Source organism: Eretmochelys imbricata, chromosome 1 (assembly GCF_965152235.1).
Source record: "Eretmochelys imbricata isolate rEreImb1 chromosome 1, rEreImb1.hap1, whole genome shotgun sequence".
Classification (NCBI taxonomy): domain Eukaryota; kingdom Metazoa; phylum Chordata; order Testudines; family Cheloniidae; genus Eretmochelys; species Eretmochelys imbricata.
Genome location: NC_135572.1, coordinates 256,240,214 through 256,301,969, shown reverse-complemented (window position 1 = coordinate 256,301,969; position 61,756 = coordinate 256,240,214). Strand labels below are relative to the sequence as shown.

At 47.6% G+C, this 61,756-nt stretch overlaps 1 protein-coding gene across 1 annotated transcript; it reads right to left on the bottom strand.

Annotated features, from left to right (window-relative positions):
* Positions 1-7,952: 7,952 nt before the first annotated feature.
* DENND2A (DENN domain containing 2A) lies at positions 7,953-55,214 on the bottom strand. The gene is made up of 19 exons (XM_077807529.1): positions 55,123-55,214; positions 52,028-53,248; positions 50,400-50,527; positions 46,801-46,922; positions 42,241-42,438; positions 38,537-38,630; positions 36,854-36,904; positions 32,222-32,409; positions 31,274-31,383; positions 30,935-31,004; positions 30,471-30,548; positions 29,828-29,968; positions 24,113-24,261; positions 15,461-15,638; positions 13,742-13,783; positions 12,104-12,221; positions 11,103-11,342; positions 9,839-9,925; positions 7,953-8,980 (listed from the first exon to the last, which is right to left on the bottom strand). Exons 1-19 carry the CDS (start codon positions 55,206-55,208, stop codon positions 8,949-8,951), a joined length of 3,333 nt encoding a protein of 1,110 aa, XP_077663655.1. The 5' UTR covers positions 55,209-55,214; the 3' UTR covers positions 7,953-8,948.
* Between the last annotated feature and the right edge of the window lie 6,542 nt (positions 55,215-61,756).

Sequence of the window (61,756 nt, the reverse complement as noted above, 5' to 3'; positions counted from 1 at the left end):
GTCTATATGAATTTGCTATAGGTGTTTAATTAAGGATAGATGTTACTAGAGCTCATTTTTTAAATTTTAACTTATTTACACATTGACTGCTTCTGTTTCTTTGACTGGCAGCTCCGTTAGCTCTAAACAAATCAATACAAGCCCCAAGCCTGAAGGAGGAATACAACTGAGATTATAGCGAATCAATTCCTCATCATGCTTATTTCTTTGTGTGTGTTTTTTCTCTGTAGGTGGATTCTACCAATGCATACAAAACACCTGAGGTACTTGATCCTGCTAACCCTTGAATGACACAGCACGATACCAAGATAGAAAAGTCGTACTGCAGCATTTCTTCATAGCTCTCATTTTAAATGTTGAACTAAAAACTTCAAAGCTGTAAGAATTCCATACAAGAAACATTTCACAGTCTTGCTTTTCACAGTCTTCAACATTGCATATGGTACATAGATTTGAATTGCTCTTTCCTTAAGTCTACCAATGAAACTATTTCAGTGGCTACTGAGCCCCTGGGCTTTAGGAGCACATTTACATTAGTCTTGCTAAACATAGGCCACAAAGTAAGAGGAACATGGCTGTAATTATTACTCCTGAGGGCATTCTGCACCAAAAAAATAAAAATTATGTGCACAATATCTTAAAATTTTGCAAATTATATTTGTTAATAAATAAATGTGGCTCCAGCATGGCAGTGGGGAGCACAGGCCACTGGCTGCATTGAGGTGGGAGATCACCCAGAAGCCCCCACCTCTCCCGTACAGGAACTCGGCAGTGAGGCTTCACCTGACCCTGACAGTGCAAGGGCTGGGCCAGCCCCAGAAACACCCTGGGGCCCGGTCCCTCTGCACCAGGCGCACGAGGTGTGGGTGGGCAGGCTCAACCCAGCAGGATCCAATTGTGGAGGGGCTTAGTGTGGGGGGATCCAGGTGTGGTTGAGAGGTTTCTGTGTGGGGCAATCTGGGTGCGGGAGGCTCAGTGTAAGATTAGGATAAACAGGGGCTAGTTGTGGGTTTCTGGGTGCAGGCACAATGGGACTCTGCAGGGGATCCAGGTGAAGGTGGTTGGGGCTCAGCGGGGGGGGGGGGGCGGTGTGGGGGGCTTAGTGGCGGGCTGCGGGTGTTGGGAGAGTGGGGCTTGATGGGGTGAGGGTCCAGGTGCAGTTGGTTGGGGCTCAGTGGGGTGTGGAAGGCTCATTGGAGGGGTCAGTGGTAGGGCTTGTCCTAAGGTGAGGGTTCGATGGGCTTGCGTAACGGGGGAGCCCCAGCTGCTGCCGAGGGGATGCTGCTTGCTGGGCTCCCACTTCCCCCATCAATTCCTCTATCCCCTTTTCTTCTCCATCCCCCTCCCTTCACTCCCACATTCCCCTCCCCCAACCCTATTCCACCCCCTTCCTTCCCCACTGCCTCTTCTGCCCACCACCTCACCCTCCCTTCCCTCTTCCCCCCCACCCCTCCGCTTACCCAGCCCCACCACTGGCACTCACTGTTGCAGAGAAAACAGGAAGGCGCCCACCTCACAGAAGGGGAGCACAACTTGCACTAGGACCCAGGAGGCGGCGTTCAGCTGCAGAGTCAGCAGAGTGCAGAGGCAGCCTCCTTCAGCTGGACAGCTCTGCTTGTGCAGAAATGGGGTGGGGGGCAGTGGCACATAACCCTGTGTGCCCCCACCTTGCCTCCCCTCTGTTTGGGGGGGGGGGTAATCCCCCTCCCCCCCAAAACCTGTGCCCATGGTTGTCCCACTCCCACCCTCCGCGCGGCTTCCCTGCCGTTTTCTGCAGGCGCACAGTCATGCAGAAACCCCCCAGGAGTCAATTATGGCCTGCTTTATCCTGGCTGCCGTCAGGGGTGTTTCGCTAAAAGCTGCCTGGTTCACAACACCAGTTTCAGCATGTCCATCTGCAAAATAAACATGAATCTAGAAGGCAGTTAGCATTTTGAACACGTCTGGAAACTTTCCTAGTTCTTCCCCCACTCTGGCTCCAATACAGCAAAGTACCCAAGCACGTGCTTATGTCCCACTGACTTCAAATGTACTTTACTCAGCTAAGCATTTGTGATGTCTAGCAGCAACTCTGGGTGTGCCATTGGGAGCGGAAACATAACTTGAGACCTGGGGGTCTAACAGCATGAGCCTCTGTTACCTGCTCTAAGAGACCCAGATTTGTTCACCAATGCCCTATCATGTTCATCAACCGCCCTATGTGGCCCTAGAGGGGAAGAGAACACTGCACTGCACAGGGGTGGGTTAGCCATGTGCTTTACTGCATCTGTAAGTGTTTGGCTGGCCTGGGGCCTATAACACTCGTTTCTCCCCATTTATCTATCACTACATTTCCCTGACCCTTTTTTTTTAAATATAGAGAAACAGCTTTAGGTTAGTGAGGATAAACTTTTCAGTGGAAATCGCCACAGCAGGAGTCCACCAAGATTTTTGGTAGCTGCAAAGTTCTTTTGATCGCTTCCAAAATTACTCTTTACAAGTCCCAGAATCCCAGAGTTCTTGGGGATGAAGAAGGTCCATAATCTTGATCCAATCTCACTTAAGTAAGTCAGAGTTTTCCAACCGACTTCAGCGGAGAGTGGATTGGACTCCTAGTGCCTCATCCCTGCTTTGTGTGTGTACATTCACACATCGCTCATATCTGTCAAGTCCTTGCAGTAGTCACACACTTTGATTACAGATCTGGATTCTCAGCCCCACCCCACCACCTGTCGACATACACAAGGTTTCAGGATATTTGGACTAAAATGGTTGAGGTCTCCCTGTAGTTGACTCTAGAAATGAGTACACTGTAAACAATCCCAAGAATGCTTGATTTCTTTGGTTTATAATGAACAGGGGACTCTCTTCAGGCCGTTGCAAATGATGTTATAGCCCACAGTTGTCTAACTTTTTTTCCTGATTATTTGTTTGATTGCATTATTGTGGACAGCTTGCATCTCTTGCAATACAGAACAAAATCAGTGACTTCAAGTGAGCCATTCATCTAATCCACTAGAAGTCACTGCTTGCAAATGTCATTGATTTTCAAATGGCAGGTGGAAGATATGTAGCTTATCTGTCCTATACAGAATGATTGTAAGTGACAGTACTTGGAAGTGGAATCTGACATGAAGACCCAGGGCATGGATTTGTCCAGGTCTATGGGAAAGCTTCTAAATAAAGCAAAATGATACTTGCCACTTGCTGTATTATTTTACATTAATTAAGTGAATTTAATGCTGGTGAAAGGTGCTACGCTGACAGCTCTAGAAACAGAAATTATCTGCAGATCAGAGACAGCAGCAGTTGATATCGATTCAACCCTGTTCTGGAGGAACGGCACCTAGCAGAGAAAGGGGAGTTTGAATCTCCATTCTCCTTTTGCCCCCATCAGCCTGTCTGCTGAGGCTACTGACAAGGCAGCCAGCAAACCACAAATGGGTGGTGGGGTTTGTGATGTTGGCACTTGCCCACTGGAAACTGGGCTGTTACATGATCGAGGTGCATAAAATAACGAATGGAACAGAGAAGATCAGTGGAGTTCTCCTCTCTACCCGCTTCAAGAACAAAGCACATTCAATTTAATTTGTAATTGATGGAAGGAAACAGGTTTAAAAAAACAACACAAAACAAAAACCCCTATACACAATTAACCTTACATTATGCAGCGGGCCCCACTGATTTTTTGTGGATGCCACTACTGGCTTCTGTGGAAAATTGGAAATTAAGTAGCACTGAGTTTAAGCGGAGTGTACAGTACTTCTGAGAGCCAGGTGCCGAGCGTCCCAATTCGGGCACCCTAAAATAGCTGCACCGAAAGCAGAGGGGGTGATTAAGATGACAAGCCTCTAGCAGCTTTGAGCCTGGACTGCAGGCTTCTAATTCCAGCTCTCCCCATTCCAGCATATGCAGAAGGCTGATGCCAGTCTTCTCACATGAACAACAAAGCAGAGCCACATCATGCCCATCCTCAAACAATCCTACAGGCTCACTATTCCCTTCAAAATCATCTGCCTTGTTTTTAAATCCCCTCATGGTCTTGCTTCAGACTACCTCAGGGGGCCTGTTCTCTGCCCATTCCCTTCTCACATCTAGCAACAGCTCCCTCTCACATTCCTACTGCATTTGATGCAAGAGCCTTCTCCTCTGCAACTCCTACTGTCTGGAACAGTTTCTCTGTGGCCTCAACGCTCCCTCGTTTTATACCATCCAAAAACATATGCCTTACGCTTGCTTCAATTTCTGTCTTCCACTTCTCATCTAACTCAGTAAAGCATTTCGAGAGAGAGACCCCGATAAATGAAATAGTATTGTATCAAGTTTGATAAAAAGTCAATAACTTTGGATATATTTAGTGTTACTAAACTACCTCTGCAAACCCAGTCTCCCAGGGGAAGGCTCTCTGGGAGTCTTAAACCCTGTTTTGCTGCTGCTCTAGCTCTTCCTGACATCCAGGGTTCCACTTTGCAGTCTTAGGACCTGAAGGAAGTTTGTCTATTTACCACTGTCCCCATAATAATCATACCTGTATATTATGATTATCTCACATTTATACTGAGGTATTGCCCAGAGGCCAACCAGGAAGGAGGCCCAGTTATACTACACGCTGTACAAACACAGTGAATATATAAATTGATAAGCACCATACAGCTATTAGCTAATTAATGATCACCCATCTCTCTGAAAGGCACTTGTCCACCCTGCCCACCACTCACTCTTTGCACCCACCACAGCTCCTTCTAAGACAGGGGCCAACATTTGAAGACGTTTTCCAGGTACAAATCTCCAGTACACAAGGATCAAAGGCCATCAGTCCCCTAGGTGCTGAGAGGGGAATTTCATATGCATGATTCTGGTGAAAGGTAGGCAGCTCTTAAGCTGAATATATGTATTATCAAGGCCCTTCCATGGTCTGGGGGAGGGGTGTCAGATGAATACTCAGGACTGTGGATGCTTTTCTGACTCTAGGGATGTCCCCCTCCCCCATAATCCACCTTCCCCAAACTCCAGCATCCCTAAAGCTCCACTTACCTGCGTGCATCCTCAGGCGATTTCCACTCACCCTCCTTCTCGCAGAGGGTGGATGTGGGGCTTCTCTCCTTTTTCCCCAAAGGAAGGCTTGGGGCTCTCTCCAGGGAGCAGGTGAGCTTCAGGACTTCCCCATCCCTCCTCATCTGGGTGTCTTCATGAGCAGGGGTTGAAAAGGTATTGAAGGAGGAACCATAGAATACCAGGGTTGGAAGGGACCTCAGGAGGTCATCTGGTCCAACCCCCTGCTCAAAGCAGGACCAATCCCCAATTTTTGCCCTGATTCCAAATGGCCCCCTCAAGGATTTAAGGGGGTTTAGCAGGCCAATGCTCAAACCAGAGAGGGGAGCTCTCATGCCAGACAGGGAAGACCTTCTAACCGTGGAGGAGGAGCACAGTCCCACAACACATCTGCTTTGCTATAAGCCCTGTATTCTCCTGTGCTTCCCTCCCCCACAACCTGGAGAGAGAGGGTAGGATAGAGTATGGCTCACTGCAGCAGATGATTAGGAGGGGAACAGCTGCTGCCTGGAGCCAGCAGAGCAAGGAGAAGATTGGGAAGCAGCAACCAGGCTCCTGCCCATTCTTCACAGCTCCCCCTCGTGGTGGTGAGGCTAAACAAGTTTTTTCTTCTTTTAGCTGCTAGGCTGGTACTTGGGACCAGGTTCAAAATCCTAGGTGAAAATAGGCAGTCACGTAAGTCATGTACAAACTCTCCCACTCGGTCCCACCAAAGAGCTCTCCTAGTCCAGTGTGTGCAGGTGGAGTTAATTTTATTTTTTCTCCCTTGATGTCCCTAGTTGTAGCTTGTAAGTTTTCAAACATTGCATTGATGGCTAAAGGGACACTTTGGGTCAAATGAGACCCCAAATGTAGGTTTTTAAAAACTGACCTTTTAAAAAAAAAGCAATAGAAACATTTTGCATCAAATAAGTATATCCAATGAAAACAATTTGCAAAAAAGTATTGCCACTCCCCCAGCAGTGTTTGCAGTCCGACATTGCAGCATTGGGCTAGGGCCTAAAAATGAAATTAACTACAAACCCTAAACAAAACCCTAAACAAACTCTAAACAAAAGGGAAGCTGGCTTGTCTATTTTCATTGTCCAAACTGAGTGTAATGTAGAAAATAAACACTAGGAACAGTGAAAGCAAATTAGGTTATAAAATACCTCCCGCTTTCATAATGTTCTTTCATTGCTAACAATTTCTTTTTTAAAATATGGTTTTAAATCTGACAGTGTCCTCCTAATGTTCTATATTGCCACATTAGAGGCCTGGGTTTGATTCCTGGGCCTACATGCTTGCTTCCCTGGCTAGCAGAGGGTGAGAGTGCTGCAGAAGCTCTCTGATTAACACCCACAGACAGAGTGTTTCACACTGAGCCATCCAGTACCTTGCTCTTGTGCAAGCTCTGGAAGGAATCCTACCTGGGTCTGTTTTATGTGAGATCATATAGGTGGCGGGTGTAAAGCACAAGGAAACAGTGAGGAGATCCCCAGGGTTCTGACAGGGAACGGGAGGACCTGTAATAAACCCCCAGCCCCAAAAGTCATCAGTAGGGTGACCAGACGTCCTGTTTTTAAAGGGACAGTCCTGTATTTAAGCCCTCCTGCAGGTGTCCCGACTTTTTCTTAAAAACGGGCAAACTGTCCCGTATTTTCTGTCTCCCTCCCCCCTCCCCCCACATCAGTACTGGTGGGTCCTGCTGCTGGCCGGATCTCTGCTCGCCAGTTGCCTGCCCACCAGCGGTGAGTGGTGGGGTCCAGTGGCTGACAATGGGGGTGGTTGTGCAAGGCTGGTGGCAGGACAAAGTTGTAGTGCACAGGGCCAGTTGCTCCACCTGATGGTCTGTCAGCCAACCCCCACTGCGTGCTGGCTTTCGGCCAGCAGGGCCCCACCCCCTGTCCTGTTTCCAGCCGGCACTTGCTGCACGCTGCAAGCTGGGGTGGCTGGTGAGTGCGGGCAGGCGCCAGGCAGTTAAGTGTTGCCTCTGCTGCCCACACATTGGCCCTTTACAAGCTCCCCCTCTCACTGTCCTCTCCCTGCTTTTCCTCTTCATCCCCCCAGCCCTGCTGCTCCTCCTACCGCCCTCCCCCCCTCCAGCGGCGTGCATGCCGCTCCTAGCACTGTGCTGAGAACCAGCCCCTGGTCAGAGCACTGGGCTCACCAACAGCCTGGACAGCAGCTCCTTCCATCCCCCACTGCCTCTGGCGGGGCCGGTGCCCCGGGAAAGCCCAAGACCCTCTGGTTCGGGGTGCTGGCCAAGAGGAGCCAAGCCCTGCACATGCCAAAGCCCCGCACAGCACCGGCACGGGGAAGCCTCAGCAGGGTTTGCACAGAGAACCTTCAATGTTGCAGCACAGATCTCTACCACATCCACAAAAGGAGCCACCTCGTTAGCTGGGAGCAGTAATAAGTTGCTATACTCTAGTTGACCAGGAACTAAAGGGGTCATGAAACCGGTTTTACCAGTGACCCACATGAAGAAATACAAATTCTAACACCACAACACCCTGCCTTCAAAGGGTGAGTCCTAAAACTTTTAATTTGCCTTGGACACAGTTGGCTGTTCTCTCCAGGTGTGCCCGAGGTGGTGAACCCATTGGCAGTGCCCCTTCTTTGCCATCAGCCATGTCCTGCCAGGCCACCACTGCCAATCAAACACTGTGTAACACTTAATAATTAACCACCCATATTAAAAATGGTAACTTTCCACAGAACATGGAAGTCCGATCCCATGTAGAATGCAAGAACCATTCAGGAATTCACCAGCATCACAAGCTAACTACCACAGACACTGCATGTCTTATCAGAGCAGAAGAGTTTTAGCCTTGGCTGAGTAGGCATATTTTGAGCCTGAGCTGATCCCCAGTCAAAGCTGGGGTCTGGAAAAGGGAAACCCACTTGAACTTCTGGAAGCCTGTTTCTAAGAGCTGTACACTGGGCAGGGCTCATGTTGGAGAGCTGTTTGGTGGGCATTATATGAAAGTGAGAGACATAAGAGAGTTGTAACAGAAAGAGTGCTGGAACGTCAGAGTGTGTGGGTGGCTGGGTGGGCGGATAAACAACTATTCTATTTGACCACTAGATGGCCCTGTTGACCCACATACAAAATGAGGCAGAAGGCAAAAAAAAAAAAAAAAAAAATCTATAAATGAAGCAGCGGGTTAAAAAAAAAAATCTATAATTCTCAGCAATAATTCCCAACTCGTTTTCTTTTTACGCCACTCACTTTTAATTACACTGTGTAAGGTTCTCAACTTAGACAATACAAGGAAAGGCCTCTCCACGAGGCTGACACAGCCGCCTTGCAGAGCATAGCGGTCGATTAGTTGGCTGGCAAATCAGTAGGTTTAGTGGTTCCCCCTCCACCTCCTTTCCTCATTCGTAAGCACACCCTGCCCGTGTCCTTTGGCATCCCTGCAGTCCTCAGCGTCCTCGGTTTTCTCAAGACCTGTTTTCATATGTTTCCTCTATTTCTCCCCTCCTTCGCTCTCAGGCCAGGGTAATACGGCCTTTCCCCCCAGTCCCCATTATCACATCCAGCAGTGCCACTCGGAAAGGAGGCAGGGCATGTGTCAATGGTTAATAGTTTTCCTAACCCCAATATAAATAGAACAAAAAGTATAATAACTAAGAAATCAAATCCATTTGGAGGTCTGCAAAATGCTACTGCAGAGTTTAGAGTGCTTGGTCCAGTGCATGTTACTGTAGGAGTCCAGAGACCTCTCCAGGCTGCTCTACCGCCCTCTGTTCATCTCATGGGGCCACTTGCACACAAGAGCAAACCCTGGCCTTTCTGCCTCCAGCGCTCAGCATCCAGGGCTGTTACCCCCTTGGGAGCAGGCTAAGTGGGAATGGTTGGTAACAGTTCGTTTTGTTTCTGCTGAATTGTAAACTCCTTCTATTCCATGGAACGATGGCGTGCGTGACTCTTATTTCTTGTGGAGGAATTTCATTTTGCTACCTGATGGAGAGGAAGTGAGGAAAACAGCCGTTACACAGCAATATGTAGAGTGGAGAAAGTCTGAGCTCCATCTCTCACCCCCAGAGCCAACTGGAGCAAGGACTGAGGGAGAGCTGCTGCCTCGGAATCACACTGCCCCCTCTCCCCCAGCAATGCTGGGTCTAGTTCAAGAGCAAGTTCCCCTCCCCCCGCCCCAAAGGAAGGAATTGGCTCCTGCTGGAGCTAGGCACAATAGCACTGCATGTGTCAGCCAGACAGTGGCAATTTGAAAGGGACACAAGATACAGCCTTCTCCTTCCTTCCCCCTTAGGCAGGAGTTAAATGTTGTGCTTTCAAAGGACTTCCAGTCCTCTTTTCACTCTGTCCCCCCTAGGTACTTATATGGCCTGCGCTATAGCGGAGCACCTTACAGCTGTTAACAGCTTTATCTTCACAACAGGGCTGGGAGGTAGTCTCCTCATCCTCGCCTCAGCAGGGAGTGGCTGAAGCACAGGGCGATTAGCTGACTTGCCCATGTGGGGATCCAGTCCATCCCAGTGCCTTAGCCCACAAGACCAGCTTTCCTCCTTTGGGAGTCAGGCAGTGAGCTCAGGGTCCAAACTTTAATCCCCCCCCGACCCGGCAATGCAGCTCCCAGTCCCACTGACATACGTGCATGTTAATACGTGGCCCAATCCTGACCACTGACTGAAGGCCCCATGGCACATCACAGCAACATACCAGGGGAAGGCAGATACAACCCTCGGGAGAGTGGCGCTACCTAAAATAGCATCTTTGTTGCCAAATCACTGAGCTGGTGTTAAGAGTAACATGCAACACAACCACTGTGAAAAGACAATGGTTGCTCTGGCATCTTACCCAGTCCTTTCAGGAATTTATTGACTCCACTCTGCTCCCCAGTAGGGAGCGTTTCCAGGTACTCCTGGGCACGTACCTCAAACAGACCTGCGGCAAAAAAAACCCCACAATCCTTTTGGTTCCAAATATATAACAAGAATACTGACCTCTTCATTAGTAGAGCTAAAAGCACTTTACTAGGGAGAGGAGTCTATCCCCACTATCCCCATTTTACAGAGGAGGAAATTGCAGCTCACAGAGCAGACACTGACTTGCCCCAGGTTACCCAGCGGGCCAGTGGCAGACCTGGTCTCCAGAGCCACAGTCCAGTGCTCTATCCACTAGGCCACACTGCTTCCTCATGCAGGCATGACTAGCCAGACTGATCATCTTTGCTTCGTGGAGGGAATGGAGGAATCTTTTCAAAAGAATTCTGACAGGGAGTGTACAGAGACTAAAATCTGGGGCCATTTGAGGAATTAACATTTGGGGGCTACATTCTCACCTTCTAGGAAAAGCTCTTTGATCCCTCTGCCATTTCCAATGTCCGCTGGTCATTAGCTCTTTAGAGGAGCTTGCTGAACCAGCACTGACCAGCTGTTCGGATGAGACAGGCCCCTCAAGTCAGTGGAACCTTAGAGGCCATGGGGCAGTAGTTATGAGCTCCTCGACACCCTTCTCTCAAATGTCTATCCCCAGAAGGAGGCATAACAACAGTAAATACATTATATATCAATACACTGGAGCTAATGCTAGTTCTGTAGCATCCCTGACAAAAACTCAAGATAGAATGGGAGGGAAACCACATGTGACAGAAGACAGTTATGCTGCTTAACACATCATGAGAAGGTGCTCACAAGCTAAGAGAAGCACCTCTAAACTGCTACTGTTTCCCAGCTTTCATTAATAATGCTCATCACTTCAAAACACTTTGCAAACATGAACTAAGCCTCACAACACTACTGTGAGGTAAGTAGTAGTTCCCCCAGCGTTACAGATAGGGAAACTGAGGCAGGGATAATTTAAGTGACTTATCCAAGACCAGAGATAGAGGCTAGGAATGGAACCCAGGAGTTATTGGTGCCTGGGTCTATACTCAGGCCACACCTCTCTCAAAGGGGGATAGGATCACTGCAATCTTTCAAAAACACATGGTCATCATGGCCTCACCCCAGAGCTACAGCCAGTGCTGCTCCAGGGGACGATGCTGGCTGCTCACCACTCCCAGGGGATGGATGGCAAAGATTCCAAAAGCCTCGCTGGAATAAGAAGAAGAGCCCCTAACCTTTGACCCCCTGTTTCCGCAGCTCCCGTTCCTGAATGAATCCCCCAAACATCTGGGTTTCCATGAAGACCTCCAGGAAGCGTCGAAGGCTCTTGGAAGAGACAGACTTGCGGAAGGCCTCCCGCTGTAGGGTCCGCTCCTCTCGCTCGCTGGGGGTCAGGAACAGGGAGTAGTGGCCCATGATCTCCACAAAGAAACGAACGAAGGCTTCAGACACCACTTCGTTCAAGGGGCTGGATTCTAAGGAAGAGGCGGGGGAGGAGGAGAGAAGCAGAGAAAGCCATGAGGTGACGGTGGTGCTGATGGTGGAACTGTGAGGATGCACTGGGCAGTCAGGGGCTGCACACTGGTTTACTTTGAAGTTGCATTCCTGGCTGTGGTTCCACACCACCTTACCAGCCCTGCTGGCCTCTTTAGGAACTGTGCCCTGTACGGGTCTGAGAGTGAGAAGCAGCTGTGGAGAGAGAGCACGTACTTTCCACCAAAAGGCTAGGAGCGGCCTGCCGCTGCTCCCAGGAGCACTACGTAGGCTGTAGGACCCTGGCAGGTGATCCAGCATGGCACATGCACAAGGTGCAGAACCTCAGTGTGTCCCCCCATCCACCTCCTCTCCAAGGGGCTGTTTGAGTCCAGCAGGCTTTGCCGAGCTGGGGGTGCTGTGGAGGCTGCAGGCTCAGCCCGGCTGGAGGGGAAGGTTGCACTCCCAGGACTGACACCAGAGCCACCTCCTCAGCTCAAAGGAGCCTGGCTGTGGAGAAGGCAGGTGTGTGTAGGGAGGATGTATGGGGCGGAGGCTGAAGGAGACCACATGGAAGTCAGTCACATAGCAAAGGTCACCAGCGCACTGGAGAGTTTAGCAAAGCCTCAGCTAGTTCTAGCCACTGAACTGCATCTTCCATTCAAACCTGGGCCAGGGGATGAAAACCGTCCCTTTTGGGGAAGTGACGGAAGGGCCGCCGGGCCCACCCGATGAAAACGAGCAGACAGGCTGCAGGCTGTACCGTGTCTGCCATTCAGAGAGCCCTCCTCCTTGTCGCTAGCCAGCTCATTCCGCTGCTCCAGGATGTGCTCTAGAGCCGCCTGCAGCTTCCGAGGCAGGATGGAGTCCTCGTCCTCCATCTAGAAAACACAAGCTCACGCTCAGGGACCTTCTCAGGGTGGGGCTTGTGCTGGCTCCGGGAACCTGCTTTTCTCCTCAGCTAGCTCCGGTGGAGTCAGGGAGAGACGGGGCAAGGACATGGAAGGTTATCTGTTACGAAACCAGGAGAGCAAGAAGAACAATACTCGGCGCTTATCTAGTGCCTTCCATTCAGGGCTGTCCATCCCTTCTATAAGCACTAAAGTGGGTGTCTCACCCCCAGCTACCACCTCGCATTGGACGGATTTGTAACCTTTCGTTTCAGCTGTTAGATCTGCGATCGTGTCGCCCGTCTCCCGGCCCTGACCCCACTGCCTTGCTGGAGGTATGGTGTTGCTCTGATAATATCAGGAGCAGGAGTCAGCCAAACAATGCCAGCAAGCAGCTAGGCAGGCACAGCGGCTAGGCTGAGACTTGCATATGGCTAGGTGATTTTCACCCCCTCCCAGCCCCGTACAGTGACATGCAGGGAGCAGTGGGAGAGGCACAGACGGATTGAGCAGTAACAGAGTGGGGAGTCAGAAGGGAGGGGTTTGCCACGGTCTAGCCACTGCAAGAGGGCTCTATAGCCAGAGTGGCTGACAGATGAAAACTGTATTGAAAGATAAGAAACAGCCGTTAACCTCATATCACCCCTGTGAGGGAGGGCAGTGCTATTATCCCCACTTATAGATGGGGAACTATGGCCCTGAGAGAAAAGCAACTTGCCCAAGGTCTCACAAGGAGTCTGTGGCAGAGATGGGAATTGAACCCGGTGCTCCTGGACCAGTCCAGTGTCTTAACCAGACAATTGATTTCCTGACCTAGCCTGAATTCTGTGGGTTGCGCTTGTGAATCAGAGAAGTTGGATTCTGCTTAGAAAACGAACAAAACCACCTGGCTTCCGGGTCTAGGAATACGTTCCAGGACACCCCAAAATTCGTGCTCCTCTGCTCCAGGTCAAAGGGAATCAGAAGAGGCGTATTTGTCTGCAAAATGATGTCCAGATTCCCATTTATTGTCTTCCCACTATGGTCTAGTAATGCAAGGACTAGACAGGGAGGAACATGAGAGGGACCAATGAAGACAGAAAATGAAAGATCAACTAAAACCAATCTTCACTGGAAGGTGCAGATATTACGCTAGAAGGTAGTGGTGACCAGTGCTTAGAGCAAAGGACAGTGTCGAGACTCTGGGGGTCTATTTCCAGCTTTGGCTGTGACTCACTCTGTGGCTTTGGACAACACACTTCTGCAGGCCTTGTGCCTCAGTTTCCCATCAGTTAAAAGGGGATAATGCTTCTCTACTTCGCATGGATTATGGAGGGTTAAATGTTTGTAAAGTGCTTTGAGATTCTTTGAGGTGCTACCTAAGCACAAAGCACTGTGACATTACTGTTAAACAGCCCCTGCCATCAAATCCTGCCTCCCAGCCTGGGCAAGCAGAATAAGCAAATACAGGTCACGGCAAGGAGATGGAGGAAGTGGGAGAAAAAAGCCCCATATGGGACAGCTCTACTCACCTGTCTGAGGAACCGGTTATTAACAAGGTCAACCACAAGGACCTACCAAAGAGAGAATGGGGAATTGTTATTTCCTGTTACCAGAGATTATCCCAAGCCTTCCTGGCTCTCCAGGAAAACTCCTCCCCTCTCACAGAACCACAGCAGCAGGAAGAGATATAAAACACTGGTCAACAGCAGGGCCCCTGTTGTGGTTTTCTGACCACTTCACCACAAGCCACAAAATGACAGCTTGAACTGAAAGAAGCTGGCCTTCCCTAACCCTCCTCCCTTCACTTCTCCCCCACATATCCCAAAACCTTAGACTAGAACACAGTCAGATCTATTGTCTAAGCGAAAAGCTTTACAAAGAAGCCACAGACTATTTTGCACAGCCAATGATGAGTGAGAGACCAAAATAATATGGGGCTTTATCATTAACTCCTACTTAGTATTTACCCTATCGCACAAAACAAAGCAATGCAATTTAAAAAAAACTAAACACATCATATGTAATCTGTGGAATTCATTGCCACAGGAATAAATTGGAAGTAATTGCTTAGTATGACTTTGCAAAGATCAGCTCTGTATGAACAGTGTTGGTAGTTATAGAGCAGGTGTGAAGTGGGGAGAAAAACAGAGTCGCTGATCTCAGCTTGTCTTTAAAAGATTATTTCCCTTAACACCTTACCACCATCAGTGCCACTAATGGGCAGACGGTTGTAGCCCACCAAAGGTTTTTCCTGCACTGGAGTCTAGGAACACTTTGGATGTGAGGCTGAAAATGTTATGACTTGTCACACTGTGTGTGTGTGTTTGCCCTGGCACACCACTGTTCAGAGTTATTCATTTATTTACAGGTCTGCTTATAATTATTATTCATTTGTAATTTGGGAGCACCTAAGAGCCCCAGTCACAGACCAGACCACATTGTGCTAGGTGCTGTACAAACAGAACTAAAACACAGTCCTTCTCCAAAGAGCTTGTAATCTAAGTATAAGACAAGAGACAACAGATTGATACAGCCAGTCAGACAGACGTCTGTACTAACTACAAAAAGAAAAGGAGTACTTGTGGCACCTTAGAGACTAACCAATTTATTTGAGCATAAGCTTTCGTGAGCTACAGCTCACTTCATCTAATGAGCTGTAGCTCACGAAAGCTCATGCTTAAATAAATTGGTTAGTCTCTAAGGTGCCACAAGTCCTCCTTTTCTTTTTGCGAATACAGACTAAAGCGGCTGTTACTCTGAAACCGTACTAACTACAACCATCTCAGGCCCTGGACAATCTCTAAAAAGAATAATTCATACATAACAGACTGAGCAATTGACTCTCCGCACTGTCCTGGCAGCACTATAACTATAACAAAACTTTTAATAATAAAGCCCACCAGCAAAATCACCACTGGAGCCCTTCTCCCAACTCCCTGTGGGACAGGAAGGAAAAATGAAGGTCATTATGTCAGTTCCCCCTACCAGCTGCAGCAAAGTCCCTGCTCACTAGGTAGCAGCCTGTGTGTCTTGGAGCCAAAGGTTACGGGTTTTATTCATGATGCAGTTCACTGACAACTGGGATAGCTGTATTTCTGCAGCCACAGCTAGTTACAATGCCACCCTGCCTTAAAACAGTGACACAATCTAAGTCTAAGAGGCAAACCCTTCTGGGTGAGAAGACAACACAGTGCAGCCAACGCCTGTGGCTTTTAAAAACAACCATTTCATCTGAGTTCATGTCTCACCTCTTCCACGGGTAGCTCCTTGAGGCGGGGCAGTGAGCTGGTGAGCAGGCCAATCAGGAAGGGGGTTGGTGAGCACACAATGTCAATCATGGAAGGCGGCAACACTGGGATGTAGGTGTGCTGCCAGGTGAAGGGGTAGAGGAGTGCCACCATGGCATGGCAACACTTCGACAGGGTGCTAAAAGACAACACAAAGCACACAGCAGTAGAGGCAAGGCAGAGGGTGAGCACTCAGCACTTGCTGAAAATCAGGCTCCTTTCAGGTGTCTCAAGCTGGGCACCCACAGTCACGAGTCATTTTCAAAACTTTTGTCCCCAGTCTTTATTTCCTGGTCTAAAGACACATGGAATGGGTCAGGATTACAGGAAGCTATTCCTCTGTCACATGACACGGGGCAGTTTTCCACTGCCTCCAGTGGCTGCTGTGCATAGAATCATAGAATATCAGGGTTGGAAGGGACCTCAGGAGGTCATCTAGTCCAACCCTCTGCTCAAAGCAGGACCAATCCCCAATTAAATCATCCCAGCCAGGGCTTTGTCAAGCCGGACCTTAAAAACTTCTAAGGAAGGAGATTCTACCACCTCCCTATGTAACGCATTCCAGTGTTTCACCACCCTCCTAGTGAAAAAGTTTTTCCTAATATCCAGCCTAAACCTCCCCCACTGCAACTTGAGACCATTACTCCTTGTCCTGTCCTCTTCTACCACTGAGAATAGTCTAGAACCATCCTCTCTGGAACCACCTCTCAGGTAGTTGAAAGCAGCTATCAAATCCCCCCTCATTCTTCTCTTCTGCAGACTAAACAATCCCAGTTCCCTCAGCCTCTCCTCATAAGTCATGTGTTCCAGACCCCTAATCATTTTTGTTGCCCTTCGCTGGACTCTCTCCAGTTTATCCACATCCTTCTTGTAGTGTGGGGCCCAAAACTGGACACAGTACTCCAGATGAGGCCTCACCAATGTCGAATAGAGGGGGACGATCACGTCCCTCGATCTGCTCGCTATGCCCCTACTTATACTTATACATGCTTGACAAGGACACGCAGAAGTGGCTAACAGTGCAACTTTGCTTTCTTTAGAGAGCAGAGATACAATATTGAAGGCACAGCTTGTCTTGATGCTTAATTCTCTCCCAGCCCAATGACACTCTTTTAATTAACACCATCTTCTCTTTCTGACACTCAGCATACACCTCAGCGAAGAACAAGGCTGCAGGGGAAAAGGGTATCAATGCACATATAATGAACAGTTCAGAGAAAACAGACTAAATACTCAATAGAAACCAGGACAAAATATGACACTACCATACAGGTCTTGCTCAGGACAGGGCCTCAAAAGGCCAGGCTGACCCAAGAGGATGGAGGGGAGGGACTAGATTGCGAGTATATCTACACCGCAATTGGGAGGTGTGATTGTATACAGGGTAGACATACTTGAGTTGCCTTTATGTAGCTGGATCAAAACCAGCTTCAGTAACAAGAGCAGGGTAACCGTGGCAGCTGGACAGTGGCATGGGCTACCTCCTGAGTGCAACCCCATCCAGGACCTGGAGCATGTGCGCAAGTGACCAGCCATGCCATACCGCAGTAGCTACATCACTATTGTTACTCCGGGTAGCTTTGATCTAGCTAGATGCCTACAGTGCTGAAATCATACCTCCTAATTGCAGTACAGACATACCCTGAGGAGCTGGGGTAGGGGAGATACAGTTCATGCTTTTCCCATTCAAATGCTACCAGCGACTCTGCTGAAAGTTTCTTCACAAACGACTTCCAAGAAGGTTTGGCCAGAGAACTCTTCTGAGCGCTGGAAGGAGAGGTGGGCGGGGCGTGCGGTCAGTTTCACGGGGCTATGCAGAGCACACTGTGGGACATTGGTTACTCATCTGTTCTGGGTTTGGAAGTGTTTGTGCATGTCAGGGGATGGGGAGGCTCGCCATAACAAGCTGTGTACATAACGTCATTTCGGTTTTACTAGCATCCAGCTCTTGAAAGAATGGGGGAGGGTAGAAAGGCTAGTCTGGCCTGAAGGAATCACATGGCCAGGAAAGCACTCACAGCTGGCTTGTATTAAACTCCATGGGTGGAATTTACAGTGAGAAATGTGGCTCTGGCAGCTGTTGCTGACTTGTAATGAGAGAGAGAGAAGAGGGTTTGGTCGATGTGGTCTTGTGCTCGTTCAGAAAGTGAGGCTTGATTTTTTGCTCCAGTTATATCTGGTAAATTTGAGTCCCTCCAGCATGACACTAGAGTGGGTTTAGGAGAATATCATGGTTGGGCTACAGGTTTTGGCTGCTTTTCACTGGATAAATTCAATTTGGCAGAGTGTGACTTCTGCTGTTGGGACATCACTGTGACCAGGTGAAGAAGCGCTCTGAGCAGTTTATACAGAGGTGCATGCCAGCCAGGGGATAAGTGAATTCTGATCCTAGGGCAGAGAGAGGAATCCATTTAACACTTCAGTTTAACATGGGGATAGTGGTACTGCCCTCCTTTGTAAAGCGCTTTGAGATCTACTGATGAAAAGTGCTATATAAGCGCTAGGTTTTTGTTATTCTTTAGGCTTTACCTGTGACTCTAACAGGTGAAGAGAATATACTAGGGAATTACTTCAAGGGACTTACACATAGAGGAAGTCTCTCTTTATAGAAGAGTCCCAGATTTTCATTTCCTTGCTTAAAGGGACAGTGTCAACTTTATTTGTTTCTAACTGTCAGCTGTAAAAAAAAATTGACATTTCTGATGGAGCGCACTTTAAATACAGTCTCCTGGATTTTTAAAAGGTCCTTTAAAAAAGGGCAGAGGGCTCTACTCTCCAGCTGATGTTTAGAAGGGTGCAGAAGCCTAACCACTAAAGCATGTTCCCGTCCCATTCTTGCTCTCTGTGCACATTCCAGGCTGCTGCCCCTTCACCTCCACTTGCACTTTGCTTCTGCTCTCACCAGCAAGTCCTGCACCAACCACAGATACTGATACTGACTCTCCACAGAGTCCTGTCAATTGCACAAGGCAAACAACGTGAAAAATAAACGTTCTTCGATTGCGTTCATTTACAGCAAACTTGTAACAAGAGTATGCCTCCCATGTGAAAATCAGCTTGACTGTATCCCTTTAAAACTGTCTCCTTTAAGGAGATTTTGCTTTTCCTCACACATTTTGTGGCCAACATTATCCGAGACTGAAAAGCAGGGGTTTCCTCCTCCTCCTCCTTCTTTGTTTCCTAGCATATTTTTCACCTCCCCAATTTTATAACCTGCAGAAATAATAGCAGTGTCTGTGTGGAAGCACGGTCACCAATTGCCAGTAGTGTTATGGGATTATTCTGAGAATAGCGTTGGAGCTCCTTTTTTTGAGCTGGAATGCAGGTGGCAAGGGTAGAGGTTATATCTTTGTCGTGAACCAGCCTCTGCCTCCTTCATTTTCAGGGCACAGCCAGCTCCTCCATCCAGGGATAGGAACTGATGTGAAAGGTTGGCCTTAGTGACTAATGGAACTAACTGGTCTGGTTCCAGACAGCTCTAAAGAAGAACACTGTGCAGCCAAAACATTACTCTACCTGAGGGCTAGTGGGATATTAAAACATTTTGTCCTCTACCAGCATTACAGTGACTCTCCATTCCCTCTTCCCCTGCTTGCAAGTCATAGTGGAATACAGAGGGCATGTGACAGAGGAAGTGGGAGGGAAGATGCTTGGGAGGACAGCTGGTGGAGGTCACAGACCCAGTTGCATTGGTTATGACAAAATTTTGTTTTGAAGTTGTATGCTGTGACTGTTCAGGAAGCAAAGAAGGTTTCCTTCCCTTTCACCATAACATCTCTGAAGTCCTGGTCACCAGAACTCTCCCAGGTTAATCCTGGTCATCTGCGCTCATTTCTTCCATTGTGGAATTATCAGTCTACTTTGTGGATCAGATTGCTTAGCTTCCGATCCATCAGCATTCAGGAGTGCAGAGACGCTGCTTTGGGGAGTAGCGGGGTGGGGGAGAATACAAGTGTAGAGTCTCCTCTGCTTGAGTTTCAGCCAATATTGCTCGCTGTGGTACTGGATGCATTCAGGGAACTTCAGCCTTTCAACTGCAAAATGGAAGCTTTAGAACGATTTAAATCTAGCAGGAAGACAAGGGTCCGTTATTTGTGGAGACTGTCAATGCCTCCCTTTGGAGTGGCAGATTAGCAGCATGTCATGCTGAGATGATTTTTAGGCACATACTCTCTAGGCTGGGAATCCTATCAGCTATCATCTGTTCTCTAATCTCCTTCAGGCTGAGGTTAGGTAGAAGAGAGAAAAGCAACTCCAGAGTGCTCAGATGGCATGGGTCCTGATCAGTCTGATTTTAGACCTAGGTACAGCATGGAGCATTTGCTGCTCTTGTCAGTTTGTCGTCTCCTATTGGTGATGATCAAAATCAAGTGTCCATGCTGATTCTTTAAATCTGCCTTTGATACTATTGATCCCGAAGCATTGTTGACACAGCTGCAGTCCCCAGTAGGGATCTATAGGACTTGTGACCAGGTAATCTGTCCTTTAAGGGTAGTGGTGCCTAATGGTCAACCCACCCCATCACATGGCCTAGTTCTTTAAGAGGATGAAAGGTCTGATTATATATACAGGGACTTGGGAGACACGCTGAGAGAGGAAGTGGTCCCAGGAGTAAAAAGCGTTCGGGATGAAATCCCATTACTGTTTCTTTAAGGACACAGAGCAAGAAGCCTTGCAGAGAGAATGAGGCAAGGCTCCCCTCTCCCGCACCCAATTGGGATGAGCTGAAAGAAGGGGAACAGCATAAAAGCTCCCTCCTTTCTCATAGCAGAGTGGACAGTAGGTGACACCAGTAGGGAAAGGCTGGTCCAGCAGGGGGTGAAGCTGGTAAAGGTCTCACAGCTGGTTAATCCGTGACTCCATTCCAGAGAGGACAGCTGAGGAATCCTGCTTAGGAAGGACCACAAAATCAGACTAATAGAGCCCAGCTCCAGCGAGGAGAGCTGGTGAGGCTCCTAGGTGAGGGGAAAGGATGGAATTAACTCATACAGCCCAATTCCCAGGAGGAGAGCTGAGGATTCCAGCTTAAGGAAGGACTGAAAAGGGGTAACCCTGAGAATGAACCAAGAAGGGTTGCTGGATCAGAGGCAATTTTCAGGCACAGGAATGAAGAGTCTCCTGAAGGAAGGAGCCAGAGACGGCTAGCTGGACTAAGCTCAAGGCAACAAATATCCCTGGGTGTACCTGAATGAGCTTCTACTTGTGCTTGTGGCCGTCACTAATAAATGAGACCCTTGCAAGGAGCGTGCTCTTTGATTAAAAAGATCCGTCTGGACTTGATTATAACCCAGCGGAAGGGACGTGAGACGGGGTTGCCATGCCTGAGCCATGTCTGACCAAAAGGGGGCACACCAGGGCAACCTCCAGGCCCTCACAGGACTTTAGACCAAGATTTTCAAAACCTATCGTGCCTTAAAGATAGGTTCCTAAATCCATATTTAGGCTCTTGAATAAGTGTTCTGATCTCTAAAGTACTGAGTACCCAGCAGCTTCCACTCAGCCCAATGGAACTGCCACATTCTTAATACTTTGGAGAAATCAGGCCACCTATTTAGGGTGGGTTTAAGGAGTCTGACTCTGAGACATCTGTTTGTGCAAATCTTGGTCTTTAATGTCCAGGACTGTCACTCTGGCACTTTGATTTGAAAACAATATCTCACTACAAAGATAGTCTAATCCATTTGTGTCACATAGCAGACCTTAAGTACTGGTGTTTCCCCTACCCGCATGAAGGCCTGTACAGGCCTGAGCAAAGCTGGGGAAAGATGATCTCAGTAAAGAAACACTTTTTGGGGTAGTCATTTTTTGGGTTGAAAGGGAATGTTTATTCTTGTTGCTATGGCATGAGGGAATAAAACTAACAACCAAATTCTCTCTTTGTCCACTGCCAAGCTTTGGATTAACAGATTTTTAAAAAACACTCAATATTCATTCCAAAGATGGAAAAGACAAAAGCATTTCACTTGCTTTACACTTGTTAGATGTGTTTTTGGCTCAGCTTGAAAACATTTAATAATTCAGACAGTACTTGGCAAGAGTCCTTTCCACTTCCTTTCACAGAGACTTCAGATTTTGTAACAATTAAAACACATAAATAAACTATGTGTGTATCATTTTCTCTCTCTCTCTATATATATATTAATATATACATACACACCCTCACAAACAAGTACACGTACAGATAAACACAGTGATAACACCCACATGACAAATTAGAGTGGTGTGCGATAAATGCAATTTATCATGCACTTTTCACCACTTCACCTGCACTCTGACCATTAATCCATCCCTCCTGGACTCCTACTAGCATTCCAAACCCCTGAGCAGCTTCAAACAGCTGTTTTTTCTACTTTTAAAAAAAAATCTATTTGCCAGATAAATGTTTTTTTTCTTTCCCCCAAAACATGCAATTCCCATTCCCAAAGTAAACACTATTTAATACTTGGCAATTTCCTTGTCCCCTGTTCCAGGACAAGTGACAGTCAGCCTTGAATCAGTGATAGATTTGAAGTCCAATATCTCAAAAGCCATCACTGATAGGAACAGGAGCTTTCCACCAATGGATGGAGAAGATTCTCAGCTTCCCATTATGATACACTACAGTGTTGCCAATGCCAAATGTTCCAAAATCATGAGTCAGGTCCCCAAAATCATGAGATCGGCTTTAAAAACCATGGATTTTTTGTTTTGAATATTACAGTTGGGTTATTTTCTTTGACTTTTGGTTTCTGAGCCTTTAAGGCACTCTTGGGTCATGCTTTCAAACTTGTCGCCACAACTATGTGGGTTCGAAACTTATTTTAAGCTGATGGCAAAAAAAGAAAGCTGAGATTTTCGTGAAATAACTGACTCCAGGAGATGGGGCTCTAAGAGAAATAACAAATATCACAAGATTCACAATAAAAGCATGAGTGTTGGCAACACGGCACATAGTACTTGATTCCAGCCCTTGTAGATTCATAGACACTGGACCTTAAAACCTTTATGTATAGGAAAGTTATTGTATATCATTTTTAGAGGTTTCTACAATTTTTAATACTTTCTCTCCTTCTCCAAGGCTTGGACAGTTGGACTCAGTACTAAGGCACCTGGCTTTACTGTCAGAAGAATACTAATAGAAAACATTTTTGCAATATTTTCTACAACACATGTATTTTGGACATGCCACATGATGGTGCAATATGATATAAGGGTTTTACTGGCACTCATTTGGGGCGATCTGCCTAACAATGCGCTGATTCCAAACTTATACCAATAAAATCCTTGCATGGCATCACATATTCTCACTGGCTATCATCATGTAAAGATTAATCTATGCCTCTGTCCCTAATGAATCCAGTCATAATGCTGCGCTTATCCTGTATCAGAGGAAAAACCTCCCAGAGAAAATCTTGTCATTATAAAGATTACCAAAGTTATCTGTGTAGTTTAGACATGGGAAATATAGGATTGTCTCAGGTAAAGGGCAGCATCAGTGCTTTCATGCTTTGCATATTGATGTACTTTTAAGAGGATATGAAAAAAAATCTATGTATGTAACAAGTCAAGCAAATGTAACCGAATAGATCCTCCCCTCCTTGACCCAAAGCAGCAGTAAAGGAGTGAAAGTGGGGAGCTGCAGCCTGTATGCTACAACCCACCCAGCCTCCCCATTGGTGTGATGACTTTGTATGAGCTCTGCCCTTACAAATCCCTGGACCCCTGCAGGGCGACTTGTTCCTTTGCTCCCTATAAAAGGGGCCTCTCTGCTTGCCTTCCCTCCCCCAGTCCCAGGGCTGTAGCCCGGCTGGCTGGGATCTGTGAAAACAGACAACTTGGGGGTATTGTACGCCTGCTGAAACCTGATCGCGCTCATAAGTGTCATTACTCATCTGTAGCTTTTCCGTCACCGAGCTTTGAGAACTCTTCTCTCTGAATCCTCAAGTGCTTAAGGGCTGGATAGCTGCCAGGCACCAGCTGCATAAAATCTTAAAGAGACCTGGACCCCTGTGCTGAACTTGTGGGAGTGAATCAGTTTAAACCCCAAACCTCAAGAACCAATATTAAAAAATTAGTCAACAGAATCTGAGAACCTCAGCGAAAGGGCTAAGAGACACTGAGTTCCCTCTCTACTGCCCCCCACCCCGGGCTTGGTTCCTGTGCCTGCCAGAGCATGGCTGAAAAGGGAACATTGTTTCCCTCCCAAGCAATAGGAGGGGTTCTGCTTTCTTATTGCAAGGAGCTCTGCCTCGGTGAGATTCTGAGTAAAGGGAACTTGGTTTCCTTTGTGCACCAGAGGAAGCTCAGTTTTTGCAAGCTCCAGAGCTGGGCTTCAGAGAAGCAGCCGTGTTAGTCTGTATCCGCAGAAAGAAAAGGAGGACTTGTGGCACCTTAGAGACTAACCAATTTATTTATTTGAGCTGGGCTGAGGAGTTTGGTTTCTCGCAGCATGTCCAGTAGAGGGTGTGTCACCTCGTCAGAGCTCCTGCCCTTTGGGAGCACTGGCTGTACTTGCTGGGAAATAACAGAGAAGAACAAAAGAACAACCCAGAGGGGCCAGTACTCCCTTCTCAGTCTCTCCTTAACTAACATTTGGTTTAAAAGAACACAAGAGAAAGATGCAAAGGTGGGTACCTGAGTTTGTCTGCTATAAAGATCACTCTTCTCTCCAGAAGCAGGGATGCAAACACTCGGCTCAGGTGTCGGACGCTGAGAGAGGAGAACAGGGACTCAAAATCAACATGCTCAAGTCTCGAGTCCAGAGGCCGCCGCAGCTCAATTACCTGCCAGAAGGAAGCAAAACACAGGTCACGGCCTCAATCAGTGCACTGACAGGCAAGGGGCTAGACTCCCCAAGGACTTCAACCAGGGACCCTCTCAACCAAAAGAAACAGTGTTGCTGCTGGGGCTAAAGGAGACTTTATGTTCGTGAGTGGCACGCCTGGAGAATTAGTCTTTCCGCAGGAGCCACGAATGCAGCCTGCAAATGAAGCTGAAGGCCAGCACTGGTTTCTCACCATATTTTCCCCACCCTCCTTGAGCAGTGATGGTGAGGAGGTCTGAAGCAGAAGGCTATCATAGACTGATAGGTTCTCCCAACATGAGGGTCAGCAGACAGGGCTAATAACAAGTAGAACCAGGAGTTCAATTTGGGCAAGGTCCTATATTCTAGTAGGCCACAGGAACGGTTCAGATTGAACTCTCCCAGGGGCTTTATCCAGAGTCCATTCCAGGTGGGTGCAGAAATCCATTGCAGCTTCTCCCACTGAATTAGGCACAGGGAGCTCCCTCTCCACGGGTGTGATGCCCAAGCAGACTTTTATGCGTAGTCTTTTGACATGGAGCAGTCCCAGGGAGTGGAATTTTGTTCCCATCAGGAATGGATTTTGGGCAGCACTCTGTAGGGCACAGGGAGAAGGATGGAGGCAGGGGATGTTTCTAATTCTTCATCCAGTTCAGACAGCCAGGATCACTTTCACTATGAGAATCTGGATGGGAAGGAGAGGGGAGCAAGGTCTAACTTGTAGACTGTCCTCTCTGGTATCAGTTACAACACAGACTACTTTCTTTGCTTCTATCTACGTATACAGTCCTCACCATAGCACTTCACTGCCATTAGTGTATTTCTCCTCAGAACACCCCTGTGAGATAGGGCAGTATTATCACCCCCATGTTACAGAGGGGGAACTGAGGCACAAAGTGACTTGCCCAAGTCACACAGGAAGTCTGTGACAGCAGGGAATTCAAGCCAGGTCACCCATGTCCCAGGCCAGTTCTGTAACCACGAGACCATTTTTCCTCCTCTGTAACCAGCTTCAAAGCACCTGGCCTATTCTTCCACAGTACATCACATGACCCACCCTCGACTTTGGACCTGGTTCTCAGATAGGCAAAGGCCCCTATGTGCTGTTGTGGCAGCTTAAAGGGCCTTAAAGTGGGCAGAAACAGCCCCCTAAGAATAACCCCTGTGCAGTGAAGCTCTCTGGTGTAGGCGGCAGAGTGAGGGTGTGGCTGGGCATGCTCCACTACAGATATTCTATATGGGTTTCCCAGAGACCCTGAGGCCACTTAAATTTACTCTCAGGCCTAAGCAAGGCTCACTCCCACACAACGCTGAATGGGTTAATGTGCGCCTGAGTGGCCAATTAACATAGCAGGCTACACCTGGAGGGAGAGCCAGGCTTAACTGATCACGAAGCCCAGGGCTGGGCAGGAACAGGCTGGCTCACATAAAGAGAGGAAGCTTGTAGCAGAAGGGGGCTAGTAAGCTTTGAACTGCTCCAATACCTAGGCAATGAAAGCCTGAGTGTAATACTAAAATGTCAGAATAGCATACGGAGAAAAGGGGAAATATCTAGGGACTGGAAACATGAGCTTATTGCCTCAGTGAGGAACCCTGGCAAGAGGCACTCTAGGCCTGAGGCATACAGACCCATTGCTCTCACAGCATGGTTCGCCAAAACCAGGAAAGACTGGGGATGGAGAGATGAGTAGCACACTCAGAAGGAAATAGGCTCACAGAGGGAACATAATGTGGGTTCAGATGGCAGGGGTGCAACTGACATCGATAGACACAGAAGCACAAAAACCGAAAGAATACATGATAGTAATCTTCCTGGACACAGAAAAAACCTGCAATGTGTTACGGAGAGAGAGACTATTATATAAAGTGGCAACCATCTGGGTACTGTAGGAAGAATATACAAATGGACAAGGGATCTCCTACCCAAAGAACTACATGGGTCCGGGTAGGGAAAGCCTTTTCCACTGTATATTTCATTACAAATTGAACTCTACAGGGGACTGTCAATAGCCCAGCCCTTTTTAACATCATGATTAATGACCTTCCAAAGGAAACGAGTGCAGGGATAGACATCAGATGATTTGCTGATGACCAGGCCATATGGACCACAAGCAGAAACCTGGGACTCCAAAGGAATCAGTGATGCACTTTGTGGAAATAAAGAACAGGGAAATAGGTGGGGCTTCAAGCTCTCCACTGACAAAACTAAATGAATGATCTGCACAACATGGAAGATTCAGAAATTATATAAATATATGACCAACAGATAAATATAGTGAAAAAGGTCAAATTCTTAGGTATGATATTTGATAACAAGCTCACCTGGAGGGACCTGTGATGAAGTGTGCTTCCTCCACTTGCCCTGAAGTGGTTAACATAGGCCAGGTGGGCCAATTAACCTGCTAAGCTGCAGACCAGGGGACATTTCAGCTGAGAGGAAAGCCCTAATTAAGGGAAGCTCACCTGTGCAGGAACAGGCCGGTCTTCTATAAAACCAGGGAGCTGGTAGCAGAAGGGGGTGCTGCCAGGAAGAGGGCTTTAGTCACTCTTCATGGGACAAGGGAGAGCAAGAGATTTAGACCCTAGAGGAAGGATTTGTCTAGCAGACTCAGAGGAAAAGGGTTCGGCTAGAAGGGTGGAGAATGAAAGCTTGGAAGAGGCAATGCACGAAGTAGTCCAAGAGAGACGTAGGAAGGTTTGGGGTAGTACAGACCTTGGCTGCCAGAGATAGGGCCCCTGGACTGGAACCCAGGGTAGAGAGTAGACCTGGGTTCCCCTACCAGCCACTGAATTAGTGGCCCACTCTGGGCAGTGATCTTGAGGACCATCCGGAACTATCCATCCCCGTCACTGAGGGAGTTACTTAGCCAGGGCAGTGGACTTAAGGACTGCCTGGGATGCTGTGGAAGACTGTGATAGAACCACAGAAGGGGAGGACTGTTGTGACTTGGCCAGAGATGCAAGCCATGAAGACAAGGCGCTGCGGCTGCTGAGGAGTAAGAGAAGGGCCTCAGGGTGACAGAGTGAGATTACAGGCTGAGAAACCATAAGAAGAGGCATCTGGCCAAAAGAGCTAATCCCCAAACCGGCCAGGAGGAGGTGCCTCTAGCAGTGACTTGTGAACCCCGGGACAGGACCATATTGAAAACATTATAGGTAAGTGCAAAGGGAGAAACTTACTAAGAAAATGGTGGACGATAATCAAAACTATTATTGAGTATGGCTGCTAGGCCTTTAGGTCAGCATCGAAAACAAATCTGAGAAAACTAGACTGTATCCAAGTACAGGCATTGCATACTGCATGCAGTGCTTTCATTACCTCGCCTCTGTATGTAACGCAGATAGCAGCTGGAGAAATGCCTATCACTCTCAAAATGAAGCTCTGAGACTTAGCCTTTAGGGCCAAAGTACTAGGTAATAATGAAGATAACACTAAGCTAATATATATTAATTAGGGAATTAAGTGGAGAGCAAGTAGGACAAAAACTCAAAATTCCTCAGTAAGTAGGGTAAGGAAGTGGATAAAGGATCTCTGTGAAAATAAAGGCTTAAAAAAGAGGCCAAAATCTCTAGCTCTGGGAAAATACTCTATCTCTGGAGAACCACCTCCTTGAGATAGATATGGAACTATATGATGAACAAAAGGAGAAGAATGATTAATATACAAGATATAGCAAATCAATGTATCTGTGATAAGTGGGGACACTATTGTCAGATGCATACTGATGGCTCCATAGAGGAAGGAACGGGTAGAGTGGGAATAGCTTTCTGGGCGCCCACATTCAGACAGAAGAAAGCCATCAGACTCATGACCTTTATCTCTGGCTGAGCTAATAGGGGTCTTGCTGGCACTAACTTGTGCTCTAGCTTTGCGGCCAGCTCTCATGGCCACCCTGTCTGATACCTTATCAGGACTGCAGACACTACATAATGGCAAGCCTGACAGCAGAAACAATATATGTAATGAAATATTACTGCTAACAGCTGAATTGGCCCAATTGTATGTGACTATAATAAGAGCATGGATCCTGGCACATATAGGGCTAGCTGGCAATGAACTGGCAAAGAGACAAAAAATGCTATTAAGGCTGTACAAGTTGACCTAGAGATCCCATTAAGCAAACTGGAATTTAAGCACTTAATCAAAAATGAACTAAGGAAGGAATGGCAAGAATTGTGAGCACATGAAATAAAAGGGAAAAAATTCCGTGAATTATGCCCAGTAGTTGAAAATGTTGATATAGTCCAAGGCCCTGAGATGAACATTCTCAGTCCTGCCATGAGTGCAGCGGACTGGACGAGCTGATCTCTCGAGGTCCCTTCCAGTCCTGCGCTTCCATGATACTAAGAGCAAAATGGCTTTACTCAAAATGTTAACAGGTCTTTGTGGATGAAACAGTAACTTATTTCCAATACACAAACAAAAGGATGGACTATGTGAAACATGTATGGTCCAGCAAATGATGGATCATCTCTCATGGAATTGTAAAAACTGTACCAGTGAAAGGAGATATACTAAGGGTTCTGAGTTTTCCATATAAATAAGAAAATTTTCTTTGCCACTCCTGTCCAGAATACAAGGAAAATGGGGGCCCAATTAAAAAAGCTATTTTGCAGTTCTTTAAGAATACTGGGAAAGGTGACAGACTTTAAGTCATAACCTACCTCCAAAGCCCAGTGCATGGCAGTCAGACACACAGAAAGTGACTCTGCTGTGCCACAAAACCCAAAACGATGAAGGAGGAGGGGGCTGCAGGGAGAGAGTCTGCAATCACTCTCTGGGACTACAGAGTGAAAAGGCTCAAGGAAGAAGCCTAGGGGTGGAGAGTTGGCGCTGCGATCCTCTTCTAAACAGAGAGCTCTGGCAGAAACCAGGAAAGAGATAAAACAGCCAATGGGAGTGGAGCAGGCTTCAGTGGTAAGCCCTGATAGAAGGGCAGGATTTGGACTCTACCATGGAAAGAGTTCTAGGAAGTGCTCAGTGGAGGACCAGAGCAGCAGAGAGGGATAAATGTGAAGCCCAAGGAGGGCAGGAATTGATTTGACTTTGTACCCCTTTAGTTTGGGATTTGTATTAGGGGAACCAGAGGAGAGCCCTGAGAAATCCTGGCCCATGAGAAGGGGATAAAGAGAGTGGAATGCCCTGAAAGAAGGGTGAGAACAACAAGGCCAAGACTTGGGGCTGAAGATCTTGTTAGAAAGGCAGAGGACAGTGGGACTCTCATATCCCGGAAAGGGAGAGACTTTAAAGTGACTGGCTAGAGGGCTGAGTCATGGGAAGAGGCAGACCACAGAGGACTAGAGCCATTAGTGGCCCTGAACAGCCCCAGGAGCATGTAGGATTTTTGAAGACACCTGCCCCACGCTCAAGAACAGAGGAACTGAGAACCAATCCCTTTGACTCTAAACTTGAGCCTCCACTTCACAGGAATTTGCACATTCCCACAACCTTGCACTACAGGTGTAGGCCTGACTTATTATTCCAGCAGGTGCTTGCTGGCCTGTCCTTTCATCCCATCTTCCTCCAGCTCTGGTGGTGTCCTTACTTCAGTCCCTGAGCCTGGTAGGAAGTTCTTGACTGTGATGGTCCGGCCCAGCGCAGGGAAAGGAGCCTCCATGACACTCCTCATGAGAGGCTGCACCAAAGCAGGGGAAATCCCCCGTCTTTTCTCAACCTCGTCCAAGATCTGGAAGAAAGAACATGAAGACACAGATGTATAAACAGGAGGCGAGAGGGAGACAGAGAATAAAATACAACAGCATTTACATACCCTCCTTACCCCAGCTTGTGTGGAGCCCAAATATGCAGTATCAGAATACTATGGAGTGAGCAAGAGAGACTAGAGTAGAAACCTTGGGTGAAATCCTTGCTCCACTGAAGTCAATGGTAAAACCCACTGTCTTCAGTGGAACCAGGATTTCATCCTTTATCTTGGAATTTCTTTGCTCTGGTCATTTTATTAAAGGGACAAGCCAATGTTTGCTGGTCCATATTTTCATGCAATTTGCTTTTTCATAGTCTGTTTGCAAAGTTCATGTAATTAGTGCGTGTTCCCGCCCCCAGTGCCATCTTCCAGTCTCTCAAGTCCGAGCCCTCCACTTTACTGAACCTCATTCGTCTAGCCTTGATTTTGCTTTCAGCTTCATCGCTGCCCACAGCGCAGGTTCTGTCCCTCCTTTCCCCCTCACCTTAGAGAAGAGGTTGAAGCACCCAAGGCGGCTCACGATGCAGTAAACCTCAGGGAGACGCTGCCCTTTCCCACTGGGCTTTCAAGAGAGAAACACAAACACAACCAAAAAAAGGCAGTTAGTTCAACCGAGGCAGATCGCACGCGGCTGCATTCTCTGGGCTGCTTGGGGCCTGGTCCCTCAGGGGCTGGCTGGTGAAACAGAAGAAGCTCTCCTTGTGAAACCATGAGAAACGCGAAAAGGGGCTGTATTTTGGAGTGAGGGGATGGATTCTGAAGAGGGACCTTAAACAGAGCAGAGGGAAGCAGAAAGCTGGAGAGTCCCCTCTTCTGTGCCTTTTGCTTCTTCGCTGAATCGAACAGCGGAAGCTGCGCCCCACCTTCAGTTGGCGACAGCAAGACAAACACAACAGAGGAGGGTTCCCCCTTTGGACCCTTTTAGGGAACAGAATGGTGAATAGTTACCAGTAGCCTTCTGCAATATCCAAACCGTCTACTCCCATCCTCACCAGTCAGGACAAAGGAGAAGGTCTCACTGCAGTAGGGAGAACAGAGACAAGAAGATGAAAGAAAAAAAACGGTCACATTAGGAAACACACCGTACACACACCCACTCCACCGCCCAGAGAACACTTTACTCCTTTCATATCTCCACCTTTCCCCTCTCACGCTGTTCCCTTCTGGACTCTCCAGGAGTGTCTCTGCCTCCACTGGGTTTCTCTCTCTTTGCCTTAATAGCTCCCATGGCTAAGTGAATGATATGTACAAACCCAGTTCTCATGGGGGAGGAAGACACCTGCCTACCTGACAAATTGGTAGATGGGCGCCCAGTCCTTAGCATCAGGGAAGCAAAACTGGGGAATGGCTTTCAACTGATCCTCTGCCTCTCGCATGAATTTGAAGGAACGCTCAAGCTAGTGGAGAAGAGAAGGAGGGCATGTTTTCAATTAGTCACGTGGGGATGGAATAGCTTCAAATATTTGTCCTGTGATAAATGAAGAGGTGATGACAGAGACTAAGCTTTTGCCTGGAAGATATTAAAATTGCTGCTCTACTAGCTCACCTGTCCTTAGGCTTTTTCTAAGTAATTCCCCTCACACACTCCGCACCAAACTCTACTTTTGCATTTGTTTGTCCCTGCTGGGTCTCTCTTCCATGCTGTGATATAGCTAAGAGCTCAGTAAAGGGAGGAGGCTATCTGTGCGGGGACGTGTGTGCAGAATAAAGCCTACAGCAAACTCTTGTTACACGATGTTGGAAAATGCACTGCCACATGTTTTTGTTTGGTCCTGTTTCTCATGCCTCATGCCAAGAGAGGCCTGCTAGGAATAGCTTTGCTCTCCCTGCAATGACAGTTTTCTTCACCCTGAGAATCACAGTCGCTGGTCTCTCCTAGCAATACCAGGTTGCTTCCCTTTTACCGAGATAAGTGGTGGAAGAATTTTTTACACACTTTCTTCCTGGGCAGTGAAGAATCCACGTAGCTGCTCCATCTGCATTCGAGAACATCATGAAGTTCATGGAGGGCAGGGCAACCTCCAAATCCTCTGTCCTATTAAACAATGGCACAGCAGGGGATTATCCTGCATTACATTATGGGCTAACATGAGAGCTCTAACTTCCCCCGAGGGTCTCCTGTTTAAACATGCATTCTGTAGCATGCTAGTCAGGAGGGCAATGGGTTCCAGATGGGGCTGAAGAGCCTAAATGATAACACTGCTACACCAGTAGGCCTTTGCCCAGGCACCGAACCTTTAATGGAAACTGCTGGGTGACTTCAGGGACATATGCAGCCCCAGCCTGTTTCTTGTGCAGCGATACCACGACGAAGTACTCAAACAGCTGCCTCTCTTGGTACTCGATCAAGTCCCGCTCCAAGGTTTGATACCGCGGGGCTTGCTTCAGGCGGGACTTAACATGCACCAGCCGTTGGCTGTGAGCTACAAAGAGCGAGAGAGAGAGAGCGAGAGAGAGAGTCATTTGATATTGGACTTTGGATAGAGCTCCCACCATGCTTTGGAATGACCTCTTGTGAGCTCACCGTGACTGCAGTGTGTTTCCTTTCCCAAGGGCTGAGTGAGAGGCAGAAACATTTGGAAGTTGTGCGATACAGCTTCCAAGGAAAATCTGTAATGGCTTAGACAGTATGTAATCTGAGCACTGTTTCAACACAGGTGTGTAGCACTGGCCAAAAGCACACGGGAGGAGGGGACAAGAGGGTGGGTGCCCAAATTGCAACCTATGGGGTCTAGGTGGCACAATGATTTAATAGGTAGGCTTTTCAGACGGGGAGACCCAAATTGGGTAGCAAGTGAAAGAGAGAGTTCCTGGGGTCATCCTCGTCCTCATTCATCTACATGTCAAAGCCAGCACGTGTGACTGATGGATAGAGGCCACTGGCAGCACTTGAAGCCCAGAACTAGAGTAGCTGGGGATACTGTAGGTCAGAAGACAGGCTGAGTAATGTCATGGCCCCAGGGCTGTAATGGTGTGATGGGGGAAGCTGTAGGCCAGGAATGAAATGCATTGGCAGAGGGATGAGTGAAAAAGGTTGCCTGATGCCAGCCCATACTATGCCTGAAGCTAATCAGAGCTCCAATTACTTTTATTTTTTAAAACAAGAGCCAAGTTCACCCAAAGATACTGGGAAAAGGACAAAACTGACCAGCAGTCTGAGACTACCACAATGTACAAACTATGGGACAATAAACACTCCAATGGGGAAAGTAATGAAAAGCCACCCACTGGAGAGAGGCTAGACAAGATTCCCTCGGAACATTTTTCCCCTGTAGTTTTATAGTTAGGTTCAAAGTAAATCTCCAAAAATGCCCCCTCCCCCCGTAAAAGTAAACTGCAAGATGAGACTGCAGAGCACTTCACAGCCAGGCACTCTGCGCTGCTGGGGGGCAGAGTGATGCCCCCAAGTTTGACAGGGGCAATCCATGATGGTGTACTGGAAACTGATCAGCACCAAATAAAGTGAATGCAAACAAGAGCTCTGCCCAGGAAGACTTATATGAATGCCTTGGGCCAGATCCTTGGCCCCCCATTAGGTTGCTTTGTGCTGCTCATAGATTCCAGCTGAATACAACTGACAGCAGTCCTATGGCTCGTCTAAGTTACACCAGGAAGTGAAAAAATGTCTGGTGAGGCTATAAGGGGACTGGAAATATAGCTTATAATCATCTTTTATCCCCATCCCACCTGCACCAGTCAGGGCCTGGCTACAGGTGGGGGGAGGGTTAAGGCTCTTTATTGTCTAAGGCCGGGGTTTTCAAAAACACTCAGCACTGGCCTAAATCTGCTCCCTCTGAAGCTAATGGGACTTTTACTACTGTCTTCAACATGAGCAGAGTAGGCTGAGTGCTTCTGAAAATGCCACCCCCGCCCCCAAGAATGCATGTACACTGTACCCTTCTTTTGGTGGCATGTAGTGTACATACGTGCATAGTCCCCCTAGCACAGGTATAAACAGAAGAAGAAAACGGTGAGCCACAGCTTAGGGGAGTCGGTACAGACATGCCTGAAGGCTGTGGGTATGTATGTGAGAACATACACTACATGCCTCTCCACTCACTCAAGCAGTGCCTCCCCATCTACACTGCTACAGTAACTCCTAACGTAACGTCCTCCCGCTTAACATTGTTTCGAAGTTATGTCGCTGCTCCATTAGAGAACATGCTCGTTTAAAGTTGTACAATGCTCCTTTATAACGTCCTTTGGCTGCCTCCTCTGTCCATTGCTTGTAAGATTCTGTGGAAGAGCAGTGACTTTACAAGGGAGCATTGCACAAGTTCCTCTTCTCCGCCTCTTTCCCAGCGCTTCCCCCACTGCCAAACAGCTGTTTGGCGGCACTTAGGACTTTCTGGGAGGGAGCAGGAGGAGCGGCGACGCGTCGGGCTCCAGAGAGGAGGTGGAGTGGGGATGGGAAGAGGTAAGCCTGGAGTGGAACTGTGATGGGAAGAGGCAGGCCTGGAGCATCCCCCTGCAAAGTCGGCGCCTGTTCTTCTGGGTGGAAGCTGCCGCTGCTGCTGTGCAAGGTGCTTCCTAGTGTCCTTGCCTGCAGCAGGCTGTGCCTGTGTGGGGTAAGCCAGGGGCACCTCCCCATCACAGTACAGTACAGTATATAATGCCTTTTGTCTGCCCCCAAAACATTTGCTTGGAACCTAACCCCCCGCATTTACATTAAATCTTATGGGGAAAATTGGATTCGTTTAACATCATTTCAGTTAAAGTTGCATTTTTCAGAAACATAATGACAACGTTAAGTGAGGAGTTACTGTATTTTTAGCAGCATATTGCCCCACTGCCTCCCAATTGCTGGGGAAAGAATCTGGCAGGGGGGAGGCAGTGGGGAAAGGCTGCTGCCTGCCCCCTTCCAGAGCCTTTCCTTGCCGCAGCTAAAGACTCCGTCACTAGGAAAAGGCTCTACCAGCTTCCCAGTGCTGGAGTCTTTCCCTGCAGCAGCACTAACTGGCTCCTACTCATGGGAAAGCAAAATCCTCCCTTCTGGATTCTTAAAACAGGCAGATTCCATCTCCAAAGATATGCACTTTCCATGAATAGGAAAAGCAAACTAGCAATGGAAGAAAGAACTGTTGAAACAAGGAGAAGAAAGTCCCAAAATTTGCTCTTGTTGAACACATGGAATGTCCACTCATGTGTAGAATTACAATCTTTTTCAGAACATGAACACATGGTAACACAGAGCTAGTGTAGTTTTTACCACTCTAGCACCCTGATACAGTGGTAACACACAAACATTTTTTACTGGAAGATTTTGGTGTAGTGATTGGGCAATGGCTATATAGTATTTCAGTAGAATTGTTCCCACATTGTCTTGGAACATATGGGCCAAAGAGGTGGTGTTTGGACCCTGATCTGGATTAAAAGTAGGTTTGAGGCCCAATCAGGGCTCTAATTCAGGTTCAAACAAAAGTCTCATGAGCTGTCCTCACTAGATTTCAGCTAACTGCAAAGTGGGTAACCGGCCTGTGATAAGCGGTCAGGTGCTAGGACCCTGCACAGAGATACAGGCCTATTGAGCTGATTCACCCTGGCAGCCAGACCAGACAGTTCATATTAACTCCAGTCCAGGAACAGAAAAGGGCTCTATGAAGCTCATTGAGTGTCTCTCAGGGCATGTCTGCACTGTAATTAAAAACCCACATCGGGCCCATACCAGCTGACTTGGACTCGTGGGGCTTGGGCTAAGAAGCTGTTTAATGGTAGCGTAGACGTTTGGGATCAGGCTGGAGCTGGAGCCTGGGCTCTAGGACCCTGCAAGGTAGGAGGACTGCAGACTGAGCGTGATCATCTACACCTCAATTTAAAAGTCCCTTAGCCCAATCCCTGCGAGCCCAAGTCAGCTGACATGGGCCAGCCGCAGGTGTCTAATTGCAGTGTAGACATACCTTCTGACGCAGAGGTAAGTTGAGTCAGGGACAGAAGGATGCTGCAGGGAAAAACCCTGCTAACAGCTAAATTCAGGAGGATGCTCAGGGTGATGTTTATGTTTGTTTTAATTTTTCTATTAAGGCAACCCCCAAAAGGGGTAAGGTTAGGTCATGTCCAGTACTAGTGCATTGTGTGAGAAACAGAGCAGGAATGCCACCTGCGTACCCCTGCCCTGCACCAGGATCTGGCTGACCTGTTCCCCAAACCACAGGGCTAAGGTTGTATCTCTGCACAGGAATCTGAAAACCCTTATAGTCGGAGAAGCTTAGATTTCAAATGCCAGTTTCGGCTGGTTTCTAATTACGGCTATAAATCCAAACATAATCACAGTGTCACCAGTACAGTGCTGGAGTGATAACCAGGGCAGGGAATTCAAGGAGATTCCGGAGGAATCCCTGATACAACACATAGTTCCTCTGGGGCTGAGCAAACAGCCTCACGTAGACTCACAGGAGTTTCACAGCAGAGCATGTAGTGCAGCTCAGTCTCTCTGCTGAGTGCCTACACTGCAACAGTTTGCTCCTCTAGTGATTGTGCAATACGCCCTTTGGACGATGCTTATGCTGTCACGTTGCAATGCTGCCTCTGGCAGCCTTCTTCACACATTTGTGACCCTTTACTTATTGAAACCTCTTCTGAACTGCCTCAGTGACCAAGCCAACTCCCATGACAGTCAGTTTAGAAACTCCCATTGACTTCTGTGGGAGTTGGAACGGGCTCTCGGTTGGTTTCGGGCTTTCATGTGTCTCAAACTAAGCTTCTCCTGCCGTTCTGTGGCCTTTGACTTCTCTCTTTTCCGAGTAGAAATGAGTCTCTTCTCTAAGTGCCTCAAAGAGAAGAGGAAAGAGCTAATATACCCCTGGAAATCAAGTGCAAGTTTGTGAGTAACCATCTCCCATGTGTGTGGGCAGGGCAAACTTTTCTTACCTTTCAGTTTCTCTTCGGTGTCACTGTCCGATTCACTGTTCTCATCTGTAACTACCAGGAAACATGAAATAAAGACTGTCTAAAAACAGTGCACTTCTTATGGATGGCAGAATAAAACCAGGCTTAACCACTTAAGGAGGCAGAATGTATTGCACACAAGGGCTCTTTCTTCCCAGGGGTGCCCATGACAATGGAGCCTTAGCTCACCATTCTTGATACCTTCCTGTCCATTAGAGGGCATTCAGAAAAGAGCAACAAAAGCAATTATGTGTATAGAGCGAATGGAAAAATCCAGAAATTTTCAATGGACATTCAGTTGGTTGTATGGATGTAACCAAGCGCAAAATTTGGATCTAACATGCTTCTCTTGCTACCCAATAACTTGAGGGATGGGGGAACACAGTTAATTGCCATTCTGGATCAGATGCATGGTCTGTCTAGTCCAGTATTTTGCCTCAGACAGTGTCCAGAACCAGATGCATTAGAGGAAGGTGCAAGAAACCCCCACAGCAGGTCAATGTGGAGTAATCTGCCCCCATTAAGGTCTCTTCCTAATCCCTAAAAGAGATTGTTTTAAAACCCGAAACACAAGCTTTTATATATATCATGACAAACATCTACAAGCATCTGTGAGAAAGAAACACCAAGACGGGGAGGAATTGTTCAGTGCAACCCATGAGGTTACCATTAGGAATAATGGAATAAAACTGAGTCGGGGGGAAATGTCCTTACAGTAAGAGCTCCTAGGCTATGTCTACACTACCTTTTCGTCAGTAAAATGTTGTCGGTCGGGGTGTGAAAAAAACACCCTCCCGGCTGACAAAAGTTTTACTGACAAAAAGCGCCGGTGTGGCTAGCGCTATGTTGGCAGGAGATGCTCTCCCGCCGACAAAGCTGCTGCCCCTTGTTGGGGCTGGTTTTATTTTGTTGGCAGGAGAGCTCTCTCCTGTCAACAAACAGTGGCTACACAGGAGACCTTACAGTGGCACTGCTGTATTGGCACAGCTGTGCCACTGGAGGGTGTGCAGTGTAGACATAGCCTTAGATAGTGGACTAGCCTTTAGCTTCATGAAAAGGGCCCTACCGAATTCACGGCCATGAAAAACGTGTCAGGGACTGTGAAATTTGGTCTGTTGTGTGCTTTTACCCTATACTACACAGATTTCATGGAGGAGACCAGCATTTCTCAAATTGGGGGTCCTGACCCAAAAAGGACTTTCAGGGGGGTTGCAAGGTTATTTTGGGGGGGGTCACGGTATTGCCACCTTTAATTTTGCACTGCCTTCAGAGCTGGGCAGCCAGAGAGTGGCGGCTGTTGGCCGAGTGACCAACTCTAAAGGCAGCACCCTGCCAGCAGCCGTGCAGAAGTAAGGGGGCTAATACCCCCCCCCACAACTCCTTTTTGGGTCAAGACCCCTACAATTACAACACCATGAAATTTCAGATTTAAATAGCTGGAATCATAAAATTTATGATTTTTAAATTCCTATGATCGTTAAATTGACCAAAATGGACCATGAATTTAGTAGGACCCTATTCATAAAGGAAGCCCCAGCCACTCTTTTTACACTGAACCAGACAAAGTATTAGAAAACACACTGTACATCACAGTAAAAAATTCAAGCCAGGCAGAAACTCTCAGAAAGATTCAGCAGCAACATGCTTTGGTCCATGTTCATTTACCTTTCCCTGAATTGCTCTCTGTAGACTGGGACAGCCTCTTGACGCGTTTCTTTCCCCTTCGGGCCTCATAAATGGCATTGATTTTCAATACCAGCTGCTCAGCAAGCAGGAGACAGAAAACAGGGTTAGTGCCCTTTCCCCAATAAGGGAGATGAAAATGTTTTTGTTCCAGAGGGAATTTTCAGTTTCCTAATACTGGTCAACAGCCTTCCCACCATTAGACCCTATAGGTACCATAAACACTGTGACCCTGTTTACCCTTTGTTGACTATGAGTCCCCCTGGGCCATCCCCTGGACCAGCCCTCCCCACTCCAGTGGATTCGAGAACAACAGATCACCAGTAAAGATTACGGTTAAACTGTTCTCAACACCTCTTACAGAAAGCATGTTAGAGACCTACTGAGGATTTGAAAACCTACTTAGGTTACTGAGAACCTTATTCAAAAAAATGCTTTAGACACTGTTAAGGTTCCTTCCCTACTCTGAACTCTAAGGTACAGATGTGGGGACCTGCATGAAAGACCCCCTAAGCTTATTCTTACCAGCTTAGGTTAAAAACTTCCCCAAGGTACAAACTTTGCCTTGTCCTTGAACAGTATGCTGCCACCACCAAGCGTTTTAAACAAAGAACAGGGAAAGAGACCACTTGGAGACATCTTCCACCCAAATATCCCCCCAAGCCCTACACTCCCTTTCCTGGGGAAGGCTTGATAATAATCCTCACCAACTGGTACAGGTGAACACAGAACCAAACCCTTGGCTCTTCAGAACAATGAAAAATCAATCAGGTTCTTAAAAGAAGAATTTTAATTAAAGAAAAGGTAAAAGAATCACCTCTGTAAAATCAGGGTGGTAAATACCTTACAGGGTAATCAGATTCGAAACATAGAGAATCCCTCTAGGCAAAACCTTAAGTTACAAAAAGGCACAAAAACAGGAATATACATTCCCTCCAGCACAGCTCATTTTACCAGCCATTAAACAAAACAAAATCTAATGCATTTTCTAGCTAGATTACTTACTAACTTAACAGGAGTTGGAAGGCTTGCATTTCTGATCGGTTCCTGGCAAAAGCATCACACAGACAGACCCAGAACCCTTTGTTTCCCCCCACTCCAGATTTGAAAGTATCTTGTCCTCTCATTGGTCATTTTGGGTCAGGTGCCAGCGAGGTTATCTTAGCTTCTTGACCCTTTACAGGTGAAAGGGTTTTGCCTCTGGCCAGGACGGATTTTATAGCACTGTATACAGAAAGGTGGTTACTCTTCCCTTTATATTTATGACAGATGCTTTATACATTTTCCACATGGGGGGAAATCAGTGCTAACTGAAGCCACTGTTAAAATGAGTAAAAAAAGTCTTTTAGTACAGTCTCTTTTGTAGACTAGTCAGGGCTGTAGATTCACGGGGTCAGCCCATCATCCCTCTTTACACTACAGGCAGAGAATGACCCTCACAGGGCAAATGGGGGTTCCCCTTGTGTAGGGACATCCCCAGATGGTTTGAAGTCAGTATAGCCAGTTCAAGGCCAGGTGGCTCCTGTCAGTCAGTTGGTCCAGTTGGTGTCCTGGGAGTAGAATGAATGGGGCATGATCAGAGCTTGCTGTCATCTAACGCCAGTGGCTCCTAGGGTATATAGAGCACCTGAGGCTGATCTACCTTGGCCCAAAGCATTCCCTGGGTGTGGGATGGCAACTAGGTAGCAGAATGCAACTTACACGCAGGTAGACCGTAAGATCCAGCTCAGAGAGTTTTAAAAAACAATTTCAAACAAATCCCATCCCATCCATCCCAGCGGCACAGCTCAATTATTGACATTTTTAAATATGAAATGGATGCCTAACATGACACAACATATAGTGCAGGTGGGATCTTGGGGGAGGCAAAAGAAGGGGCCACAAGAAGCAGAAATGCTTTATGTTAATAGTTTGGCTTTGTTACTACGCTTGTACATATACACCTATGAGTGACCTTGGAGAACAACCATCGTGTAATCGACAATGATAAAGAGATGCTGGACTTACTGACTTAGTACAAATTTGGTCAGAAATGCTTTAAACAAAAGCCTTTAGGATAGATCATTTATTTCACATCTTGAGCTGTCTGTCCTGGTTCTCATGTTGGTACCAACATCAAGTACATAGTAAATCTTATTCCTGGGCACATAACACTACACTCACCAATAAGTTCACACCCCTTAACTTCCCCATCCATGACACTTGATGTGAACTTGTGTACACACACATGCACATCCTGAAATGTGAATGCTCTCTCTCTCTCTCTCTCTCACACACACACAAGCACGCTAAGCAGGCACATGGGAAAAATCTGCATCTCTTTTTAGGCATGAACACAAACATTGTGAAGACCCAATATGTACAACACAGGCATGCAAAATTAGATTTGTACGGATGAGAAGACATAAATACACACAAGCACACATTTTCCCAAAGGAAAACTGTCTGCTCAGAGACACAGTTACAGCCTAGCACTGCTAACCTTTGCCAGAGCTTTGCTAAGAGCAGGAAAAATAACCATGTTTTGAAAGCATTCAATATGTGATCCACAGCCTCAATTGAATTGAACCCAACTACTCCCTGATCTAAATCTAAAATAGTGTCATGATATGTGAAATCACAGTCAATCTTAAACAGGAAGTGTTATTAAAGAAAACACCAATAACTACAAACAAAGGATTCTACACAGCTTGAGTTCCAGCTTTGTCTCCTTCGTTTATGTGGGATCACACCCCTGCTTGGAACTCTTATAGCACATTGAGACATCTAGCGATTGAATAATATCTTGAAAGAAAATATATATTATCACCAAGTAACAACTATTGGACACATGGCCCTTCATGGGATCCACTGCTCTCCATGTCCTTCACTAAACATGGCTGGAAACCAAAATGTAATCTTTGCAAAAAATTCGTCCATTTTCTATCAACATTTGAATTTAATTAAAAATATCTAGTTGAAATTTTTAATTCTGAATTTTTTTTTTACTTGTTCTATCCCTCACAGTAGTGTGGGACATGTCAGAGAGAAAAAATACATTCTTTAGACCAGTGGCTCTCAACCTTTCCAGACTACTGTACTCCTTTCAGGAATCTGATTTGTCTTGTGTACCTCAAGTTTCATGACACTTAACTACTTGTTTACAAAATCAGACATAAAAATACAAAAGTGTCACACCATACTATTATGGAAAAATTGCTTTCTTTCTAATTTTTACCACATAATTATAAAATAAATCAATTGGAATATAAATATTGTACTTCCATAGTATATAAAGCAGTATAAAGTCATTGTCTGTATGAAATTTTAGTTTGTACTGACTTCACTTGTGCTTTTTATGTACCTGTTGTAAAACTAGACCAATATCTACAGGAATTGATGTACCCCCTGGAAGACCTCTGTGTACCCCCAGGGATACATGTAGTTCTGGTTGAGAGCCTGGTTGAGAACCACTGCTTTAGACCTTGCAGAGATCTTTGGACCCCTTTTCCCATGAGAAAAAGGGTGGGTGGGATGTAAAAATGTTTAGTACTAACTGTGAAAGGTTAATGGAAATCAAGTCATAGCCCAGAACTCTTCCTAAATGTTATGGGCATGACATTGGAAATTGCACAAAAAAATCATCCTTATCAATGTAACAACACATGAGAAGCCAGGATAAGTGGGGAAAAAATCCCTGAAGTTACCTTGGGAATCTTCCTTCTCCTCTTGCCATTCTGAGCATCTCCCAGGGAGAAGAATGTATCATCTGGGCTGCTGGGGGTAGAGGGAGGGCTGATTTTGGAAGGGGACCCAGTACCGTCACGGCTCAGTTTCCGTATGTCCAGCAGTTTGAAACTCCGCCGCTCTGAGTTTTGTCGAAAGAAAATGGGTTTGGAAAGCAACTGGGGAGGGAGACAGAATGGAGGAGAGGAAATAAATTAACACAGCACTCCACCTCATATACTTCGCAAGGAAACATTGTGATAGCACTCATTTCAATTAGGTGAGCTGGAGCACATGGCTAGCACACAGGCAGATGCGGCTTAGCAGATTCTCACAGGCCCAAGAAATTTGCATGGCTGTCACAGTTTCCACAGGACTACCATGCAAGTCAATTAAAGACAATATTTCAGAGGAAGGTGCAAGAAACCCCATCATGGCCAGCAATGGAAGTTAGTTTCTTCCTAACCCCATCAGTAAGTGGTTGGTTAAGTCCAGTGGCAGCCCAGAAGGCTGGTATATTACGGTATCCATGTTCAGATTCTAAATTCCCCAGACCAAAGGAGCTGGGAGTAGTGCCAAAGCAGCACACTCAGGGGGAGGGAGTGCCTCATATATCCTAGGGAGCAGCTCCTGGACTATGCTGGGAGAAGCTCCAGAGAGATAGGGCCATTGTGAAATGACACTTCGGGGGAAGCGTGAAGAGGAGGTAGAGGAGAGAATACAGAGGGAAGTCATGGAGGATTCTCTCCTCATCAGTTATGATCCCTCCACTATTTATAACTTTTCTATTTAGCAAAACTAGAGGAACCTATGTGTGGGTATGAAGGTGCAGCTTACTTTTATGTTGTCAGAGTTGGCCAGTGCCTACAATTTCTCCTGTCGGTATGTCACAGGGTGAGCTTGGACCTTTAAGGGGGTCAAAGTTCAACTCACTCCTGTGATAGCGGGATTTTCAAATGCACTCAGCATTGGCTTGATTCTGTTCCCATTTGAAGTCAATGGGAGTTCTGCCATTGATTCAACAGGCACAGAGTTAGGCCAGTGCTGTTTAGATAACAAGCTAATGGTCCGTCAATTCAAATGGATTTCAAATTCAGCTCTCTGGTTAAATCCGAGCAAGCTGCTTTTCAGTGCAATGACGCTCGGTTACAACTTCTATTGCATTCTCCTTCTTTATAGTACAGCAGCACCCAGAGGACCAGAGCAGGATCAGTTCTTCATTGTGTTGGGTGCTGTACACCCACAGAGACAATCTCTGTCCTGAAGAGCTTACTCGGCCCTCCTCTCCCAGGAATGGAACACCTTCCAGGGAGGGAGGAATCGGGGGCAAGAATGAGCCGTCTCCCTTTTCACGGCTTCCAAGAGGGTGAAGAAGCTTCTCCTTTGGAGACTGGTCTCCACTGCTTCTTCTATCAACCCAATGATTCAATTTATTTATGACGGGTCTTCAGGGTGGGGAGCCTCTCCGACACTCCTAGTCAGTTCTGGGTTGGGGGAATGGGACGGGGCAGGGCACTACCATGATTTGGGTCCAGTAAGGTTCATGCTATAGTTGAAACTATGCTGGCTACCACACAGCGTGTTAAGAGCACATTTCTCCTGACCAACGCTGACAGCAACGTTTTGTGTTAAGGACCATGTAGCAGTATAACTGTGTAATTTCAGCTCCTAGATACTACCTTGACAGGGGCTCCATAGGGATGAAATTCATCCCCATGCAGAGGGCCAGCACAAGGCCTATGCAATAGTTCAGTCCCATTTTGAGAGCTTGAGTGCGACTTAAGAGGTGGATGGGTCCTTGTATGTGCCCTCTGCACAAGCATGAATTCCATCCCAAATACCTGTGATGAAGAGATTAGCTATACATCCACACTGCAGTTTATCTCTGGGGGTTAGGGAGCTGATCAAAAAATGCAGACACATTTTCATAAGAACATTTCATTGCAATTTCACATTTTCTAAAAATCTCAATCACTCTAGAAGCTGGTTGAAAAACAGAAATATTTGGGGGGAAGGGGGGAAAGGTGTCAACATTTTGAAAAAATTTAAATCAGCCCTAATAACAATTTCTGCAGCTTGGATAGCATGGCGAGGCCCATTGGTAAGGAAAATTGAGTTTATACCCCCGCTATCGACATTATTTGTTACTAGTCTGATCCTCTACTGTCACATGGTCTGAGCCTGAGGCAGCCTGGACAGTGTAAGGCAGCATTTCTCAAATGCGGCCACCGCAGCCACCAGGGGCTTTTCTTGCAGCCACGACATCCTCTTGGACAGTGGGGATGGGGCAGCAAGGCAGTGGAGCCTCCCCCAGGGCCACCTGCTGGAGCCACAAATGCCAGAGGAGCAGGCAACCAGTGAGTTCCCCACTTTGCTAGGGCAGTGAGTTTTGACTTCAGCCCTGGGGTGGAGGGCGGCAGGATCCGGTCATAGGTCTTTGGGTTCTGGCTCTGGACTCCGTCCATGCGGCGGAGGTGCCGGCCCTCGGCTCACATACACACACCCTGCATCACCCCTGGCCCCTGCTGCCTCACCGGTCACCCATCCTTCCCCACATCGTTCCTGGACCCTGCTGCCTCCCTCCCCATCCAGGGCTTCTAGCTTGCCAGGGCTGAGTAAGTCTGCTGTGAAAATTGATATTTGGATGTTTGTTAATATCACTTTTCACAACAGACTGACTAGCTAGCTGGGATGCTGTGAAAAATGATATTAACAAACAAACAAATATTACTTTTCACAGCAGCAGACTTACTGGCTATCAAGTCTTTTTTAAAAAGCAACCAAAAAGCCAAACAACAAAAACAAAACAAGAATGTGCAAAGCACCTTATTTGTGTTTCTATTCTGTTTAGATCCAATAAAAAATAGAGACAACTGTACATTATTTTTATGATTGAGTCTGCAAAAAAACCCACCACCCTACATAAATAAATTACAATGATTTGGATGTATATATGTTTATTTGTTTTTCCTAAAGTTAATTAAGTATTTTAGGAAAAATCGTCAGAGCAGCCACCAGCAAGAGTAAAAAATGTGTTGTGAGAACCCCTGGTCTAAGGGTAGAACAAGTAGCAACTGGAAAGACACAGGAGGCAGACAGCCCGGATGCCCTTCGCTGGATCACAAGCGTAAAGAAAGGGGCTCAGACAATATATTTACCTCCTCCTCTGGTCTCATTGCTAAAGAGAAAGACAGCGCCAGACTGAGAGTTGCGGCGCTTGCATGAGATGGGGGAGTCCCCAAGAAAGTAGGACCTCAAGGGTGCACTTGTTAAGGCTGTCTTACCTAGCAAGGAATTTTAGTAAGCGCCTCCCAGTGAAACCACAGGGAGCTGGTTGCTACCTTTAACCAAACTTATCAACAGAAATCCAACAGGACCTTCCTAATGGATGGGGCAATAGATGCTTCACTTCACAATTCTTAACAGCTGCAAAAATGGATTACATATTGCCCATGGATACCGATCAGATTGCTGGGCCTTGACTGGTGGAGCATTCCAGTGCCACTTTAAAGAGGAGGAGGCTACCTTACACTGCAGCAGTAAATGGCCTTTCCCTGTATTTAAATATTGTGAGTAAATATAGCACTCACAAAATTGTGGGACTAAAAGTGCAGGGCTGAGCAAAATACAAAGCAGCCCAGTATGGGTAAAACTTCCTCCTCGTAGCTCTGCCAATGGTCCTCAACTCTAAACCGGAACCCCACCCTGCTCTCCAGTTCTGGGGTTCCTCTAGACTGAAACGGTGACTGCCATCTGGTGTGGATCCTGTGTAGCCATGGGCCCAAACCAACACCCCAAATGCAAACACCCCTGAATCTCAGGAGAATTCAGTCCTGGATCCAAATTTTGCAACAGAGGTCTATAATCAGTTCTGTGCTGGACACGTGTAGAGACTAGATCAGAGCACACCTCTTTTTCCCTTGGAATCTAGTAAAAATCTGACTCCAGGTTTCCAGAGGTGAAAGGCCAACACGAGCCCACTGCACTACCACAGCCCTTCGCATGTCTGTCCATATATGAGTTACCATCTTGGTTCAGCTCAAACAGCTGCTCTTCCTTTTGTGATCTGTTTGCTCTCCCCAAAACTGCTTGCATGATGGGGAGGCTTCACTGGGAACACATATTTACAGAGCAAATGGATCAAAACAGGATTTTGTCCAAAACAAAACATGATGTCTAGTATCACACCCTTCTCGCATAAAATCTTAATGTAGCCCTGACAATTACAAACTCTTACATCTTATGACGGATTATTGAGCGAGTTCCAGATGCATGCTCCTGATATTCTGTTTAGGAGTTAACCCCAATATGAGAAAAATGAAAACAAGAAACTGTACCAAAGGGTGAACATGGGAATTCTTGTGCCCGTGGCTCTCTATTCTCGCTATTGCACCTCCCCTCAACGGTAGCTAAAACCTAAAAGGTGAAATCCTGGCCCCATTAAAATCAATAGTAAAACTTCACTGGCCTCAATGAGAGGAGGATTTCACCCAAAGCCTTTTGGGAACTGGACACAAGTCATGCTGGTTGAACTAGGATACCTTCGTGGGTGTGCCAGGTACAGAGGAGGTGGGGGATGCTGGGAAAGTCAGGACACATTTCTTCCCCAGGCAGCGGCTGTTCAACTCAATGTCTTCATAGGGGTTTTCCTTCGATGGCGGATCTGCAGCAAAGAGCCACACGTTAAAGGTAAGAAATGCAGAAAATCCTGGAGGAGTCCCACAAAATCTCTGCTGGGATCCTGTGGCTTTCTTTCTCCCACCCCCCACATCTGGTGGTTAAAAAAAAAAAACTGTTCTCAAAAGTTCTTGCCATCCTTTCCCTCTCTCCAGCTCTGGGAGTCCAGCTGCTTACTGGATTGCATCCAAATCCTGACGAGGATGTGTCCAACCATAGAATTATGTCACAGAAGTTAGAGATGGAAAAGACCCATTAAGTCCTCCAGTCCATTTCCCTGTCAATGGAGAAGTCATAAGGTTTTCATACACCATGGCCCTTAATATCCTTTGTCTTCATTCTTCTGATTCCCAGTTCTCTCTGAATTAAAGGTCTGTGTTCCATCTAAGTCCCACGTAAGCCTTCCAAATATCGTTTAAGTGGGTTTAAGTGGTGCATAAGCCTCATGCTGCTAATTTGGGGTGCCTTGATTTGTAGGTGCCCACCTTGAGACAGCTAGTGCCTCATTTTTCAGAAATGCTGAGCACCCACAACTCCAGGTAACTTGAAAGCGAGCTGAAGATACTCAGCGCCTCTGAGAGAACAGGCCTTCGGTGTCTCAGTCTGGGTACTTAAAATCAGTGATGGAAAATGTAGGCCCAAGTGTCTGAATGGGCCGGCAATTTATTATGAGCCTTCCCTTTCCTTGTGCATCCCGTCATGGCACCACAACGGAGAGCCATTAGTTCAAAGCAGCCTTCTTTCTCGCATTCTTGTACACACCCAGCTGAGAATGAAAATAGGAGGTCAGTAATGCTGGGGCAGGCACTGCAGCTTAGCTTTGGAGCCTGTATATGGTTCATGCATCCGATGAAGTGAGCTGTAGCCCACGAAAGCTCATGCTCAGATAAATTGGTTAGTCTCTAAGGTGCCACAAGTCCTCCTTTTCTTTTTTTGTACATGGTTTGTATTTCCTGTTTGGCTGCGCAACAGCCTGCCCTGCCAGAGGTCAATGGGGAGGGGGGAACGCAGCTGAAGTCATCAGACAAGGACGCAACACCACAAGACCTTTTCAACCTCTTCTCCTATGATGCTCCATGAGTCTATGAGTGACCCACTGTCTGGACTCACCAAGGTGAGGGAGGTAAAAGTACTCTTGTCTGCCAAAGAGAGCTGCATGCAAATGTTCTAGAACCACACACTGCCCCGGAACTAGAGAACTTATTTTAGGTGTAGGTTTTTCAAGGATGTGAATTATTCCAATTCTAATTATCGGATCAGTATTTAACACACTGGAGAGACAGGAGCAGTGAGAATTAGCACTCAGGACAAGGGGACACTGCAGCTCTCCTCCTGCTGCCAGCGCTGTTTGCAGAAACTTTGGCACTGTGTCTGCTCTGAATTGGTCTGGGAGGCAGCCAGGTTTCCCCCACTGCTACCTGCAAACCCTGCCTCTTGTCCATCCTACACTGAATTCCAGTGCTTTGCATAAACAATGCTGAGCAAGACAGGAGAGCCATGGTGGGAGACAATCTTAAGTATGCCTCCCAGCCTGGCTAGACAGACACGCATTAGCTCTGCTCGAGCTAGCATGCTAAAAATAGCAGTGTGGACATTGTGGCAAGAGCTAGTCACCTGAGCTCAGACCTAGAAGGCCCAGAGGGCTTGTGCTCATGCAGCTAGCCTATGCCACCACTCACATTGCTATTATTAGTGCACTAGCGGGGGTCTGTTTATCCACGCTGGGAGACATATAGAAAAGGGGAAGTTCTAATCCTGACAGCTCCAGTGTGTGTGTGTGTGTGTGTCTGTGTGTATGTGTGTGCTCTGTTTCGTACATATTATCATCCGTGGGTCATCACTAGCACCCTGCGGCAGAATGACAGACTGAATCATTCCAAACACCCCGCTCACCATGCACAGCTAGAGCTGTGTATCCTTTATAACATCTCCCAGTCTGTGCTTTTATGAAATATAAAATTGTAGCTTTCCTGGAGCCATCCCCGTCAGCCCTCTCCTCCTCCAGATTCCATGGCAACCGCACCAGGACTGCAAGGTCAATTAAAGATCATTTACTCCAGACAAAGCCCGGCAGAGCCTAAGCACACAGAAAGCAAACAAAAACCCAAGTGTGTCCCACTTGCCAACTATTATCCTTCCCGCTATCCTTTTCAATCAAAAGGTAGAGAGAACAGGAATTTCAGCATGACATCGGAGTTCTTTGCCACCTTGGGGAGAGAGGCGTGGCTGTTTAGGAATGGAGGGATTTGCCAGTGCTTTAACCCTGGAATGTGATCCCTGTTATTCCAGCTGGAAGGGTCATACTTACATAGTGGCTTTGACCAGCAGCTGTTAGGGCATCCCCTGTCCTTTGGCCCCAAAGGGGAAAGAGGGCACATAAGGGCCCCCTAACTCTTGCAAAAGAGGCAGGCAGCTTTAAAATTTACAACTAATGCCAATCTCTTCTGATTGGGGGAAGGACAGGGCATCTCCACCTTGTCTGTAACTAGGGTGACCAGACAGCAAAGGTGAAAAATCAATCGGGACAGGGGGTGGGGGGTAATAGGAGCCTATATAAGAAAAAGACCCCAAAATTGGCACTGTCCCTATAAAATCAGGACATCTGTAGCAAACCCCCAGGGGATGTGTAACCTTTGCGAGACCTCTCTAACCAAACACCATGAGAGTTTGCTAGGATCAAAATGGCAATGCCCTGCTGGTTCCTGTGGCTCTCTCCCACCCCAAACAACGTGACCCACCTCTGTAGGATACAACAGCACTGATTTCCTTCCTCTCCAGCTAAACTCTGCCAAGAGGTTCATTTAACTCTAGCTCTGCGACAGCTAGACTCAGAGCTCTTCAGCACATGGGATGTGTTCTGCTCTATGTTCTGGAAAACACTGTGTATGTAAGCGTAGGATAATAAGTTAACATTCCTGGGAATAAAGAAAAGGAGTACTTGTGGCACCTTAGAGACTAACAAATTTATCTGAGCATAAGATTTCGTGAGCTACAGCTCACTTCATCGGATGCATTCAGTAGAATGCATCCGATGAAGTGAGCTGTAGCTCAGGAAAGCTTATGCTCAGATAAATTTGTTAGTCTCTAAGGTGCCACAAGAACTTCTGTTCTTTTTGCGAATACAGACTAACATGGCCGCTACTCTGATTCCTGGGAATGGAGCTGATGGAATCTCAGCCATCCCCAGGCACCTGCACTAACACTGAAGGGTGGAATAAATCACGGTGCCACAAACACGAACCCAGGGATTGTGGGACCCAATTTTTTAATTTCATGGCCACCCGTTCACACAATATTTTTCTTCCTGCTGGCTGATATTTTGTGTGTGATGCACCTCAGTATGCTCTTGCCTAATAAATACACTCTTCTAGGTGAGCCCTTGGACTGTGACACGTTTTCATCGATGGTCCCCAAGTCTTTTTAGTTGTCCAACCCCTCCCCATCCCCCTCTTGAAGCGCCTACCCAGAATATCTTCATAGACGTTTTCCTCAGATAAAGTGCGTGTGAGGGCCAGCTTGGTCTGAGCGTACCAATCCACCCGGCCATTCTCGGACGACGACTGCAGCAAGTCTTCAAACTCATAGGACTTCCTGTGCCATTCGGGGCGGGGGAGGAAGAGGAGGGGGAGAAATCGGATGGAGAGTGATGGAGATAAACAGACTGTACAAGTCCAATAATTCAATATCGTTCACTAGCCTCCAGCAAGTCACTCAGTCAGCAACATGAGCTACAGCGGAGCCAGTGCCTCACAGATCCATCCCGTACAACGTATAAAGCAATGTCGACATGACAATCAGTTTTTACCAGACTGGGGCTGGTCAGCAAATGTCAGGGTTGCAATGGTTCATTTACTGTATAATGATTCTAACACACGCTGAAGATGTAAAAGACTGTGGGCCACAGTCTGCAATGCCGAGGGCATGTTTACAGGGCAATCTGAGGCCTGCCTGCATCACAGGTAGACATACCTGCGTTAGCACAGCTAAAAATAGCAGTGTAGCTGGAGCAGCACAGTCTTCAGGGTGGACTGTCCAAGCCCGCCGCGGACCCCGGGTACCGACTCGCCCTGCTAGCTCGCCCTAAGCCCGTGTCGCCCCAGCCACACTAGCGCAGGTAAGTTAGTGTGGACATGGCTACCTGTGCTGCAGTCACGCCTCCGACTGCGGTCTAGATATACCCTAAGTCGTGTCTTCCTCCACAAGCTGTCCCACTGATCACTACTCAACATGAGTAAGAGTTGTCAGAAATCAGGCCTCCTATGAGTGGTGCAGGAGAGCAATACGCTACCTTGAATGAGAAGGGAAAGCAGTGGAGCATCCTAGTCAGCCGAGCACAGAGAGGTGTAAAGTCTCTCCCAGTCCAAATGAAGTCAGGAATTTTTATTTTTACGGTAGCTCCACTGCAGAGGATAGGCTCAAAAAGGACCGTACATTTATAAGTCAGGTTCCCCCTCACACCCCCACTCAAATATTTGGATTTACAAAAGGGGATGGGGTGAGGAACCACCTCCAGCAAAACCTGAGTAAACAAGGAACAGACTTGAGCAGAAAGGGCAGCTCTACTCTGAAAAGTGACAGGGTAAAAATGGCATTGCAAGGTCCCCTCCCTTACCATCTCTCAGGGGTTTCTGATCAGCTGTGCTCATTCTGCAAGCAAAAAAGGTTGTTTTGTTTTGTCTTTAAACTGGCAACATCATGAACTCGTCCTGGGATTGGAGAGTCAAGCTGGAATCATTCATTCTCACTCACTGTTACTATCATAGGATCTCCATGTCAAAGTCATTACACCTGTGGACACCTATTGGCCTTCAGTGTTTGCACAGGTGTAACAGAGCAGAATATATCCTGCAGGCTCGTGATCACTGACATTGCTGAGACGGAAAGAACACTGCTGCACTTTCAGAGCCCAGCGTGAATTTAGGGAGCAGATAGTCAGAAAGACATCCTTTTACTTACAAGGTTGAGACCCAATAAACATAGACCCCGATGATGCCACTTTTGTGGAGGCCCTTTTTAGAAGCAGAACTGTACACCACCAGCAAATTAATCAATAACTCCTGTACCAGCATTAGAATAGTAAATTGAGAATACCTGTGGTCAGCATTATTCTTATGTTTCCCATTCCATAGTCTTCTGCTAACAGCTGATGGGGGAGGAGAAGAAGGGAGAGGAGGAGGAGGTATAGATGGCAGAGGGGGCAAGTTTCTCTTATTTCTAGCTGCCGGAATCCATCCCTCTTCTCCCTCGTGTTTGAAAGTCCGCCTGGGCTTTGGAAGTGGGTTGATGAAGGGTTTCTTCTCCGGTATCCCTGGTTCTGTGTACACATTCTCTATGCTGTGATCCTTGCATTTCACTTGAGATGCTTTTACCTCTTCCAGAGTCCCAAAAATGGGCTCACAGATTTCTGAGTCTAAGCTGAGGAGCCTCTTATTGAGTTCAGAGCCACATACACCTTCCTGGTCCTCTGGGAAGGTTTGTCCCTCATCTGCCTTCTCCTGCAGACAGTGTGGGGAATAATAAGTACCTGGCATCTGTGGCTGCAATTCTGCTGATCCTTCCTTCAAGGCCTGCTCCAGTTTCTTGACCTGAGTCAGTACTGAAAGGTTCTCTTTCTGGACCTCCCACTTACCACCTTTCACCTCCTTGCATTTTCCAACACTGGAATCAACCTCCTCTTCCTTCTCCTGCATTTCCACTTTCCTCTCTGTTCCCTGCCCCATGCCCTTTGAAGTGCCCACTCTCCTTTCATTCTCTTTGCCTGTCCCTTTGCATTCCAACTCCCAGGTTATAAGCCTCTTGGTGTCCACTTTCCTAGGCCCCAAAACTTCCCCACTCATCTTCTCCACCACACATGGCATCTTGTGCTCCTCTTTAACTCCTTGCTCTTCCTCCTTCTGACTGACCAGAGGAGAAGGCGTTTCCTTTTTCCCTTCCCATTCAGAAATCTTGTCCTTGATACTGAAGGGCTTATTCCTCAAACTGACTTTCCCAGCTGACTGTAAATTCTGAGTGCCCCCTATCTGCCTCCTTATGATTTTGCTGCTCTCCTCGACATTAAGATCCACAGCTGGGTCACTGATAATCATTTTGGGACTCAGCATGTTCTGCTGAAAGCAGTCTAGCCTTGGATCCAGCATCAAGTTCTCCAGTGATTTCAATGGGCTTTTCACCACAGAAGAAACGTGTTCAGCTTTAGGTCCTAGACTCAGAGTGAAACTTGCACCTTCAGAATAATTTTCACTTGAAGACCCAAACCAAAGTCTTTCTAATTCCTTCACAGTGTTTGTATTATTTTTACTTGCAAGCTTGACCCTATACAGCAAAGACAAAAGAGAAGAAAAATTCACTTTTCCTGATCATTTGGTCATCAGTACACCAGCTCCATACGCTCTATTGAAGCAAGTGAGGTTAGCAGGGATGCCCAAAGATGGGGGCTGCTGAAGAGCATTCTCAGGAGAGGATCCTGGATTCTGGAATGCACTCCGTCTCTCTCTTGCTATGACAAAGTCCAATTTGATGCAAGACCTGTCTATTATTCCAGGCTTTCTCTGAGGGAGTGGAATGGGGTGAGAGTGGGTGGGATTATAGTTTTTGAAAATTAGGAGTGTTCATACTGAGAACAGGTCAATTTGTATTTTTGTATGCATTTAAAATAGAATAGTATGGTTTTTTACTTAGTGCATAAGACAGGTGCATCAAAATAAAAGTCAAAATGGACTCTGGTTTACTTAAGATTTAGTAGGTAGCGCATGATTGTCAAACAGATGTGTAGACTTGGGACACAGTAGGTATTCCTCTAAAGTCTACCCAGTAACTCCTTTCTAAATAGATTATTTGGCTTAATCATCAAGACAAGGCATAACAAGTTCCAGTTGCTGGCAGCTGAAGTTACCAAAATTCAAACTAGAAATAAAAGGAGGGAAATTAACCAATGCAAATGATTTTCAAGGGACGTGGTAAATACGTCATTTGGAGTCTTTAAATCAAGGCTGGATGTTGTGCTAAAATATAAGAGCTAGTTCAACCAGAAGGTATTGAGCTAGATGAAGGAGCCACTGGATGAAATTCTATGGCTTGTGCTACACAGGCAGTCAGGCTAGATGATCACAGCAGCCCCTTCTTGCCTGGAGATCTATGAAACAGAAGAAAGAACCTCACCCATAGTGATCCTCTCCTCCAATAATTTCACCTTCCAAGTTTTTCCAGAGCGTCCATTAACAAAATAACATTGCACTTTCATGTTTATTATTATTATTCATCAGTTGCACAGCTGTAACATCTAGGGGACCGACAAAGGGATTAGGCTCCCATTGTACAGACACACAACACACAGAGAGTTCCTGCCCCACAGAGCACACCACCTAAACGAAACTTGTCATGGCAAGGGATAAAAAACAATTAATTACATGACACCTGGCTGCATCAAACAAACATGTACTTCACCCAGCACCTGTTACCCAAGGATCTCAAAGTGCTTTTATCAACATCCATGAAGCCCCAGCTGGGAAGACATTTACATTTATAACATAATCTTTTCAAACCCAAAGCTCTTTGCAAAACAATAAGGGTTTGTCTATGCTAGAAAGATGGCACTAGTGTAAGCAGATCAATTTTAAAAGTATTTAGCTACAGAAGTGCGACCCCCTCCTATTAAACCAACATAGATGCACTTACCCCAGTTTAGTTTAATTCTATAAACTCCTGGATTCATGTAAATGGGGTGAAGTGCTGGTAGTGCAGTGAGCATGTAAGCAAACCTGGCAGCCACTATGCGCCCAGCCAGAGCTAACACCCAGACTCGGACATTGGCATCTGCGGTTACCGAAGGGAAGGGAGATACTAACCAGGATAGCATTGTCCCCAAGTCTCATGCTCCTGTAACTTCTGCCTATTTCAGTGGGAGCAGAGACTTTCGTGTAACCTTTTGGACAAAGGATGACACCTCTAATGGGGTGGACCCCCACCCCATGTCTACTAGTGCACTGTGGTATCATCACATGTTATTAGACTTCCATCAGGATGTGGGATTTAAACGTACAACCTGATGGCCTAGAGACACCGGCTGAGGCATATTGACGCTAGAGGCATGTTTTAGGCTATGAGAGAGAGCACCAATGGAAAGTAATGACTCCCTCTCCACTCCCTGCCCTTGGGAAAAAGAAAAACAAGAATTTAGGACTTTTCACCTCTCAATGGAGTTGCAGACACCGTTTTCAGACTTGCTGCTCACGTCGGCTGCCTTGCTAGCTGTCATTGTGTCAGCACCTGGCATGGCGACAGGTCACCTGGGGGAAGTCAAAGCAACACTTCAATGATCAGAGGTACTGTATTGTGACAGACTGACAATAGCCTGTAGTATCCTGACCAAAGCTTATGGAATGAAGATAAACTTTACTGAATTAAGCTAAATCTGATTGAATCAGGGTTAGTACTTTGCGGGTTCCATTGTATTAAAATGCAATTGTGTATGTGTTATGGGGCACTGTACGAACCGTCTCTAGGAAAAGGGGGATGCTAATGTACTGCCTCTGTTATCAGCCCTTTGAAGTGCCCCTCCCCCCCACGCAGAGATGTGCATATACTAGTTCAAATGGGATTCTCCAGTGACCAACAGTCAAAGCAAGGGGCTTTGGATAAATAGTCTAGTTTTAAAATGACTCAGAGCCTTCTTCCTCGTCCAGCAGATAGTCAGGACTCTGGTGCATGGAGGCCCCAATCTTTATGGTGGGGTTGGAAGGACGGGGCCTACTGAGACCCCATAAAACTGGGTACTTGTACAGTACCTCCTCACTTAACTTTATAGTTATGTTCCTGAAAAATGCGACTTTAAGCCAAATGATGTTAAGCAAATCCAATTTCCCCATAAGAATTAATGTAAATGGGAGGGGTTAGGTTCCAGGGAAACTTTTGCACTAGACAAAAGACTATATTATATATATATATATACACACACACACACAATATAAGCTTTAAACAAACAATTTAATACTGGTACACAGCGATGAGGATTGTGAAGCTTGGTTGAGGTGGTGAAGTCAGAGGGTGGGATATTTCCCAGGGACTGCCTTACTGCTAAATGATGAACTAGCAATTGGCTGAGCCCTCAAGGGTTAACTCATTGTTAATGTACCCTCACACTCTACAAGGCAGCACGAATGGAGGGAGGGGAGACAGCACGGCAGACAGAGCCAGAGACACACACCGTGTGTCTGAGAGACAGAGATGTGCACTGCTCCTTTAAGTACTCTGACCCCACTCTAAGTACATTGCCTTTTTAAGTAGATCAGCAAGCTGAGATGGCAGCTGCTTCCAGGAAGCTCCCTCTGTCCTGAGCCCTGTCGTGTGTCTCCCCCCTCCCTGCAACCGCTCTACGGAAATGGGGTAAGCGGGGTGTAGGACCAGGGGGGAGGGGGATGCCCTGACATTAGCTCCCTTCTTCCCTCCCCCCGCACAGGAGACTCCCAGGAGCAGCTCCAAGGCAGAGGGCAGGAGCAGCACATGGCAGTGGGGGGAGGGACAGCTGAACTGCTGGCAACTGATAGCCTGCTGGACGACTGCTGCACAGGGAACTTAGGGGAACGGGGAGCTGATGGGGGGGCTGCTGGTCCACCCTGGTTCCAAGCCCCCACCAGCTTGCTGCAACGGGCTGCTCTTCCTGCAAGCAGTGGACAAAGCAGGTGGCTGCCAAACGACATTATGAGGGAGCATTGCGCCACTTTAAACGAGCATGTTCTCTAATTGATCAGCCAGGTAACAATGAAACAACGTTAACCGGGACGACTTTAAGTGAGGAGTTACTGTACCGAGCTGAAGCTGTAATGAACTTGTGACTACAAAGGAAACTCCTCGGGTAGCATATAGAAGGACTGCTCCTGTCAGAGCCCTTGTTAGGATAATGTCTGGTACGTTTATTGACACGCGGGTAGGTTTGTCTATTGTTTTAAACACATTTTCTCGACAGTGCTTTTACCATAATAATAATACAGGCTCTCATAAGAAGAGCTGTGTGGTACCTATAACTATGGGCAGTCACGCTGTTAACTGTCTCCAAAGAGAAAGCAAGCAGGTATGCTAGGGCAGCTTGTCTGAGCTGGGAATACCACAGTGACGGCAGGGAACTGTTCAGCCTGCAAATACCCCAGTCAGACAGGGCAGAGATACAGGTCTCCATCCAAAAAGGCAACTGCTGGGGAGCTGGAGGCCTGAGAGTGGGTGCCTTGGCTGGACTCCTGAGGGGGAACACAGGTGCCGTTGCCCTGAACTGTGACAGGTAACACTGTCTGTTCCAACATGACAAACTTCCCCTGGCCCTCCTCTCTCCAAGCACACACACAAAACCTGCCCCTGAAAATCCAGTAGGATAATAGCAGCAAGTCACTTCATCTCTCTGCCTCCATTTCCCCTTCTGTAAAATGGTGATGATCATTTTAATCCACCTACCTCCCAAGAGTGCTGTGAGAATTAGGTAGTCTTTGGGGCCTGGGCTGTCTATTACTCTGTGTTTGTACAGTGCTGAGCACAGTGGGACTTCTGTCTCAACTGGTCCCATAGGCACTGCCATAATAAACATGATTAGTAATAATAACTAGTCAATGGCTGTACAGTGATTTGAACAGGCAAGACACTACATAAAAGCTAAACATTATTGTTCTAACACTTGGGTATCTGTCTTCTCTCAGGAGACAGTTAAAAATGGCTTTAAAAATAATCTGTCTGATCCAGAGAATTAACAGCCCCATGGTTTATGAAGCCACTGAATCGGCAGCTTTCTTGGACTGGTACCCAACTGAGACCCAGGTTTATTGATTAAACTACTGTAGGCCCCATGGTCACTTTGTTCAGGTTCCTGCTCACCTGGTGTATTCTCACTCTAGTGGGTCATTATAGAGTGTTACTGATCTCCCTTGGGAATTTAAGGGGGAAAATTCATCCCTGAGCTATATGCACTGAAATCAAGGGTGTCAGGGTGAAATGCATCCCTGGCCTAAGGTCTTTAAATGGCAGAAGTTGTTTTGGTCACTGCCCACTATTCTTTGCATGGTGATTTCTATTCTTTGTGGGGTAGGGGTGTCAATCTATCCTCTTGTAGCACCCTTGCAACACAGTCAGTGCAACAGATGTTCTCCTTTTTGTCTTGTCCTGAAAACCAACTCTGGCTCTTTAAGAGCCCAACCACCCCACAAGGCAGTGTCAGGACTTCTCAGGAGGGCATTATCTGTAGCCACTGAAAAGCATTTCAATGACAGGAAGGAGTTCATTGTCTCTTACACAATACTTTGAAACCCTGAAAGCCTCTGGAGTCTATCCACTTGGCTGGTCTATCAGATGCTCGCCTGCCACGGCTGGAGTTTGGCAGCAAGACCAATCGCATCAGTAAAGTTAGTAGTTCCTAGGACTTTTGCAAGAGAATGAACATATACAAAGTATTTCTCATTTCCATGGTCTACATACTTTTAAAGAAAAGAGAGAGAGAGAAATAGAAATAATTCAGTCTTGTTCTTTTCTGAGTTTTCTTTCCCTGCTCTCACCCCACCCAGGCAAAATTCTGTAAGACAGAGTGAACTCTGGATCATCTCAATGAGTCCAGGTTCAGGGTTACTCATTACAAACCGTGTCCTCTCTTTCCAAGGCAATAAGCCCCAGGGCTTCTCTTCCTCATTCGTAGCTGGAACAACATCCAATTCATTTCTAATGACAGAGCAACCTTGCAAAATTTTCAGGAAAATTGACCAGCCCAAGGAGCAAAATCTATTCACCCACTCATTAGGGGATATGTTTAAGGATAACGAAAAACTAAATCTCATTCATTCTTCTGTCCACAGAATGACTCACTCAGGCAAGTGGGTGAGTAGATTTCTGCAAAGCTGTAACAGAGATTATTCTGCACTTAGATAGTAAGTTCACTGGGGCAGGGACCATCTCTTTGTGCTGTGTTTGTACAGCACCTAGCACAATGGGGTCCTAGTCTATGACTGGCGCTCTTAGGAGCTACCACATTATGAATAATAATACAGGCTGGGGTATATATAACCACTTCATTCAATCACCATCCGGAGCCTCTTTTGTCTCCATTCCCGCAGCCCACCCTGCCCACCTAAACTAGGAAGGGGAATCCGGCCTGACAGATGCTGTGGGTCTAGCCTGTGTAGGGGTCAGGAAGGAATTTTTTCTCCCATGGGCCAATTGGCAGAGGACCAGGGAGTTTTTTGCCTTCCTTGCAGCATCTACAAGGTGTTTAGTACCTAACGGAGGTACTGGGATGGTGCTGCTTACTTGTTACAACATGCAGCTGGTTTCCAGTGAGGTTAAAAGAATAAAATGAATGGTTCCCAGAGGTGAAAGACCTGGGATTTTGGTGATTGGCCTTGGGCTCATATGATAGGATGAAACCTTGTGGTCTTTGTGGGCCACGGTCAGACCTTGTGGCCCTCGTGGGCTGAGGTCCCCACCCTCCTGCACCCTCTGTCCCCCTCGGGGGGAGGCGAGTGCTAGGACTCACAGAGAACGGAGTCCTGGGGGGTAGGCTGAGGAGAAACACCCCGCATTATGGATTATATGGTAAAGAGCTCTGTAACCCTGGCGCCGGTTACGGGTTATATGGTAAGGAGCCCTGTAATCCCCGCACTGGAACCAGTTAAATGCCTGATATAGGTGAGTAGTGGTGATGGGCAGGTTGTGGCTCTCCCCTACATTCAAGTTTAATAAAAGTTGCAGCCTGCCACTTAATTCCATGCATGTTTCTGTCCTTGCTTTGCCGCTGTGTCCATCAGCTAGCATTCAGATGTGGGCAGATGGGCAGTAGCGGTCAACATGGGCGGTAGTGGTCAACATGGGTCATACGTCTGATCCAAGCACACTGCTAAACTAGCCACCGTGGGAGGTGGGAGGAGAGGCTGAAGAAGAAATGGATCATCACTGGCGGTGGGAAGGAGGAGGGTGCAGACCTGTTCAGCCTCCCAGTAAAGCCAGGAGAGACTCCTGTTCGTAGCTGCTTTCTGCACTGCTCCTGCTTAGGAGCTGAGGGACACTAGTCTGTGACCATGTGAGCGGGGCTGCTCTAGGCAGGAGGGTTCACTTCTAGCCACAGAGATAGAGCTGAGAGTATAATGCCCCATGCATATTTGGGACTTGAACCTGTGGCTAGAGCAGCACATCGCTCCCTGGCCACACGGGCCTGTAGCAGGGAGTGGAAAATAACGGGGGCGGGGAGGCAGAGGGTAGGCAGAGGTAGGCACCCAGGCAGTGGTGCTGGAACAGGGCGGGGCAGGAGCCCATGGCCCTCCCACATTTCACCAGGGCGGACCCTTCCCCTCCTCTTTCACCCGGCCAGGCCAGCATGGAGCCCAGCCAGGGAGCCCAGCCAGTTGTGGGAGACACACGTGTGGACCCTCCACCTGCCTGCGGTGCGGGGAGCTCTGGGAAGCCCCAGGCCCGTGTCCCCAACCCCAGGCTCCCCACATGGCCCAAGGCCGGTGGAGGGTCCACGACTGAACGCTGGCTCACCACAGCTGCCCATGCGGCTCCTCCCCACCCGCCTTCAGCCAGGGGGTGGGGGGGACATAGAGTTGCAGCCTGGCCATGGTAAGAGCTGCGTGGGCAGCTGCAGCATGGCCCCTCCACTAGGGTTGCCAACTTTCTACCCGCACAAAACCGAACACCCTTGCCTGGCCCCTTCCCCACCCGTCCTCAGAAGCCCCACCCCCACTCACTCCATCCCGCCTCCCTCTGTTGCTTGCTCTCCCCATCCTCACTTACTCTCTCATTTTCACCGGGCTGGCTCAGGGGTTGGGGTAGGGGAGGGGGGAGGCCTCTGTCTGGGGGTGCAGGCTCCAGGGTAGGGCCAGGGATGAGGGATTTGGGGTACAGGAGGGGGCTCCAGGCTGGGGCTGAGGGGTTCGGAGGGCAGGAGGGGGCTCTGGGCTGGGGCAGGCAGTTCGGGTGCGGGAGGGGGATGAGGGCTCTGGCAGGGGGTGCAGACTCTGAGGTGGGGCTGGGAATGAGGACGTGTAGGAGGGTGCTCCGGGCTGAGGAGTGGAGCCGAGGGGTTTAGAGTATGGGAGGGGACTCCAGGCTGAGGCAGGGGGTTGGGGTGTGGGAGCAGGTACAGGCTCTGGGATGGGGGTGCAGGTTCTGGGATGGGGCCAGAAATGAGGGAGGGGGCTCTGGGCTGGGGCAGGGGGTTGGGGTGTGTGTGGGGGGCAGGGCTCCGGCTGGCGGTGCAGGATCTGGTGTGGGGCAGGAAATGAGGGATTTGGGGGGTAGGAGGGGGCTGGGGCACGGGGGTGGGGTGCGGGATGGGTGAGGGCTCTGTCTGGGGGGTGCAGGCTCTAGGGTGCGGTTGGGGATGAGGGGTTTGGGATGCAGGAGGGTGCTTCGGGCTGGGATCGAGGGTTCAGAGGGCAGGAGGGGGATCAGGGCTGGGGCAGGGGGTTGGGGTGCAGGAAGGGGTCAGAGGTGAAGGCTCTGGGTGGCGCTTATTTCAAGCAGCTCCCAGAAGCAGCAGCATGTCCACCCTCCACTCCTAGGCAGAGGCATGGCCAGGCGGCTCTGTGCACTGCCCCATGTGCAGGTGCCACCCCTGCAGCTCCCATTAGCTGCAGTTCCCGGCTAATGGGAGCTGTGGAACCAGCACTTGGGGCGGGGGCAGCATGTGGAACCCCCTGCCTTCCCGTACGCAAAGGAGCCGGAGGGGGTGCATGCTGCTGCTTCTGGGAGCCACGTGGAGCCACGGCAGCCAGGGAGCCTGGCTTAGCCCCGCTGCGCCAAACAGACTTTTAAAGGGAGCCACCAAGGTCCCTTTTCAACCAGGCATTCCAGTCA

What these genes read in the sequence shown, in the direction of transcription:
- DENND2A (XM_077807529.1), bottom strand. Translation starts at nt 55,208, where the DNA reads ATGCCAGGTGCTGACACAATGACAGCTAGCAAGGCAGCCGACGTGAGC. An exon ending in GCTTCAACCTCTTCTCTAAG is followed by an intron (nt 29,969 to 30,470) that starts GTGAGGGGGAAA and finishes TCTTTCTTCCAG; the next exon opens with ATCTTGGACGAGGTTGAGAA. An exon ending in CTCTCTGAATGGCAGACACG is followed by an intron (nt 11,343 to 12,103) that starts GTACAGCCTGCA and finishes CCTCTTCCTTAG; the next exon opens with AATCCAGCCCCTTGAACGAA.